Source organism: Trachurus trachurus, assembly GCF_905171665.1.
Source record: "Trachurus trachurus genome assembly, chromosome: 17".
Lineage (NCBI taxonomy): Eukaryota > Metazoa > Chordata > Actinopteri > Carangiformes > Carangidae > Trachurus > Trachurus trachurus.
In genome coordinates this window covers 12,554,671-12,614,609 of record NC_139900.1, presented here as the reverse complement: position 1 = coordinate 12,614,609, position 59,939 = coordinate 12,554,671, and the positions used below count along the sequence as shown (strand labels likewise).

General features: G+C 40.1%; 2 protein-coding genes across 3 annotated transcripts; both read right to left on the bottom strand.

The window, feature by feature from the left end:
- Window positions 1-38,779: 38,779 nt before the first annotated feature.
- On the bottom strand, window positions 38,780-48,249 carry LOC311000194 (alpha-amylase-like). Of its 2 annotated transcripts, none has more exons than XM_083990844.1 (10): window positions 48,171-48,249; window positions 46,508-46,826; window positions 45,568-45,714; window positions 45,030-45,227; window positions 44,115-44,345; window positions 43,256-43,389; window positions 42,923-43,145; window positions 42,709-42,830; window positions 42,305-42,430; window positions 38,780-42,064 (listed from the first exon to the last, which is right to left on the bottom strand). In XM_083990844.1, the coding sequence occupies exons 2-10, from the start codon at window positions 46,673-46,675 to the stop codon at window positions 41,875-41,877; spliced, it is 1,539 nt and encodes a 512-aa protein (XP_083846970.1). In that variant the 5' UTR covers window positions 46,676-46,826; window positions 48,171-48,249; the 3' UTR covers window positions 38,780-41,874. The 2 variants fall into 2 exon arrangements, with proteins under 2 accessions (XP_083846970.1, XP_083846969.1); XM_083990843.1 differs by having other exon boundaries at window positions 46,508-47,920; window positions 48,171-48,226.
- A 1,276-nt stretch (window positions 48,250-49,525) lies between these two features.
- LOC311000228 (alpha-amylase) lies at window positions 49,526-55,004 on the bottom strand (the record flags this gene model as incomplete). Its single annotated transcript, XM_083990883.1, has 9 exons — window positions 49,526-49,715; window positions 50,358-50,483; window positions 50,632-50,753; window positions 50,841-51,063; window positions 51,335-51,468; window positions 52,157-52,387; window positions 53,499-53,696; window positions 53,975-54,121; window positions 54,837-55,004. The coding sequence occupies 9 exons, from the start codon at window positions 55,002-55,004 to the stop codon at window positions 49,526-49,528; spliced, it is 1,539 nt and encodes a 512-aa protein (XP_083847009.1).
- Between the last annotated feature and the right edge of the window lie 4,935 nt (window positions 55,005-59,939).

Sequence of the window (59,939 nt, the reverse complement as noted above, 5' to 3'; positions counted from 1 at the left end):
TGTGTTTCATTTTACATGTTGTACTTCAGAGGGACCTCTTGTACTTTCATTGCACTATATGTATTCATGGCTTTAGTTACAAGTTGCTCTGCATGGTGAGAACTTCAAATTAAAAGCACTTGACAATTTTATGAACTACAATATATATTTCTTAAGATTAAAGAGACCCAGAGGAATTTGCTTTTGGTTATAAGAGCTAGTCTCATATTAATGTGGATGAATCTACATTGGCGGCTCATGGGAAATGTAGTGTGAGAACACTTTGCTTTCCAAAACCCCACCTTTTTTACTTGTGGCTGCTTACAAAAAATTGTTATGTAACCCATTAGTAGTGGGAACCAAGCACCCGGCTTTAAATTAGCACCAGCTCAACCAGTCACAACAATAAAATGGTCCCATACCCATTGGTATTAATAATCTTATAATGCCATTGTGGCAAGGTGAAGAGGGCAGGCGGGGATTGAACCCACACCTCCCGGGTAATAGTCATGCATGCTTGCCAGTCACCCAAAGGGACATCCCCTTGGCCAAGTAGCCAGGGCACATGATCAATTGGAGGCATAGTGACAGGACCACCACTGTCACACCATATATACAGTAGCCTACTTGTTTTAGTATTAAGTAAAATAAGAGTTTAAATGCAAATCTATCACTTAAAATTTGGGGTTATATCTTATAGGTTCAGAGTATAAGTGATATCTTTCTGTCTAAATGTATATTTGTGTTGTTGATCTGTGACTGCAGGGTTGTGAGTGGGTAAATCAGTCATCAAAAAATGAGGGACAGCTGCTACACAGATTAAGTATTCCGCTCACTCACCCACTGTTTATCCTTCTGGAGGCATCGTGAATGAACTTCAACAAGACGTCAGTGGCAGGAAGATGCCCACTTGGTAACATTAGAGGGATACTCACTCACTCCCTGTTTTACCTTAAAAACCCCGTCTTACATTTCTGATTCACAGACAGCATAAGGGAGTGAGTGTGTGTTGTTTCCCATCTGTTTCTATAAAACAAAGCGTGTTACAATGCTCTACATGTAGCTCATTATATTGATTTCAAACAAGCCATCATGATAGTGTATAGCAGTTTAGCTTGCCAAGATCTAATTGTCTATTTCCCCATTGTCGCTGAATGCTGCGTGTTTACTACAACCCTCTGTCTGCTCATCTCAACATTCCCATCCCGCCCCCTCATTAAGTGAATCATTTCTTGAGATGCTCTAATGGCTGCTAAATTGTTTATGGGGCAATTTAATTTGTGTGTAAGGAATCCTAATAAACACGCTTGGCACACAGACGAGTAATTATACGTTTGGCTAAATAGATAATTGGATGGGCTTGAAGATAGATTAGAGCATCTGTGGAATATTGGTCTTGTTGGGAAATACAGTAAATGCTAACTTTTGAAGAAATGCAAGTGAATTTACAGTAATGTCTCGCTCCATAGCGGCTTCATTTGCAAGTCCATGAAGCTGGAATGAATTGCTGTTTTGAGCAAATTAAACAATATATATTTTTCAGGTTCAAGCTTTTTAGATGAAATATTTTGTGTTTTAACCTTGTTATCTCAGCCAAGAGTAAATGCTGAAGCACTTTGGGGGTGGTGTTCACAATATCTACGCTGCAGCACCATTATATATCTTCATTCAGTGCCATAAACTCTCTCCGGAAATCTCACATATTGTGTCGATTCACAGAGGAATAGTAACCTCTGACACTGAAATGAGTCCTTCACTATTGAGGTCGAGCACAATGTCAGCAGCAATAAAGTCACAATGACGCTGTAATGCGATAGAAATTGAATTACTCACTTATTCCCAATGATTCAATATTTATTCATTATCCTTTTTAAACTATATTGACCAGACTAATGATATCCTCAAGAATGATTTTAAAATTGCAGGGTGTGGTCGGCGTACACTTACACACACGACATCTGATGTAGTTTTCGAGGCTGACCAACTCCCGACCATTTCAGCACATGAGCGGTGACATTAGCGTTGCGTCGGCCTCCGTGGAAGCTTTCATCAGTGGAGCATCAAACAGCCAGAGACTGTGTCAAACTGATATCTCTACGCGGCAGAGCCTGAATGATTTATGCATTTGTCATTTCTCATTTGTTGAAACAAGGTGTCAACGTTTTTGTTCCGTTGCACTAGTCAAGCCTGCGGAGACACAGAGGTAAGGATGGAGCAAATGCCCTTGAAGAGAATGGCAAAGTCAACCACTCTCTCATTTGTCCAGGCTCCCTTCTTTTCTCAAGTATTTTGTCGTGAAGGCGCAACACTGTAGAAGACAATCACCTTGTGACTTGTATGTAAATCCTCCCTGTCCTTCAACAATATGAGCTCGTACATTGTAAAAGAGAGAGAGAGGGTAGTCATTGTGATTGGTGTCTTAAGAGAAAATGTCTGAGTTGCTTTTGAAAATGCTCATTGCTCACCCATTGCAGACCGAAGTCAAGGCCTTTGATCCACTTTCACTATGATAAATAATAAGTTCATCATCTCCAGGACTCGTTCTTTGAGTGAATGGAGGTGCTGAATGAGCGCTGCTGTTTATGGTTTTGTATAAGTTACTAGTATCAGGCAAATGGTTGTATTACCTAGCTAACACACTGCAGTACAGAAAAAGGGAACCACAATCATCTTTATGATAAAGACGCAGCAAATGAGATACTGTACTACAAGGCTAAAAATATGTAGGTAAAACTGAGGGCTGCTTATTTTACTGTAGTGCCATCTTGTCATCATGTGCATCTGTCACAATGACTCACTCTGAGAACTTACAGATGGAACATTTTAGTCATTCAGGTATTTATAACAGTTGTTAAAAAAAAAAGATACAAACTCACCATGAGCGGTCTGACTCATGACAAGTGGATTAAATGTGGTAGAAAACATTAGTGTTAAGCTGCTGTAAAAAAAGAGGGAGATCTTTGCTTAAGGTCAAAAACCTCTGAAAGGTCAATACAGAAACCACAGCATTAAAAGGGAGGATTTGCAACAAGAAATAGATACAATACAACTGGTTTGCTACAGTAGTTACTGTAGCATTATGCTAACTTCTTTACTGTACAAGATAAGACATATAACAATAACATATTTGTGAGTAAAGGAACTCAGTTTACGTAATGTTGGCTCACCCAATTTCCTGTGGACCAGTGAACACCTACTATTGCTAAAGCTGGCTAAGGTATGTAGCAATACTACAAATTACAAATGACTGTACTTTAATCAGTAGTTATTGTGCAGACAGTTCAGCTTGCTCAAATGCAAATGGTGCTTCAACCACTGCATGTGTGTGTTGGACTTCCTACCATATGAAATTGAGCAATATTAGCCAGTTATATTACATGATATCACATATGTACAAAAGCTTGCAAGGAAGTACTGTACTGTATTCACACAGCACAGTCTTACATAAACTCACGTACACTCTCATTTTTCGGCAAGCTTGGCCTCATCCTGTCAGTGCAGGAGCTGACGGACAGGCTTTTGCTGTGTGTGTGTCAAAGGATGTGGTCCGGTATATACTTGAGGGATTCACTAACTGAGCACTGAACAGGGGAAGAAAGAAGGTGAGAGAGAGAGAAGGAGAGACAGACAAAGACAGAGAGAGAGAGAGAGAGAGAGAGAGAGAGAGAGAGAGAGAGAGAGAGAGTGACAGACACAGAAAAAGAGAGAACGGGAGGGTGAAGAATTGGGAAACAAGTGTGTGTGTGTGTGTGTGTGTGTGTGTGTGTGTGTGTGTGTGTGTGTGTGTGTGTGTGTGTGTGTGTGTGTGTGTGTGTGTGTGTGTGTGTGTGTGTGTGTGTGTGTGTGTGTGTGTGTGTGTGTGTGTGTGTGTGTGTGTGTGTGTGTGTGTGTGTGTGACGTGGAGGGGGTTTAAAGTGCCCCAGGCTAAACCACGTGTGAAGATGGCAGGGTCTGAGAACTCCCTGCTGCTGGGGAAACAAGACAAAACAACAAGCCCAAATGTATAAACTTTAACACCCTGTCCTTCCTTGTAAATGCACGAGCAATACCCAAAGCCCACTTTGACATTTCTCTAACTCGGTTTTGGGATGGAAGACTTTGAAATTGTGGTTTCCACCCAGGTACTTCTCAACTTGTCTATGTTGAGTTAAACTAAAAGATTTTGTGCTGAATTTCAGTCAGAATACAAGGTCAGTGGATTCACAGAGGATTAGATTCACAATACGTGCATTAAGTTATTTTTATGACTTACTGCACCCTCAATTAAGGAATAATATTGGAGTTCAGCCACATGAATGAGACTTTGAAAGATGACATTTCTAAGGAACTGACTGCAAAATTTCTTTCCCAAACACTGATTGTCCTTAATAGATTAGAAACCATAACTGGGCATGGCAGGTCTGTCAAGCTTTGGATTTCTCTACAGGTCAAAGCAGTGTGCTCAGGGCTGTATGAGCAATATACTCACAATTTAAAAAGTCTGGTGGAGTTTTTAAACTATTAAACTGTGCATTTTCTCCAATGTAAGCTGCAATCGTTGACGTGTAAAGATACAACATCTACAGTAGTGGCAAAGTCCTAGACCAACGCCTGGTTGTTACCAGAATTTAACATTGGAAACATTTTCCTGCTTTGTAGGGCCTGTCGTGTTCAGAAAAGTTACTCTTCAGAAACCTCCAAAGCCAGTTTTGCATAATGTTCAATAGTCTTCATCTGAAATGTTTTATTCTTGTAACATTAAGGTAATTTGATAAAGTCTTCAGTGTCACCAGGTGAGGATGAAGACATTCTGAGACATGAGCTGCCTCTGCATCATGTACGTGTCCATCAAGTGCATAATTCAAGTTACATTTAAAAAACAATTAACATTTGTTTAGTTTGCTATAGCTATAGCTGAAACGGAAACAACCTGAACCCAATGTTTTAACAATTAGTATAACTAATTGATGGGGTTCTTTAAAGAAACTGAAGTGCCTGATTCAGATTCAGGCAGATACAGATAGTTATGTTAAGTTGTAGTCTACATCACACAGCATGTGAGGGAATCACTCATGATACAGCATCAGGACACTGACCGGACATTTTCCAAATCTGACACAGGACAGAGACAAGATACTTTGAAAGTCAAGAGGCTAAGGGCATTGGAAATGACTCCAGCACAATAGTAGTCTGCTCAATGTTCAATTATTGCTGATGAAAGGCACATTTTGTGAAGCGCACATCAGAGAGTGGGATTAGTGAAAGTGATTTCCTTGTCCTGGGTTGTTTGACAAAGTCTGCCTGTAATCCTCTTGAAAACTTTGCCGTCTTGGCTTTTCCTGACCGTTGGCTTTCCTGTGAGCTGGAGATGGCACACAGAGCAAAAAAAAAAAAAGAAAAGAAAAGAAAAAAATAGAAGGATGTCCACTTACAGCTTCAGTTAAAACGTTAAAACGATCAAAGCCAGACACAAAACTGTAGAGGCCTTCTTTCCCAATGTATCAATGTATTTTCAGCATCAGCAGAATTATGATGTGTGACCTAAATTTTAAAGCTGTTCTTTATTTCTATAGTAATTTATTGGATAAAGGCCAGTTAAATTGATTAATTAACTATATAGGAAGCATACAATAAAATGGATGAAATCATTTCCATTGTTCTGTAGCTGCTGATAACAAGTCATTAATTTGGAATAGAAAAGCCATCTTATTTCATGCACAATAATTTGTTCATCTTAAAAGTCATGATAAGGGCAACAATCAACAAAGTGTCTACAGTATACACCACTGCACTGGGGTATCTTATGTGAGGAGGCCACGAAGCAATGCAAAATATTCCATTGTGCCAATGATTGTTATTAAATTAATGCATACAGGAATAGTTTGGTTATTGCTTAAAGCGCTCACGCTCCACTCTCCAGAATGATTTTTTTTTTTTCAGCAAGGGCACTTTTTTCTTTTTCTAATTCTTCCCAAACATTTGAAAGCATATCCAGTGGTATTTCAGCTTAAATTCTGAATATCAAAAATGAGATCAGATTAAATTCATTCTAGTCTAATTCCAATGCCTATTTAAAAAAGGTGTTTGTTTTTGTTTTTCCTAATGTCTGTGTCTCATCAAACTCCATGATCCAACAAAGGGGATGAAGAGACATGAGAATCTGATAAAACATATGAACATTTGGCAAACACTCAACATTTGAATAAGGCAGCATTATAAAAATGGAGTAGGCAGGCAGTGAGACCCTGACTACTACCTATCCTCACATTGATACATAGATGGTCAGATGGACATTTGTTTCCTGTATTCATAATTCTTAAGAAAATAAAAGTGCCAAATACAACGGAGACGAAAAAGGATCAGTTGAAAAACAGATATTCAATCTTTATGTATTTGTAGGTACCAGACACTGGGGCTAGCATGGGTAGTAATGGTGACCGTCTGCATCATAGTATTTCTAGCAGTTGTATACTTTTGAGTTTGTCCAGCTAAGAGACATGTCTGTGTTTTGCCCTCAGGAACTAAAGATTGGAGCTCAAAGAAAAGATCAAATCCAGAAGTCCAGAATGTTTCGCGCTTAAAACATTTGGTGTTACCCTCCTCTGTGTAGCCGAGACAGAGAGAGAGTTTTGTGTCTAGTCTGAAGTCAGTAACACCAGTAAGCACAGAGATCAACACTTAATCCTTAAATGTACGTGCTGTAACATACTTAACTGGATTTTGGTATGAAAACAACCAGCATCTGCTAATAATGCATATGGAGCACATCAATATGACCTGTTTCAATCATAAACATAATATGTATGTCCACCCCACTTTCACAGAAATCATATTAGCATCGAGGTCCTGTCTAAGGCATTGGAGAAGATTAGACTTAAGTTACATAGATGAAACTGGTTAGTCGATAGGGCTTAGTCCTCCATGTATGAACTATAAAACTGTATGAAGATGTCTGGGTAAATTTGTGCATAGGGATTTGTGAGTTGAGGGGTACCTGTATGGTATGTTTGGTATGTATGCTGAATATTTGGGAGGATACTACTGGCAGTGTGAACTGATAAGATCACCCTTGTCTCGGGATGGTCATTATTACTTTTTTTTATTTTATTTTTATTTTTTTATTATTATTTATTTATTTATTTCTATTATTACTGGTGTACTCTTTGGACATTTGTAAGTAGAAAATGAGAGGGACAAGGGGACTTGACACTCCTGTGTTAAAGCAGAAGTAAGTGGTCCGGTCGTTTTCGCTAATGCTGCGTTCCAGGCAGGCTTTTGAAATCGTAAATTACAGCTTCAAGTCACAACTTACGACTTTGTAGCGTTCCAGGCAACCCACTCGTGTTTTTCCGACCTGTTTTACCGGTGAAAGTCACTATAACGGCCACTCGTAACTTCCGACCGGTGAACTCGTACCAGATCGAACTGGTACGACTTCACGGTCGGAAAAATACGAGTTTCCTTGAACGCACCATAACAGTCCTCGTCCCTACGTCGCCACATTCACGGCGTCCCTTGGCTGCGCCCTGCATGCCGTTCTCTCTCCTCATTGGATAAAAACTGTAGGATACGATAAATGTTTTCTCCTCGGCTCAGAGCAGAGCAGAGGGACTGACAGACCCGTGTTTCAGACCAAACACTCTATGTAAGTGATTGCTGTCGGAAGATATAACTATTTAAGACTTATATTAACACAAATATATCACTTACTTCTGCTTTAATTAATTGAACTGTATGTGATGTACTTCCCCCTTTATGTTCAGATACTGACTGAATCCAGCAAGGGGAGGGGGGGAAATAAGCCAGAGGGGTAGGGGTGGTATGGGTGGGATAAGGGTGGGACAATAGCTCACATAGTTATGACGTACACATTTTATATACGATGTATGGTGGTATATGTACGATGTACGGTGGTATATGTACGATTTAAGGTGGTGTATGTATGTATGTATGTCAATGATGTAGCTGTGAATTTGATTTAATGTTGTTGTAAAAAGGGGAGGGGATGAAATAATAAAAACTTGATCACAAAAAAAGGTTCTTATTTCCTGGGTATATACTGTATATAAAGGTTGCTCCTTGTGTATTTGTCCTTCAAGAGAAATTTATCTACACCATATTTATTAAAACTCTCCAAATTATATTAAGCTCAAACCTGCAGCGATGAGGACAAGTCAGTACAGTATGTGTCAAATTACTTGAAATGAAGGTGGATTAATGCTTTAATCTCCATACTGGATTAAAATGCCAGAGACAGAGTCTAGGCAAATCCATAGCTCTCTATTCTCCGAGGTGTGCTGGCCCCTGCGCATATGTATAATCTATTTAGTATTCCCAAGCAGGTCCGGTGCATTTCCTGCAGATACTCATTCCTTTTCTCTCCATCCATTGAACTGCAATAGGATATTTAAATTTTAAGAATGATGTTAAACATTAGGGGGTGAGGGAACAATTTCCTGGTGGCCCACAGACTAATGGGGGAAGCGCCCTGCTGAGATATACAGCGCACTGTTATCGGGTGACAAATGTTTGTTTTATGCCGTGGTTTTAACACAACTCACGATATGAGCCACAAATTGATACTTTCTTAAACAACAAGATTAACCGTTCCAAGACACGTGTTATCATGGGATTGAGTTTAAATAGCACAGCACTTTAAAGGACGTTTCATGCGTCATTTAACACCAGTTTGGTTGAAGAGCTGTAAAATAAATTTTACCTTGCATGCCTTGCTTGACATTACAGATCCATTTCTTCATCCACCTGCATTTCACAAAGCAGCAATGAGATTAATCACTTAAATATTTCAACTTCAAAGTCAGGTCCAGCCAGGCATTTAAAAGCCTGGCACAGATGCTGAAATTTTACACTAATTACTTCCATGAGCCAATTTTCAGTCTGTGCAGAACTAATTCTTGTAAAGAATGAAAACATTAAATAATGAATTAATTTTTAGATTTCCAAAAATCCCAACATGCTTCTTGCTTGTTTCACACCATCTCCCTTTCAATTATTTTGCCCTTAAAAGAAACGTTTCACTAATTAGTGTTTGTTGTCAGTTGTAGAGGCATGCCTTAAATTACACATCACATTCAAGTGAAAGCTGTATGACTGTTAAACAGAGGTTAAAATGACAAGCCTGCACACTGAGAAGGATTTGTGCTTGCACCTGCTCTGCACTACAAAAGAATAAATATACTGAATGTGCACCTGGTAAACAAGGGCACGTTATCCTTCACCACAGTAGCCAGCTGACAACCTTTCATCTGACATGTTCTGCCATCAGTGGATGATGGAAAAACCACACTGAGTTTGGTAACAATCAATGGAGTCGTCCTCTCACGTTGAGAAAACAATCTACCATGGTCCTAGTTTCATGGATATTCAGCAGGAAAACTAACAGTGCAATTAATTATATTGATCAGTGCCAGATTCAATGTAGGTGTCTAGTTTCCTGTTCCTGAGATGGCACAACCGGCTCACTGAAACAGTTTCCTGGGGCTCTTAATGGAACAGAGCCATTGTTGGACGGCTATAAGGATTTTTTTTTTTTTTGTCACAATAACAGCAGGTTTTATTGAAAACGTTCATGTAAAGAGATTATATAAGAAATATCAACATCACTGTGCTTTTAGCATCTTTCAGTCACACACACACCGGCCTTAATTATTGTTTTCAACCTGCAGCACCTCACCTGTCTGTCCACCACCTCGTACCACTGACGTTCCCACTCATGTTGATTGTCTGGTCCAGTCACCTGCTCCTCATCAGCTGTTAGTCTCAGTATTTAATGCTGAGACTGATTAAATAGAGCTCAGTTGCTGCCAGTCGCTTCTGCTGGCTCTTGTCTCAGATTTCACCCAAGTCCTATTTTGGACGTATTATGCAAACAATTTCCTGTGTTCTTTTTTCATGCACCAATTAGTGTTGTTTCTGCAAAGAAAAACGCAAAGAACTGGTGACGATTCAAAATGCAGTGAGATTCAAATGCCCAACGCCCAATGCCCATCTCACTGTTTTTCAAACGCTGTTGGATTAGCTTGATTGCTGCTGCTTTGGCTAGTTAGCAAGCCTGTATGGGTAGATGAGGCAGGGTTTCCCAGGCCCCTAACACTGTACAAGGTTAGGATATGTGGGTGTGGCTGACCTCTTAGATGGATGTGGGGCTTGGACTACAATGATCACTCAAGGTGGGGCAACCCCAACCATAGCGGTAACCCTAACCTTGGCCTAACCCCTTACCTTGAATGTGAAATCGAGCAAACAGCACCTCTAAAAGTACAACACTTTGAAAACAAACCTTGTGGCTCACATTATTCACCCATATGTCTTACACAGCTGCTCTTTTTTAAACATCAGCAAAATCATCTCTTCTTCACCTTTTTTTCTACCAGCTGTATCTCTACCTAACAACCAGTGAAAACTGTCATTACCACATATGTTTAGCCTCATGATAAAGATGGAGCTGCCAGGTGGTGACCGAACTTGCAATATTTGTACACCAGCTTACAGTTAGCTAAAACAGGAATTCAGGTGTGGTCCTATAGCACACCTCGAGCAATTCATAACACATGCAAACAACTGATTAAATGTTGTCTCACTGAATTACATCAAGAAAATGTTGAAATAATGTTAATGAGTTCATAGTGAACATCCAACAGTGACAGTTCAGAGATTTTGGATCGTTTATAGGCTGCCTTCCACCCACAACATGGTGATTGTTCCTGAATGTTTACAAAGCAGGTGACAAATAGGACTCACATCAACAACCTTGAACTTTATACACCTCCCTATTTTTCCTATATGTCTATATCTACTCGTATTTGCTGTAGAGAACTGTCAGCCAGAGGCTACACTTTCTAGGAACAGTGTATTTCCTGGTAACATTTCGAGGAGAATATAGAAAAACGTGGCTATGTAAACAATGCAGTGACAAAAACAAACTCATAGAACAAAGGTCAAACTGGTGAAAGTTTCAACTTTACAAAGGAAACAAAGCCTCATTCATTCTTGACTATATAATAAAAAATTACCGGATCCAACAAAAACTTGGTGGTGGTGTTTTTGATATGTGGAAAAATATATATTTCTGAAAAAATACTGACATATAAAATAAAAACTACAAAGTGTAATTTCCTGGCAGCAGTTTGAAAATGGAAAAATGATCCCATGCCCAGACAAGAGCAAATAAGTCACATAAATCAAATAAACTTACAATACATAATGAAATAATTAAAGCCAAGGGTTGATAATCGCAATACTCATGAGGCCATCTTCAAAGTCTAACAATCACATGCAAACAACATGGATTAACTTATTTCATTAGCTAGTGTGGTTGATGCAGCTGTGGACTGTCTGATGCTCATATTGTATCTTGTGTGCACCCAGCCTATTAATAATAATAGATAACTGTACATATATAGATTTGAGGGACTGATTGACAGGGACAGGACCGGAAAAATAATGGCATAATAATCTATAAATAACAAGAATGCTAAACTTTTCCTTTGTTTTAGTGCAAAGAAGTACATTATTAAGATGTTTACATTAAATGAACTAGGATTTTAAAAAAACAAATTATGAACAGCTCGAAATTTCTTGAGACAAATGTGTGCAATTTCAACAATATTATGTCTCTTCTGTCTTCTATATAATTTTCACAGTTGGTAAATTCATCCTGCAAATTCAAACCTATATTTTATTTTTGAGGAGAAATTGCATTCATGATTTTGCAGACATACATATATAACCCTTTTTTATTTGTAAGAGCAACAAAGCGTCCCCATAACCATAGTAATTCACTCCCACACCTGTGTGTGTGCTCATACCGTGAGACCAGAGGGAGAGACGCTGCTGCCAGAAGAGCTTCTGACTATGTCGAGCAGCATGTAGGCTCTGGGAATGAATTACAATCTAACAGATTTGTGGATACTTCCCATTCCCCCTGATCATCAGAAGAACTCTCAACTGCACGTGCTGCTGTGACCTTTTCAGCTATGAATTTGTTTGTCATGATGGACTCCAGGTGCTTGTCACGGTTGGGCCTCCAACCAACCAGGAATCTCAAGAGAAATGAGCTTAATTATCTTTATTTATTTACTTTAGTCTCCTGAGGCCCAATTATTCTGTATACTTATGTAAACCAGTGAAACAACTGTTTAACTTCTTCCTCTTGCAATATACTGTACCAGCCCTGGGTGGAAATTAAACCTATATATAGCCTTTCAATCCAAAGTCAGTGCCACTTCCCACTGAGCTATCCAGCTGGGTGTGTTGAGCCCTCAAGTCCACCATACTATTAATGTACCTCACATCACATTTCCTGATCCAAGAAAAAAAAAATACTGATAACTTGTTGTGATTTGGGCAAGTACTTTTCACATCTTTTCATTATATAAACTCATCTTCTGCAGATCTTGTTAACACAGGGAACATATTAGGCCGGAGAGAGATTTAAACTCCACGCCTGTCAATCCAAAGTCGATACTGTCACCCGCAGAGCTATCCAGCAGAATGTGTTGAGACGTCGTCCACCGTACTATTATCTTATATTACCCTTCTTCTTGACCTCAACAGTTGAGTCACTAACAGGCTGCTCAAATTTATAAATTGAGCATTCACCAATCTCCTCATCTCTTGCGTTCCAAATGTGTCACAACCAAGGCATCAGGGAGGCTTCGTAACATCCATCTCCCGCACAGGAGACAACCAAACTACATGGAAGCTTTGTAGATTTGTCAGTGTGTGAGCGACACATACAGAATTTTTCACTAGGAGAATACATGATGATAAATGATTGTACAAAAGATAAACTATTTTTTTGTGAATTGATTTAAAAGGTTTGTGTAGTGGGGCGGGGGGCAAAAACCTTTGTGCCCATCTGCTTACTTAAACTCTTGTGAAGTTCTTGAATAAAAGACCCAATACACCAGGCCATGTGAAGGCAACTGTGCAGCGGTGCCGGTGAAATAAGGCTTTGTCTTTGTTTATTTGAAACTGATGAATGACAGTGTGTCATGTTAATAAATAAAAATGTTTGGAACTTGGCATTTTAAGTCAAGTTTATTTAGACAGCACAATCGTATATTCATACAATCTCTCCCAGACATTAAACTAGCATTATTATAAGGTGTATATACTGTAAGGACGCAGACTGAGGACTATGGTGTACTGTACAACAGATTTCATGTCTAGTCGGGTTGAATATACAGGGTGGATGCTGTTATACTGCAGTTTAGTGCCAAGCCGCCTCTGTATTGCAAGCCTTGTTAACCTTGACACTTGTGAGTTAACACTTGGAAACATGCTCTAAATTTAAAATAGGCTTATTTGAGAGTTCAGAGATTACATTATACACATCTAAAACAACTGTGGTTGGAGCATATGAACACCTGCTGGCCCTGAATCACCTCAGATTTCATGTAATTGGTCTCAAGAATGGAAAAAGCCTTCCCTGAGAGTTGTTTTGCTGTTGAAGCTGCGCTGATGTTTTTGTACGAATGCACAAAAGACGTAGCTCAATAAGTAGCACAATTAAGATGGAAACTAGTAATGGCTGCTATTGCTTGAAATGACTGCCCTTTCACTCAGAAATTTAAAGAACCAAAGCGTAGCTTGGATGAATTAAATTGTTACTTGGGATAACTTGAAGTCTTTGTTCATATTTTGTTCATTGTGTTTTTCCTTTTCATTTACCTTCACATTGCTAAGTCCTGCACTCTTTTCTCTATTTCATACTGTGTTGTTTAGTACTAGATTCCCCTGTAATCTTATAAATGCCCCAATCTCAACCTTTCTTTCCTTATTAATTACCTCAAGAGAAAAGAAAATCACAGTACACTTTAGAAATGGCATTAGACATGCTCTGATTTCTTAGAAAGATCTTGTATCCTTTATCACTTAGTAAAAGCATTCGCAAATGGAGTCTTGAAACAACACTTTAAAGGCAGAGTCTAGAGGTTTGTTCGTTGCAGTTTGTGAACAAAACATTCAGACTGGGCCTCTCCTCTCGGGCTCAACTGTGCAGCGCTCCTGCCTCTGACAGCAGCAGCAGTTGTCAGGACTGAAAAGAAAAGGAAATACAGTCCGAGCGAAGCGCTGAAGCGGCGGCTGATACCCAGCCATCATGACAACGGGAGCCTTGAGTGTTATGCTGCAACAAGTAGGAGGGCCGTTGTTGTGAGCTGGGAAACAAGTGCTAGCGGCAGAAGTTAGCATTGAGCTAGCGGGTGTTAGCAGTGGTGGATAGCATCCGCCGCTACCACTCGCTAGCATCCGGTACAGCTAGCAGGGCTAGCAGCCCTCCTAGTCATGCTGCACAGAGCTTCACCTAAGCTCTGTTATTGGCTGAGGAGAAAACACGACTCTCCCCCCAGAACCATCCCCGTGCACAACAAAACAAATCAAAAGACCAAAATGCAGGCAATGGGAGGGGGCTCTGCAGACACAGTCACCACCACAAAGGACTAGAAGCCCATAGGTGATGATTAAGACACATTTTATTTGTATAAGTCTTGTGTTTATTTTTGAGCAAAAACCTCCAGATTCTACCTTTAATGTAGCCTACCATATCATATCATACATTACCTCAAGCAAGACCTTACAATATTGTAAGAAAAACTAGAGAGTTACTACCTTCAGCAAACACTTGGCGACAGTGCAAAAGGAAGACTGCAGGAACAAGTCTAACAGGACTGGACTCAGGATGGGCCGCCATCTGCTTCGATCAGTAGGGATGTGAAGAGAGAAATGAAAGAGTAGAAAGAGGGAGGAGAGAGAAGAGAGAGAGAGGAACAGCTGTATACTGTATATCATGGCATTCAAACACTATCAGAGTGGTTGTTGTGATGATTATAATTATACTGATACTTAGAGGTGTAGTAGTAGTCTTAACTGCAGCAGCGGTAGCAGCACAAATTATTAGCTACTAATGATGGTAGTAATTAAAGTTGAGTAGTTGTGACAGATCTGAGTCCATGTCTGAGGCCATGGGAACATATAGCCACTGCTTAAAGGGATACTTCACCCAAAATCGACAATTCACCAATTTTCTACTCACTGTCATGCCAACAAAGGGTTGGGAAAACTTTCAGTCATCAAAACGCTTTTGGAGTTCCAGGGGGGGTCCGGCTAGCAACACACACTATGAAACATCCAAATACCTCCATACTGCTCGTCCGTACTGACCAAAGTGTCCTGAAGCCGCTACATGAAAAAGCATGTGTACGAGCTGTGATTGGCTGCTACTCCTGCCCCCTCTACCTGACTGGTGGAAAATCTCCAGGAGCGGTGGATTTTGGCAAAGAAGTTCACAGGCTACTGTATAGGTGGAGCCAGAGAAGCTGGATTTTGTCCTAAATTACCCATTTCATGTCCTACTATAGTGACAGTTCCAGCAAATATGACAGAATAATTGTTATAATTGTCTTTTTTATTTTGTTCATGATTGCATTGTTTTTTTTCTTCTAGCAGAGATTTTGCATATTTATATGTACCACCTGAGTGACATGTTGCTGAATCATTGTAGACTCTCAAATGAACTCAAACCTTCTTTATTCTGTTTGACTGTGTTTTAACTCATGAAGACTTCCAGTGAAAATTGTTTGTATGTCAGTGGGCAACATATTGTCAAAGTCAAACAAGATTTTCCTAGACAGACTTCCACATTTGAATCCATATTCATGAGTCAGTCCTCTTATCATAATATTTAGCAATGTTTAAAGGAAATATGGCAAAGTCTTTTTACAGCATTGTGGCATCCGAACAACAGAAGGTGACTAGAAATGAGAATCGGTGCACTATTTGCTAGACTCTCAAAATCTTAATGGTGATTGACAGCCATAAACACCTACATACATAAAATGGAGTTCAAAGGGGTTCATTTGCATCCACAACAAGATGGTTTTTGACAATTTCCCAGCTGCTCACTGTAGGAAACTTCCTAGAGATAATGATCCTTCCTGACAGATTTGGTGCAATCAAACCTGTTTCTGCAGGATCTTTTCATTGCACATACTCCACCCTAACAAGGACATTTTCAAAGCTGGGAAGTGAGCAGGTGTATAACTAGCAGACAACTTGTGTGTGTCCAAGGGGTGGGACTGCCATGAGTTTGTCACTCACTGAAGAAGCTCCTGAAAGTGGCAGCACTGTGAAATGTCTGACTACTGTATGTCACAAGTTACCCAGAGAAAGAAGTGTATTATGGTAAAGGATTGAAACATGTCCCATAGGTTTGAAAGACAGAAACAGACAGAGGCTGACAGATGGAATGAGAGGCACCAGTGATTCATAGCATGTCAAAGAGCCTTGTGATGTGGAAGGGAGGGGCGGGGGAGAACCTCAACCTCACCCCAAGAACAGTAGCATTGTTGTTCTCTTGATCATTATTCCAACCACATGTGGTCTGCATGTTGATGCGATTGTGGTGTTAATGTTTGAACTGTGCAACTTACGTCTCCATTTGGAAGAACAAAGGTTTGAGGCATAAAATCACACTAGATAGATTTGATTGTCAAGCAGATAAGGGGGGGGGGGGGGGCAACTATGTTTGCCGAGTGCACAGTGAGGTTACTGTGGCATTGAGTTGCACTAATGAAATTAAAAAAAAAAAATACAATGGACTGCTTTATATTTTAATTAATAACTTGTGGGGGAAAAGTAAGACAGCATTTAAACTAAAACCCAACCACTTTCAGTTGTCAGCTTTTGTCTGACAAAAGGGTGATGTATTTTTTCAAAACACATTGCATTTGTCGCTATACAGTACAGCCTAAAAATAGTCCTGCAGTGAAAAATGCAAGGAGCTGCACTAGTGTGGGAATGTTGCTTCAGGCACTGTCAGACAATGAAATGCAATTTCAGGAAATTCAGTTTGAGTAACAATTTCAAGGCTTATCAGCAAAAACAACATCCACTGGTTAATAACAACATAATATGGGATTCTTGAAGTCTTTTATTTAATTTTATGTTGTTGTTTTTTTTATCATATAATCAATCACATGGTTAAAAAGTTACATAATAAAATATGGTTTTAATTTTTTTTAATCTACAAAGAATGATTTTCATTTTAACAATTATGCCTTGTCCGATTAGGTTGCCCTGAAAAAGGTTGAGCTGTTTTTCAACAGGGTTACCCAAACACCAGTATATATGCCTTTTTTGGATTATTTTCAGCTGCAGGCAAATTCATTTTTGTTTTGAGTGATCGCATATCACACATTCACGTTAAGTGCACTGCATGTCCATGACTGTACGCGCTCATGCATACATCATTGGCATTTTTAATAGTATGAGGGACAACTGTTTCAGTGTATTGTGCACCTAATGAATGCACCTTTCAACACCTTGGATATCATGGATGCAGCGTGTTTGTTGGCAGGTATTGGAGGAAGGGAGGAAGGAAGGAAGGAACTGTTAGCATACTAACAGGTTCTGTCAGACAGACCTTCCAGCACCATAGCTGTTATGATGCATGACTCACAGCCTAGACAAAACAACACATTGATAGATTGACACACATAAGGACCAATCAGTGTTCATTTCTGATGTATGGCGCATACTTTATGCTTTTAAATTGGGTTAAGTAATAATGATTGAGACGGAACATAATAAATGTAAGCACTAAATCAAATTTAGTTTTAATTGTTATGAGAACCACAGCAATTTGACAGTAAATGTTCTGAAACCAGAACATTTTACTGTTTTGCAGATACCCAGTGTTTCCCAGTTCAAAACCTGGATAAACTGGGACGTCCGGGCTGGTTTATACTGCTGCAGCACGACAGTTGATGGCAATGACTCAAAAATAAACTTCAGTATCATGTGTATTGTAAAGAAGGAACATGTTGCCTGTTCAGTTAACAATGTAGCACACTGCTGTGTTTTTTTTTTTTTACTACTTCTTTTTTACTACTACTACTACTACAGCTACACAAGTACTTGTGAGTAGGATAATTTATATGTTGCCATGGCAAAAAGAAAAAAGATTATGATCTGTCTTTGAACATGAAAGAATTATCCCATAGCCCAGTTCTGCAGAATAATGTATCATCAGAAAGACAGTGTTAGCCAACAAAGCACTTCAGAAGTTAAACTGATAACACCTCAGCCTGCACAGTGTAATATTGCTGTGTAATTACAGAATAAGTAGCCTCTTGCTCCAATCCAACTGAGTCTTCAGATCGCAATCCTTTTCCAAACACAGTCAGGCCAATCGACAGCACAATTGATTTCCTGATTAATGTCCTTGCCCACCTACTAGCATTGAGGCCTAGAGACATAATTTCCTTGTGAGAATGATCAATAGCTGCATCAACATAAATAAATGCTGGAAAAAAAGAAATTTTCTTTAGCTGCGGCACCGAAGCCAAAAACTTAAGTAATAGCTTTTTTCTACCTGTTTGCAGATGCCTAAAAATAAACATCAAGATCACAAATTGGTTTTCTTTCTTCATATTTTCATAGAACGAAGTTACCAAGTGCACACTGGGGAAAAAAAACAAATGCATATAAATACATAACAGTGATAAAGACAAAATAGATAACACAAACAATAACTCATTCAAGGGCTGTCAGATACATTAAGAGCTTCTCCTGCATAATGTTTTGTGTTAAATTAGGCAAGGTGAAATGATCTGAACAAGTCAATTCTGATAATTAATTGCACTAATGCAACAACATGATTACGACCAGGGAAACTGAGAAAAGAAACTAATTTAATCCGGGCAATCAGGTGCAACGAGCAAACAGAAGAAGTGCAAGCTCGTCCTCCTGAGTGTAACAACTATACAGAGGAACATGGAGGTGGAGACGTCGCCTCAGTGCTGGACTGCTGACCTCTCACTAGCTTGCTTTTACATGATGAGCAGAGATAAAATATGTAGAAGGGAGTCGTCTAATTTTAGCTCCCAGCTCCTCTATCATCACTTTCAAAGTTTTGTGCTAAAAAAAAAAACGGTCTCTTGGACTCATCGTCATCTCCTGAGTATATTACAGGATAACGGCTGCAGTGGTGTAAGACAGATGTGTGGTTATAGACTTTGGCTTGAAAAGATTATATTTGAGGTCATAAAACATTATGAAGAACCGTGAAAATAAAACATAAAACTATACTATTCTTTTCACACATCTTCCGGATCCGACTGAATTGAATTCACAAAAAAACAGATGTGTTAATTTTCATAGAGAGGGCACATATACAGGGCAGATAATCCACATGCAATTTAAATCTATTTGGACTGAAATACTGTTGTTTCCTTCCTAAGGCACCATGGTTTTCTAAATCTCATTACATGCATCTAACGTAAACTTCCATGGTGGTTATCATTTACCGTCACACACTCTGGTGTCATAAAAACCAACCCTACACAAAACAAAACATACCAAAACAACAAAAAAAGGATTCATTTGTAGTATGCTCCAGAAGACCAGTATTGGTTCCAGCCACTGATGACTTTGAGAGGATAATTAAAGTGTGGGCTAAGTGTTGCTCGGGGATATTTTACATGCAGTGGAAGGGATGGGACAGCGAAGCGGCCATAGATATTGATTACTGCTGGGATTACAGCACCATGAGCATCGCTCTCAGTCCAACAATGTAATCATCAGCCCTCTACTTGTAATGCGCAGGTCGCCTCAGCCTCACCAGGGGAGGGAAGGAGAGAGACAGAGGGAGAGGTGCAAGTCGACAGAGAACAGATGGATAATGTTTCATCTGCCATTGTCCTTCAACTTATGATGAATTTAAGGTTGAAATTTGCACACGGGGGAGTTGCTTTTAAAGGAGCTGTGTTGCACAGTAATTACTTGGATATCAGTATCTAATGTGTATTTACTGTCGGAAAACATCCTTAAGAAATAATTGTTTTGTCTAACACCTGCTCTGCTAACTGAATTACATCCATTTGGCTGGAATAAGTCTGTACTCTTCCCTGGGTTTAAGCCGATTGTTTCTCCCTTGCTCAGTGACTGTCACCATGGCTGCTCTGGCACTAGATTGGATTCAGGGAATGCATTGATGTAAGTTGGCAGATACTTTAAAAAAAAAAAAAAAGGCTCCTCTTCGAGAGTTTAATCATCAAACTGCATGACAGTGCTGATCCAGCAGTTCACCCCCACTCCCTACCCCAAACCCCTCCTCCCCCTCGCTTTTAGACAAATATTTTACACTGTTGTCTTACTCTCAAAACTATCAACTTCCTCAATCAGAGTTGCATTGCAGTCATCTCATATACTGTATATTTATACGCAGATATCTTTCAAACATTGATCTTAAAATGCGGTAAACTACAGAGTGTAACCTCCTACTTCTCCCTCTGCACCTCCGGCGCTGCATCAGTGGCTTTATTTTTCATTACTGTGATGCTTTTTTTTTTGTGGAACTTGTTGTGTAGCAAGAGTCAGTGTGACGCTTCATCACAGACTAATTTTTCATGGCGAAAAGGAGATTGAACTAAAGAAAATAAGGCAAAAGCAGCATGAAAGACATTTATTATTGTTTAAATGTGAAGCTGGAAAATGCGGAAAATAGAAGTCTAATTAAATTGACTTATATAAACATGTACATTACATAAATGTAATGTGATCTATTGTTAATATAAAACCATTTCAAGGTATGACTATATCTGAAATAACAGCGACATGCTGCATTGTGTGGTAAAGAAACTGCATTTACAAAGAAGGAACAATTAAACTCACTAAACTTTAATGCTGAATTTGAGATTTTTAAGCATTTACCTCTTGAGATTTTGAGACAGATTTGTCGATACACACCTTTAAAACCCCCTAAATAAATATTTGACATTGCTGCAGATGCTGCACAGTCAGCTAAGTAATTGTTCTTTGTTTGAATGCACCTGCACTTTGAAGAGGAAGCGCTCTGGAGGCGGTCAAGGGTACTTCTTGGAGTTCTTTGAGGCGCCGTAGCCCTGGGGCGTCCCTTGAAACAATTTCCCATCTGAGGCGGAGAAGCCATGACATCTGAAGTAAGCGGACCAGGTGACATCATGGTGTTCCTGTCTTCTCCTTGCAAGGTGTCACACTTGCCAACTGTCTTGCAAACTTTCCTGCAACTTCTTGACATGGATTCTTATATAAATGTGACTCCATTGGGTAAAGGGGACGGGGGGGCGGGGGGGACTAACTAACTGAAACACTTCTTGGTATAAATTCTCACCTGTGGTTTTATCATTTCTGCTCATATTCCTCTGTTTGTGCATTTATTCCATAACCCACGCAGCAGTAAATCGTTATTGTGTACACCCACATGTATTATTAGAAATGACAGCCCTTTGTATTTTTTTACTGGGTAAAAGCAGTAGATGAAAACAGAGCACAGAGGGCAGGACTGGTGTTAAGGTTTGTATGTGTGAGGCATGCTGGGGAATATTTAGTTACTGAATGGATCTGTCAGTAGGGGGCACCTAACAGTTGGTTTATTATTGGCGAGGAGAGACAGCAGTTCATGCTGTCAATACTCAATCGAGTCATGCCTGGTGGTGGTGGTGAACTGGTGATGATGGTGGGGATCTGGACTTGATCCTGGATAATGACACCATGCAGACTCATATGGGGAAGAGTGGAGCTACTTTCCCTCGGGGGCAGTAGGAGCAAAGGTAGATAAGCGCTCCTCTGTGCAACTCCCATCTGACAGAGCAGGACGATCATGGCAAAGGGAATTGTGGGTGTTTGTTCGAAGACAAAATCCAGTGGAATATGATATTTGCATGCATATATTCAAACTCACCTCTCATGTGGCTGTAAAATTAACATGCATATCGAGATGAGGAAATGCAAAAGTCGTGCCTCTCAACTCAAACAAAATATTTTTTGTGTGTGTGTGAACAAAAACCATAGCAAATAAAGGCTCCTCAAAGTCTAACACTATAGCTGAAGTACAGCTGCAGTGTAAGCACCAGTAATTGTACTGGGTCACCCCTTACAGATGCCAGTGAGATTACACCATTTGTTTAAATACAGCCTGGTCAAAAGGATAAACTCAAATCAAACGGAACTGAATTGCCACCTCACTTTCCACTTTTAGTTTGTGTGTTTGCACTGGCAGCAGAAAACAAGGACAACTGGCACAATATTGACAATCATCAAACACAGATGTTCAAACCCATGCAAAGGTATTGCTGCTTATTTGGTTGCGGTCCAATGTGCAGAATTAGATAAGAAAACTGGAAAAATGAGAGAAATTATTATCTGTTGTATGGCCGGGAGAAAAAGAATGGGATTTCTGATTTTGCAAACTTCTTCGAGTGTCCTGCTTAAAAGTGATTACGGTGAAGGTGTAATCAACTCGGTGTTAACAAACAGGTTCATTTGCAAGTTCGGGATCAAATATCTTTCTTTAACAACCACAATGAATCTGTTGTTCTTGAAACAGAGAGCAAAATATCCACCCCAGTGCTTGATATGCATCACAGAAAACAAGAGAAAGCCGGAGTGTGGATTCTTTTGTTTAGGGAAAAGCGTAACCGCAGGGCTTTCTCTGAGGTGGCACTTGTCATTGAAGGAGTAGAGGGAGATAACCTGGGGGCCTGCAGATAAGTGAATCTAAAGACCTCAATAAAGCCTGAGCCAGGAGAGAAGGAAGAAGCAGGCAGGTATTAGTCCATCCATCATTTCCTTCACCCGATCGGAGACTACAAAAATATACCACTCTCATCTAATCTGCCTAGTTCTCTCTATCTTTGTCATCAGTGGCCCCAGATAACCAGCAGAGGCTAATCCCAGATCGTTGATGACTAGAGGTGGTGAGTGAAACTCTGGTGGCTTACTACTGGAGGGTCTTACTCTCCAGTGTTAAAGGAGGGAAGAGGGAAAAAAGAAAAATTGGTAGTTACGGACAAAACATTATATCATTCCTATTGTAATCACATATCAACTGACAATGCATGATGTGAAAAGAGAAGTATCTCACAAATCTGCATCTTGCTGAGATTTACATAGCGTTTTACAATAACATTACTGTTTGGGTTTACTCACTCTGCTCTCATGGCTTTGTTTGCAGCCCAGTGGGCTGCTGTTTTCAAAGGAAACCCCACTGTACACTACGAGCTGAGCACCAGGGGGGGGGGGGGGGGGCACAGTTAGCAACTAGCTGAAGAAATGAGTAGAGCATTCAGCAGCTAAAGAGCTTAGAGAGTCTGTTTACAACCCCCAAGTGGTATAAATACACTAGTTATTGTGGGTTTAAATAAAGATATGTTGACATGGCAACATCACTTATTGGGTTTATTCTGTCTCATCTCACAAAATATTATAAAGATTGTAAAAGACTTTCTCTTCACTGTCTCATACTGTCTGGTGGTCTGACATGCATCCATCCAATATGTCAGTGGCTCTGTCCCTTTACACTGTAAGACAGTTTTACCTTTTAAGTAAAAACCACAGATCCAAACCTATGGTGGGTGGTTGAAAAGTGACAAAATGACAAAACGAAGCAGTGGCGACAAAATACGAAACCCATGAATCATTCATTTGATGATGTTGTAGCTAAACACAACAAGTGCAACAAGCCTGACTTACATCAACATGCAAAAGCCAAGCGCCACCTCTTAGTATTCAACTGTTGTGCTTCAAATTGGTGCTGGAAATATTGTAATTACAAATGGAGCACAAACAAATTAGTGAAAATTGTCTGGCATGCATTGTGATGATGGTGTTAAATAGTGGGTGACTCAGACTTTTCTTTGATGTCAAAGTTGCAGAGATGACAGGAGTGTTTACTACAAGTATATCTGTTCATTTTATTATGATGTTATTGTAAAATATTACAATGCAGATAAACAGAAATATTGTTGTGAGTAGTATTGCAAATAATACCAAGACAAAGTTCAAACTTATAAAGCTCTCTTAACAATTGTTTCCATATGTAGTTTTATTATGATGCGTTGCTGGCAGAAGCTGTGAAATCACCAATATGATGTATTTAGAGGATAGAAAAAGATAAATAAATAAAGACATAAACTGTGTAGAACAATGTTGTTGCCTTTCTCCCCATTAGCATCTCTGATATTCATGAATAAATAAACCACTGTTATTTGGTCCATTTTGTTATTGAGAAGATTAAATGCAAAATTATTCCTTGATCAAATGTATTAGGCTACTTGTACATGTTGATAACAGGGCCTTTTTTTTTAAAAAAAATTTTAAAAATTGCACATTTAGTTTTTGATGGGATATTCAGAGTCAAACTCCATGTGTGTCTACATGACATCCACTCCTCCCTCATCAGACATGAACAAATGCACTAATGCTATGGGATGCCATACTATTGAAAAATCCTCCCAGGTGTCCACGTTGCCACCTATCAAAGCATGAAGGGAAACGCTGCTGAGACGGCGCTGTGAGCAGATCGATAACGAGTCGACCTTTGTTACAACCTACACGACATTTAGCGTCTTACTTTAAGGTCATTGTAAGAGATCCCGCCTGTTCCTGCCCCATTTGATCTTTTATTGTGGTCTTCGATGAGGAGTATTAAAACAGGTCATTTGCTTTATCTCCCTCTCGGCCCCATCAGCAGGCAGATGATGTTGGCTTCACTAAAACTCAAGCCAGAGGTCATCATCAGTGAATTAATTGTGGAGTGCGAGAGACAGATTCCCGGACAACATATTGATCCAGGGGATGTTGAATATGCTAAACATTTGTCTGACAGAGGTGCTTTGAAAATCAGCGATGCTACCTCCCCAGAATACCAGGAGCCAATCTGTAGGCAGTGGCAGCGAGGGGACTGACTGAAATAAAGGATGCAGAATAGTCGTCATCGAGCATTTAATCATTTTGGTCGTTCGCTTTTGTCACCAGCAATTACCATGTTAAATAGGTCCATGATTAAAATTCTTAATACCTCTATTATTGATGTTTGCTTTTGTACTGAGCAGATTTCAGAGTTGTGCTTCCAGCTCAGACTTGTAATTTCATCACTCTGAGGACGCGTGTGCTCACATTCACCTGTTAGTGTGTAGTGTATATATAGTCTGTTCACCCTAGAAATCCTATACTTATCTAGCCTTATTATTTTAAATGTGGAATTTAAGAGTCAAGTTACCTTTTTAGACATACATTTCTTCTTATTAATTACCTTTACATTTGTGGCTCCCCTCTTTTGAAGGATTTCTGCTTCTGGTGACATCTACTGGTGTTAATATTTAGGGGGAAATGTCCGAGAATAAAGAAGGGACTGGCTGGGAAGAGGTATAAATTATGCAATTTTGTAAAAGAAATATAATTTAAAACATAATCAAATAAGCTTTTGAGAGTGAATATTTGTGGACAATCAGCCTTGGATTTCCACCATCAACAAACCCTGCAGGACACCTGGGCCACATTTGATGTCGAACTTCATCCCATTGATCTGAGTGTCCGTGAGCCTGCAGTCTGTCATTTGTCTGAAGTTGTCTGAGTGAAAATGTGCTTCATGTTCTCGCTGTGTGAAATAGAGTGACTGTAAAACCTATTTAATTACCTCCACTTCCATCCGAGGTCTGTCTCAGGACTTTTGTTCCACTGCAGAGTCAGACGCCCCCACACTGTGCGGCCTTCTGCGGCTGAGAAGACATGCTTTTGATAACCAATAATAGCAATGCTGTGGGAATCAGGAAATGTTGTTTTTCAGATCTTTTGGAATTTTAATTATTAACTCCCCACTGTTTGCTTCAATGTCAAATAGGAGTTGCTGATCAGTGGTGCACATTGTGGCGGAAAATTCCAGCAAATTTCCCTTTGCTCTCTCGTAATTGTAAACTTTCCACTGTCCTTTTATTATGTTTTTCAACTCATAATTTGTTATCATTCGTGCATTTGTATGAAGTGGTGAAGCACTCGACACCCAGCGACTGCAATGACTGAAAACAAATGGTCAAAGCTGCTGAAGTAGAAGTGAAGACGTCCTTATGTTTTACCTATACAGGGTGTGTCGAGCTCCAAAAAGCCTGGATTCCTACAATTCCCTATCTCACATCTGTCAAGTTACACATCCCCAGTTTCTAACGCAGGCTTTCTCTCTGACATTTTTGCTGGCCAAGCCTAAACCAAGATCCTTGAGTGATGAGTAATTTGCTCTGGCTCGACTATAGACTGTATTGACAAAGCTTCTCCAGGTTAATAGAAACCATTATGCAGGGGATAAATGTTTTGACAGGGCTGTACCTCCTGTGGTAAATTGACTTGTAAAATCAGTGGAGTTCCCTTTTTTGATACTCTATCAAGAAATGCTTCTAATATCATTACTACAGTAAATATTCATATAAGACAAGTATGTGTTTTGTTATGGTGGACATTAACGGAGTAAATTTACTTCAGTACTGTACCTAAGTACATATCCAGAGGATTTGTACTTTACTTGAGTATTAGATTTCTTTGGTACTTATTACTCTTACTTGAATACATTTCCAAGACAAATATTTTTACTTTTACTTGAGTTAATTTCTAGGTAGGCTGAAAAGTACTCGTTACTTTCAGGTCTGCTCTTTATATATATATATATATATATATATATATATATATATATATATATATATATATATATATATATATATATATATATATATATATATATATATATATATATATATATACTATTGAACACAAGCTGTGTTTGTCAAAGAAGGAAACCCTATAACCCCTAAAAGCAGCACATCAGTGAAGGTGGTTTCAAAGAGTTCATTCTGAGAAACAAGAGTTAAAAGGTCCTTAAATTCATTTAGAAAGAATTATAGTAATTCATTGATGTGAAAAATAAGAAATTTACTCTAACTCTTAGTCTTATTTTTACTTAAAGTAAATTTAAAAGCATGTACTTTTGGATAATTAAGTACCTTTAAAAGCAAGTACTTTTTTACTCTTACTCGAGTAACATGTCGACTGAGCTACTTTTACTTGTAACGGAGTAAATTTTGACCAGTAATGTTTGTACTCTTACTCAAGTACTGGGGTCAAGTACTCTGTCCATCTCTGGTTATCTCACATTCAAATATGTAAGTGACCCATCTTAAATGTGATTTTAGGTGACAAAACCATGCCCATTCAAATATTCACATGGAGGCCGTTAGTGTATGGGTTGTTGCACCAGACTGAAGTGTGCTACTGCAGTCCGTCCTCTGCTGGTATCAACCCTCCATCAAACTTCTGCTAAGACGGCTCCCAATTTGCTGAAGTAATCACTGGGATTAGTAAGTGTGATGTAATTATTATATTTCAAATTGGAATCCCTTACACTACTGCCCAACCGCAAACTAATGAAGATAAAGCCCCTAATTGCTTTCACTTTGACTGTTACGTGACCTGGCTGGTGTCTGACCCTGCACCGACAAACAACCAGGTGGATAAGACTTCACAAAAGCCAATAACAAATTCCCAAATCAGCCCAGCTGCTGCTTGGAAGTTACAGACTGAACGGAGAACAAATATATAAGACTTAAATTCTCTTGCAGGGGGGATAACAGAACATTGGTGAGCACAGGTCAGATCTAATGAGAGAATAAACCTAGTGGCATTCGGCTCATTATGCTTTTCTTACAAACTGGGTCAGAATTTAAAGGTCCATTGGGGGAAAGAGTGCTAACCAGCCGGATCAGAGTGGCCAGAGCACTTTCTCTAATAGGCCTTAGAGAAGCCTCATTAGCCGCATACATTTGAACTGAGATCCGCAACACATAGCAAACTTCAAATTTTAAAATGCCCAACTTAGAATGCACACAAACAAGAAATGGATGCGAACGTGCGAGGAATTGCAATCATGCACATACACACTCAGAACTCGGCTCTGAAGAGACACACACACTTATATACACACTTATATTCAAGCCCTTACCCTCCTGCTGGCACAAAAATTCTCAAGCACACTAAGATATTAATGTTATGTTTCCAATTATGAAAAGGTATAATACAAGCAATTTCATAATAGAATATTAATACATATTGAAACTCTAATTTTCCGAGTGTCTGTGAACGTTTTTAAAATAAGTTGATTTGCTTTTTTCCCCATTGAATCATGATTGCTAGATTGCAGTGTTCTCATTCCTCCTCTCCTCTCTTATTTCATTATGCATCACGCGTTCCAACGACTATACACAATACAAACCAACCATTCCTCCAACTAACATCATTGTCATGCAGCAGCTCCAAGTTCAGTCATATTCTCCCCCTCACATCTCCAAACCAAAGCCCCCTCACAAAGCCTTATAAAAATCTGTGCCCCGGGAGGGAGCGAACTGTGGAATACCAAAGCATGCCAGGTGCTGCATGCGTTTAAAAAAACAGGACTCTGCTTAAACAGAGATGCATTATTTAAAAGACAACTGAGAGACATAAATAGAGTGAATTCATGACAAGGTCCTACAATCTGTACCCCCTAATAGGCCCCCAGTGATCCTGGTGTGGTCTTCTTGTGCAAGATCAGTTGACTCGGTCCCCCTCTGGCTCAGAATAACATGCTGTTTGTCTTAGTTTGACCTTGGGCAGCTATTTCCCAGTCAATCCATGCTAATTTAACCCAGTATGAGATCATAGAGCTTGAATGGCAAAAAACATTCAAAGTTACTGAATTATGCTCTGGTGGCCTTGTCACAGAGGAACATGGATCTTTTTTCCTTCAGGATGTCAAGGTCAAAACAATTTTAGAAGCAATACTGTACTGTGTGAGTGTGTGTGTGCGCTTGTCTTTACTGCTTGGATGAATTATTCCCTTTGATCAGAGAAAGATGATTTACAGATTACAGAGTAAACTTCCGTCTGAAGTGTTGTGCAGAGTTCCTTCAGTGCCACCTGAGATGTGGCTATCTTTGCCACTGCCTGCCTCACCCCGACAATCTCATCAGCGTCATGTGACAGAGAAGCTACAAAGACAGCTACGTCGCCAAGCTATACGAGCACATGGCAGAAATGAATCGGTCAGAGTCAGCCATGTGGCAGGCAAATGCTCCGCGAGCTGCTACAGAGAGAGATAACATAGGCTGAGTCACAGACACTGTGACTCACAATCCACTCTGGGCCATATCCAATCTGCGCGGCTACCTACAGAGAGCCAAATGACCATCAAACACATGCTAAAAAGAATTAGAGGTAATACCTGATTAGCATTCTGTGTGGCTCATTGTCAACAGAGAAGAAGATCCAGTGGTGCTGGGAATCAGGAGTCTTGTCCAAATCTGCCACGTCAGTGCATTAAATACAGTTGTTGATTAAGTCAGTGCTGCATTTCAGGCACTCTAAGGCTTCTCTGTTGCACTTTACCCAGGTCTTACGCCTCTCTAGGCTCTACTGAGCAATCCTTACAGATCGCTGGAGTGCAGGTGTGCCACAGAGACTCACATCTCATTAAAATGTGCATTACCCCCTTCCTGTCTCTCCATCTACGCTCCCACCCAAGCCTGCTCTAACCATATGGACCCCATACCGACTCTCATTATACGGGATGAAGTGAATTCATTCCTGAGAAGACAAGGAAGGCCCAGAAGTGTCTGCTTGTTCAGGGTGGCATGTTTATAATCAGATCCGAACCTGGGGGTTGGAAAAGGGCTGTTACGTTGACTCATTAGATCATGTCTGATGAGGGGAAGGTATTTCTTATTATGTGTATGAAATATTGTCTAATGTCTGGCGGTACAATAATACAGTAACTATTAACAGGTTATCTGGGGTTAATTGAAACTATTACAGTATTCTACGGTTTTTCATTTCAGCTGCTGTTTCCATATGATGTATTTTTCCTCTATTTTTTATTCTTTGCCTGAAGTTAGTTTCTAAGTTAGTTTTTTTTTTTTCATCTTTAAAATCTCAAATACAGGGATCAGTGTTCAACGGTGGAAAGTACAGTCAGATCTCTTTCTTGGTGTACGTCCAAATAAAAGATGCAAGTCATTACAACAAGTACCCTTTAAGTGTTGCATTCAAATCAAGTTTAGAATTGGCAATGCATTAAATTACATGACTTTAATGTTGACTTTAAAGATGAAGCTAATTCTAATGACTTCACATACTGCTGAGTATAGCTTAGTCTTACTGTATATATCATTATGTATTTGATTAAATTAAAGGTATAATATTTCCCTCTGGAATGAAGGGAAGAAGCCAGAAGTAGCCATTCGTATCATATTGTGGCTGGTTTCTGTTATGATTGGAGTATACATTTAAATGCTTTTGAGTGTTGATAAACACTGGTCCACTTGTTTGTATTGATACATAACTCTGTGTATGTTTTAATCACAAGAAACTGTATTTCTGCTATAAAAAATATCTTTATTTTTTGTTATTTATTTTATTTTTCTGTACTCAGCCCTCACTTGAAAATTAGATCATGAACTCACTGTGACTTTCTGCGTAAATAAAAAACATAGTGTTATGTTGCTAGTTGCAACCAGTAGCCTATTGGCACAGCTACACTCACACCAAGCCAATATTGCTGAGCATCTTTTATTTAAGCCTTAAATGCTCTTGTGGCATGATCTGAATGTTCATTTTTATTGTTAAAGCTGCTTTTTGATGATTTAGTGTAATTTCTTTTTCATGGTGACAGTGTAGGCTACCACTAACCAACTAGTTATTACTATAACCAGCAGTTTGCAGCTCCTGTCTCTTGGAAAACATGCATATAAACGAATTGGCTACTCAGAGTTGCACATACATGTACCACTCTCTCCACACCTCATCTTTTAATCCATTACACACTCTGAGGCCACATGTTGTACGAGGCAGGGGCTGCACTGGAGCACTCTCAGCCCCCAGTCATTAACCCCCTCTCCATCTGCTGACACAACAAAGTGAGCAACCGCATAATCAGATGACAAGTGATGGAAGGAAATTAAGCAGGAGGAATGGGGAGGGTGCTGGACAAGATGTCTTAAGCTTGCCTTAAAAGAGAGCACGCAGCAGGCAGCTCATCAGGAAATTGGGGTGTCAGCTGGCTGTCAGGGTGCATTGACCTAACAGGGCTAGTTTGCCGGGCAGCTGTCGGTGACATGTCAATCTTGCTCTCGAACAATCAGTCACTGGTGGAAAGGAGGGCAGCTCTCAGAAAGAGAGGCGGAGAGGACCTGTCACTTATCCCACATGTGTTTTAAATAATGTTTATTTAAAAATGTCACTTTTTTTTTTTTTTACTTTCTCTTTTAAAGGACAAATAAGAAAAAGTTACAGAATATTAGATTTGCCATTATTATCAACATTCAAACTGGCCATACTCACAACCATAATCCCTGAAATAAAAAGTTGGCTCTTTCTTCCCTTCGTTATTCGCCCATCAGAGCCTCTTGTTGTCTCTGAAGGTCAAGCGTGTGCTGAGGGAAAGTGTGTGTTGGTGCAGCGGAGTAGAACTGCTGCATGTGTTCAGGGCCGGCTCTGTTTGGGTGACCATGAAGCTGCCTATCTCTTCCCATTGCTCTGGCTCCCCTCAGCCTGGGCATGTCAGCTTTCTGGGGCACAGCGGCCTGGCTCCCCAGGGAGAGGAGACAAAGAAGGAGAGGGGGGGGGGGATTGGTAGGGCATAAATAAAATAACACTTGTGTTTCACCTTGGAGAGGCCAGTTGCCTGTTGTTGTTCTCCTCAATGCAGATTTAAAACCCAGTAAAGCTCATGAATATCCCTGGGAAATATGACATCTTCCCTTGGGTTTACATGTCTTCAGCATGGTTTGGTCATTGTTTGGGGAGTGTTGCATCGTGAGTGACAAGTTATCAACAACTTACAAGGAAACAGGCCTACTGTACTACTTGTGATATGCAGTATTTTTCACAGTGGGCATACAGTACATTACACCAGGGGCATTCTTACAGTAAAGAGCAGTCATAACAAATATGGAAACCACTGGACACAACACATTGCAGCTTGCACACACAGAAAGGTAGAGAAAACAAACAAGCTCATAGAGAGTGAGTTAAACCCAAAAGGTGAAGCGTAATCAAGGAATTGGTCGACATTTGAAATAAACCATACCACTGCCTCCATGTGAACACAGAGAGGACACCATGACCTTACCTCAGCATAACGCTTATGAAACAGCTATTCTGGCACCATGTCAGATTACTCACTGGAAATCACAAGCTGCTTTCTACACACGGTATGCTTTACTTTCCTGTGTGTATTCATCCAAAATTGCAAGTGTTGAGTATATAAAAGTATGCATAAGAGTTAACAACCATTCTTGCAAGCTGTGCAGCGGCACTTAGAGCTAAATGCTAACAGCAGATCATCCCATGCTGACATTTGCTACTAAGCAGTGAACACAATGTGCAGCTGAGGCTGATGAGATTTTGAAGGTTGATCAGGAATGATGATGTTTTTTATGCATACATATTTGGGCAAGACATACATGTGAATATACAGTATGACATTGTTCAAATTTTTAATAGAACTTTTCACATATGCTTTTATAGTGTATGTATGTGGAAATGCATAGGCCTACTGTATATACATTTGTGTGGGTCAGATCTGGACTTAAGTATAGGGGCAGTACAAATTACTGTTAGTACAGACTTCAGTATTGGTTAATGCTGGTGAATACTTTTAACACATTGCAATCTGTGTGATAGTTTGGTACATGTTGTTATAGAATAATTTAACTTCCCTATAGATAGTTTGTGTAGTTAATAGTCAATCCCTCTGTGTCACAGTGACTTTCTGTTAGATTACTGCTGGGGTCAGTTATCTGCCCTATTTTCTCTCTGAGGAACATGCCAAGGCCATGGTCCCTCTTTGGCGTCTTCAATCTCACTCTCTGGCTGTCTACAGACACAGAGTCACTGGATGACACTTTGTATTTCCTAGCTGGTGTGAATCCTTATCTTCATGTTTATGTACTATAGCCAATTGGATGTTGACACATCTCCCCTTTGCTGTCTCGGCCCACCTTTCTAGTATAAGAATCTGAGCTTTACTGTTTGACCCTTGGAATTGAGGTGGACTCATGCACTTATGTATGTTGTGATGACGAATCTTCTGTTCTCCTCGATCAAGCCTAAATAAACTCCTTCAGCATAAGACACACATACAGGACTCTGGTACTTCTTCTTCTTCATCGGCATCACCACAAATTCCTCCCTAACACATGTGGGATCTTGAAACAATATTTCCCTTATGAAACCGTTACTATCTCATTATCCACCATTTTAAAAATGCAGATGATCTAAATTCTTATCAGTATTCTCTAACCTCCTTTTTTATGGGTGGGAAGTATTTCATGAAATCATTAAACTTGTGAACATATGCATTCTGTATAGAATGTGGGCTGTATACAGGCAGGTGATGCAAAGTGAAGGTTCATCCGGCTGAATGTTGAATATTAATGTAGAAAATTGAAGAATTGATTTAAGAAACAGGTTCATCTTCTCCAAATGAAATGAAATTAAACTGTGAGACTTCATGTTTTTATAAATTAAACTGGGAATACTGCGGCAGAGCACTGGGCTGGCTGGGTCACAAAACAGATTTTGACATACTCTGTCTAAACCAAGCCATACAAGTTTAATGTTATGTGTTGCCCAGGGCTGCCATGTATAATTAAGGTGTTTCTATGGGCTTTCCCCCCTGCAACGCTTGGTAGATAGATAGGGAATTAGGTGGGAAAAGTGTTTTTGAACCACTCACAGAGATGAAAATATGCGCTGATGTGCAGGCAGAAAGTACTATAAAAATGTATCCAGAATGAGATATGAAATAAAATCCAATTCCAACAACTACAATTTGTATACAAGCATGGACAGGTAAACAATTTATAACCTTCATCTCATCCGTTCCTGTGTCACAGACAGATAAATTCAGTGTGTGTATAGTATTCAAGAAGATTCAAGAAGTCCACTCCTCTCCACTACCGTAGTATACAGTAGAACGTCGGAGTAGCAGTGATGACCTTGATGATTCTGCCACTCGGCAAAATCCAGTGATGATGGGACCATTCCAGCACATCAATTATGAGAAGCGTTTGTAGAGGTAATGTGCTGCACGCAAAGGCAATGGGCAGGGGTGGACGGGACCTGCTGCACTATTCATGTTACCATCTGCTCCCTTTCAGAAAGTCTTGCTCCACAGGCCCGTGGGCTCTGGAACCAGGCCGCAGGCTGCATCCCTGGTTCAATTGCTCCAGCAGAGCTTGGAGCCACTGCACAAACATGTGATTTTAGACCAGCCAGTGCTGCTGCCCTCGCTGTTGTGGTCTCAGCTATACCAGCCCGCGCACGGCAAACATCTAGGTAGGGCACCTGTGCAATTGAAAATGGGGGGGAGAGAGTGTGAGGGAGCAAACACAAGCAGCAGGAGACTTCCACAGCAATAACAGGGATCAATAAAGAGAGCACAAGGGCGACGGCTGAAAGGGGTCATCACGTAAGATCCCAAAGCCAACGCATGAAATATAAATGCTGCTGAAATAGAGAGGATTTCTTTTTGGAACAAATTTCCAAAGACCAAACATGCATTGTGTTTCCACTCTTTTCAGTTCAGTGTCAAACCCCAATTCTAAGACACTTTATCGGCAGCATGACTCTGGAGGCTGTTGACCCACTGCCCAATTAGTCTTTGAAGTGATTAAGACCTGGCAATGGCCTAATTGAAAGCCTTAGTTTGCACTTCTCTGAGTGTGTGTGTGTAAGGTAAATCCATGCTCTGATTAAATGTAATATCCACGGTGAATATCTATGAGAGGAGGCTATGTAATCTGATGGAGGCATCTTATCAGTATGCAAATTGAACAGCTCACTTTGCTCATTATATTAAATGAGCCGCGACTGAATGAGTTTGTCTCAATTATTTCAAAGTTGTGCTGGGTGCCTGTTTCACACAGTGGTATTTCAGCCTCGTATTAGAGGCAGGGTATAAGATAGAGGGCTAAGTAGGGGCTTGTCACACTCTACATCTAGGATGCTTAGAGTACAGACCACACACACACTATATGCACACACTAAACTAAATAACTAAATATTGGCCACCCTGTGAGGTGTCAGGCATAAAAGATGACTTAGCCAGGCAATGATATCATTAAAGACTAAGTAGAGAAATGTATGAGGACACAAAAGGCCAACCTTCACGTTGCTCCATGTGCTGCTGTATAATCTGTTAGTGGGGGGTATGAATAAGCTCACTGCAAGGACAGCAAAAGTGTCGAGAAAGGGTAACTGTGACACAGACCAATGTACTTATGCATCAACGTAATTTCATGTTATTTCCTATTCTCTGTCCTTTGGGTGAAAAGGATTATATTTTCACCATTAATGTGGCTAAATGATTGCAGGTTTAGTTTGCTAATGTAACTTGATACTGAAACAGTTTCTTTGGGAACATGTTTCTTTTACATAATATGCAGAGCTATAGGCCTATACAGATGTAGGCAAAATGCCTTCACTGTGATGGCATACACATTTTTCTTTCCTTTTCAGTATATTAGAATTTACATTCTTGTCCATTACATAAAAATGTATGTTTTCAGGATCAATGTTGTTACAACACAAATATACCTTAAGCAAAACACATTAAATTACAAGATGCATATAGAAAGTTTTCAAAGCTACTTAAAATAAATTGAACACAATGAATTAGGAGCATCTGCCTTAATGTTCTTGAAAGCATAAGATCTCAGAGGTGCTTCTCCTTATGGTCAAGATAAGTGGTTATGGTGAGATTAACAACATCTTGTGCATATCCGCTGTTTTTGCCTTATTTTAAAATACATCAGCTGCATGGGGAAATAAAGTTGTTGTGGCACTTAATAGTCAAAGGAAATATACGTATTCTTTGTGGACAGTAAATAAAATAGCAACACCTGCGCTTAAGTTGAGTGGACACCTACTGTAGAAACTCAGCTCAGCTCATGCAGACATGTGAAATCTAAATTCACAAATGTTGAATTATCTCTGAAAGTACTGATATATTCAACCTATTTGTAGTTGCACAAGTTGCCATAGCATGTTGCCATGGTGAAGGTGCCACTACATGCACAGATATGAAGTGACAGCTATAAGGTGACAAAGCTTGGAAGCTTGACAGGACTTGCCAGTGACCAGAAAATAGATGAAGCATCTGTGAAGAGCTTTGGATCGATAGCACTCTGCACCGAGGCCTTTGCCAGAATGATTAGTGAGAACAATTTGATGTTAATATCATACACAAACACAAACAATGGACTGCTTTCACATTAAAGAACACTAATGTGGGGTCTGTATCGGCCGGGCACCCCTTTTATACTGACATTAACAATACATATAATTCATACTTGTTTTTATTTTTAGAATTAAATATCAGTGGTGAATTCTTTTAGCATCTCGAGTAATTCTGTATCGAATTTCAAGCAGTTATGAAATAAATTTCACAGAGAGCAAAGTGTCTCATAGATCTTTTTTAATCTTGTATTGGAAAAGCCAGCATTTCATAGTTCTTGCTTCAATACTGCCCCCATGTGATAGGAAGCTAAATATTCCCCAAATACTGAACCACTGAGTGAGGAATCATCATGTCTTGTGGTCATGACTGCTGCAATAGCCGGTCACAGAAAATTGAAAAATAAGATCCAGCAGCACCTACAGTATAGTTATCATCATTTTTTGTGTGATGCATTTTAAGCAACCTTTTTCTTTTCTTTGTTCAAGCTAAGCTCAGACAACAGGTCTAACCATCCTGTAATGTATAATGTTAAATCAGTCCCTTTGTCTTTACCAGAGCTCAGCACAAGCCTCACCTACAGTACACTGTCTGCTTAACTCTCCAGGAGCAAGTATGTGAAAGAGCTGAATAGATCCAAAACTCACTTGTTTCATCTTTAAGTTGATGACTGTCTTTCTCCTTGGGTGATGTGACAGGCAGGTCTGCTGCACCATATGAAATATGAAACAGGATGGGGACACCGTTGACAGCCATGTCACAAAGCATCAGTGAGGATGACAGCACCAAAGACCCCGGTCTGCTACACTGACATCTCTGCAGCTAATCGGAAGGTACAGGCCCTCACAGCTGCCGGACCAAAAGATGGAGAGAGGGTCAATAATTTAGCAGTTGCAATATGTTGAGGCTAGTCTAACGTTAAGGGCGCCTTCTATCCTTCTCCTGCACTCTCTGTCACTTTGACTGCCTCTTTCTCTCTCTTGCGCTTTTTGTGAACAAAGACCCATCACTCGCCGTGTAGTAGTATTTTAAATTAAACAGCAATTCACAACTTCAGAGATCTGCAGCACCTAAGATACTTTCAGATGTGAGCAGAACCTACAACTGACGTGTTAACACTGCTTCTGTTATAATCTGCATAATTCGACTGACACTCCACAGCAGTTTACACTAATGTCTGTGTATTGTGACTCACATTACAAACCACATGACCTGTCAGTGTTTACAACATCCTCCCCTCGGTAAATAAGTCATTCATTGCCACGTCTCGTTCTTTCGATGAGGCTTTAAAGAAATACCTAGGCTTTCTATCTCTTCTGGGTGACATTGCCATGACAACCGAGATGAGGTGATTGTTCTGGCAGGAATCACCTTTACTATCTCACCTCTGGTGGCCGGTGGCACTCCAGTGTCACCGGTCCTGAGCTGCTGATGGGGGCTCAGTAGGTGGGCAGAGGAAGGTGGAGGGTGACGGGACAGGAAGACGGGCAGAGAGAGAGAGAGAGAGAGAGAGAGAGAGAGAGAGAGAGGGATAAAAGAAAGGATGGAGATTTGGCTCATCGCGCCTCTGGGCCCCTACGACGCCCTAATGACGGATGCCAGGGCTGCACTCAGGTGAAACAGAAGTGGCGGCACTGTGATGGCAAAGAGTCGTCCCAGTGGAGGAGAAGAATACACAATGCAGCCAGGAAAGGACATTCGCAGATGTCACAGGTCTTTTTAAGGACACTCACTGCCTCTATGGCTGTCTGAGAGAACAGCTTTTGGGCAGAACTAAAATTTAATTCATCAAAACTCCACAACTACGACAATCATTATTAACCACGGATAGATGTTAAAGGGATAGTTCAACATTTAGGCAAATTGGCCCATTGCCATAATCGCTATAGTCATAGCAGTAGGTTTGTTATCTTTACTTGTCGTTGCAAGCTATTTTTAGAACCGCCGAGCCAAGTGGCGAGCTGCTCAGAGCTACGCTATGGAGGCTCATGGGATTTCTTGGTTTCCCTCATCAAACTCATCAAATACACAATCCAACAACTCCAAAACGCTCTCATGGACAAGTTGTGACCTGCACATTCACCACGCTATGAGATAATAACGAAACGTTACGAGACAGAGTTGTTTTAGAGGGAAATTCATACAAAACCGCTGATGTGCGTTCCCTTCAGGGTCAGTTTTTCAGCAAGCAGTCTCTGCATTTACCTCTAAAACAACTCTGTCTGGTTCCATTCCGTTATCATAGCGTGGTGAATGTGCAGGTCACAACTTGTCCACGAGAGCGTTTTGGAGTTGTTGGATTGTGTATTTGATGAGTTTGATGAGGGAAACCAAGAAATTCCATTAGCCTCCGTAGCATAGCTCTGAGCAGCTCGCGGCTCTGCTCCGCTGTTCTAAAAATAGCTTGCACCGACAAATAAAGGTAACGAACCTACAGTACTGCTATGACTATAGCAGATTATGGCAGTGAGCCAATTTGCCAAAATGTTGAACTATCCCTTTAACCTCTGGAGCTGTCGTTGTGAACGTGATGGGTGTGGGTGTCTGATAAAATGACAGGGAGGGAGGCTAGTTATGTTAGAATAATTTCAGGATTTCATCAGTGGAACATCCATCTTCTGGGAGCTGAGATACGTCCTCAGTTTAGAGTAACAGTAGCAGCTCTGCACTTCAGCCAAACTCACATTAGATACATTTATCACACTCACTCACTGATTATTCAGAAACCTCTGATCCATTTCTGGTGTACAAACACACCTATACTGTTACCACTGCATTGCTAATACGAGTTGATTTTCTATAGCAAGCATCTACAAAAAATATTATGTTACAGTGAATAGCATTTTAGTTACATTTTTTTTTATAACTCAGTCAGACAGGTTTATCCTGCACTGCACTGTAAGAACAATTCAGCTTTTGGCATCATCCACAAGATAGCTACAGTAACTCACATGCAGTTTAGCCCTGTGGAGGTTTAGCCTAAGTGGGTTAAAAGTGCAGAATTAAGGCTGAGATAGGCTGAGATACAAGTCTGTCATTCTGTAATGAATGTTAAAGCATTTTCAACCAACTCCTTAACCATTCAGAGTTAACATTAGCTAACATGGCAAGCTGCAGCTGACAAAATCATCAGGGCTCTCAAGTTTTTCACTTAGCTCCCAAAGCTTGCTACCCTACAGTATGGTGCATCTCAATGAATTTGAATATCATGGAAAAGTCAAAAAGCCCCAACCAGGTATTTGGTGCATATAGATTGACATACTTTTCAAAAGGCCAACATTTCCATATTAAAAATGCTTATTTAAATAGGTCTTTTGTAATATTAAAATGTTTTGAAATATGAATTCTAGGTCTTCATCAAATGTAAGATATAATTATTACAAATTAAATAAATAAAGAAATGTTTATTCTGTGTGTAATGACCTAGGCTATACTGTAGCCTATGTATTAGTTTAACTTTTTGAATTGAATTACCCTACTGTGACATAGGCTAAATAAACTTTTCCATGATATTGTAATTTATTGAGATGCACCATAAGCGTATCCCAGACCATCATCATAAATTCTCAAATAAAAGCCATTGTCTTACAGACGCCGGTCTATTGGCCGGGTCTGGCTATTGGTTTATGCACGTAAAAGCTGGTCTCAATTTGAAGCCGGGTCTGTTTTCTGCAAGGTCTTGTGAATCTGCAAAATGTCTCAAAGCCCACGATCGCCTGTTTGAGCAATTTTGAAGCTGTTTAATTCCTGCTACAGTTCTCAAAGACCCGGTCCGGTCCGATCCGCAGGTGTTGAAGCCCGGACCCGAAGCGGCTGGACTCACGAGCATTGATTCTCGGCCGGAACACAGCAAAAATAAAAAATAAAAAAACGTGGTCCAATCCAACCCGGGTTACTAATAGCATTCATGCACGTTCCTAGGACGTGAGCTTGCAGCGCTGCAGAAACCCAGACTTTACCTGGCTTTTTACCTGGCTGACTCAAGCCAGCTGTATGGATGGACTAAACGGAGCAATCTGCCTTCGCATCATCCAATCATAGATTAGCTTACTAAATTTGTTTTATCAACTTCTTGGGGTGAGAAATGTCATGTGTGGCGTGTGAGTGTGTGAACTGATTGAAATGCGTGTCTTGACTTGAGAGCGCAGAGTGACTCAGAACTCCGTGGGAGACATGCTTGATTCCTGCGATTCCATAGCCATAGCGGCACACCAGAGAAATTTATTATAATTTTTTTTCAGCGTGAGACATACAAGGTGTGGCGAGAGTGCGTGACAAAAGACCGAAAAGAGTGACTGTCACGCTCAATGCATGAGATTTGAGAGCCCTGTAATCATTGAGTCAATTGCAGCTTAGAAAATCTTGAAATTGCTAGGTGCTCTTGTTTGCCTCTGTGAGAGTGAAGTTACTTACTGTTCTCCTCATTATTACGGACTAACCTGCTGTAACTCTTTTTACCTTTTTTGCCCTCAGTGTTCAGTGTTTCTGACAGCCTGTTGGCCTTTTACATATTACGTTACCCTCCCACGATATCAACATAAAGGGGTTTTAACGGGAACTGAAGTTGTTTGAACAGATGATGGTCAAACAGTATCATCATACTTCATCCTCGATTTGACCAGATTGCACTAACAGATGGACAGATTTCTGCATATTGGTGATTCATGTATGTTGCCCTTTAAGTTGGCAAATGTAGAGGGTATGTATTAGCACCACTTTTCATATGAGACAACCTGTTTCACACATGAGACTTTATTATGAATGGAAAGTTATCTGACTGCACTACAAGTCTTTAATCTTTTATGTTTATTTTCCCCTTCCCATATGAATGCATGATGGGCCTGTTAAAGGGATATTTCACCCAAAACTGATAATTCACCAATTTTCTACTCACTGTCATGCCAAGGAAGGGTTCGGAGAACTTTCGGAGTTATCAAAATTTGGAGTTCCAGTGGGGGTCCGGCTGGCAACAGATTTTCATATAATGGCGGCAGATAGTGCTCACTTTTAAATCGTCCAAAACAAACACTATGAAACATTTAAATACCTCCATACTGCTCATCCGTACTGACCCAAGTGTCCTGAAACCGCGACATGAAAAAGTTGTTTGGTTGTTCGTTTGTCATTGTAAACCATTGGATGTACGATGTAAACACGGAAGAATATCTTGCAGCAAATCTCGCGCACATCAACATCAACAGAGCCACTGGGACCTACCACTACAACAAGGCTAAAAACAGAGATCAAATCATTTTTTTCCGAACAACTTTTTCATGTGGCGTCTTCAGGACACTTGGGTCAGTACGGACGAGCAGTATGGAGGTATTTGGATGTTTCATAGTGTGTGTTTTGGACGATTCAAAAGTTAACTCTATCCACCGCCATTATATGAAAATCCATTGCCAGCCGGACCCCCCCTGGAACTCCAAAAGCGTTTTGATGACTCTGAAAGTTCTCCAAACCCTTCCTTGGCATGACGGTGAGTAGAAAATTGGTGAATTATCGATTTTGGGTGAAGTATCCCTTTAAGTGCATACTTCAAAGGAAGACAAAATTACCAGACCTTTCTTAGCGTTTCTCACAGATGTGCCTACTGCAGTCAGCAGTAATACAACAGTCTGTTGAAGTGATTTCGCTGTTAAACATTATGGTTTGCATATTATCTAAAAAAATACTCCTTCATTTCAATCCTCAAGTAAAAGTCAGTGGCAAAAATATTGACTGATTTTTTTTTAATAAGCGCCAGTAAAAAAAAAAAAATCTAATTGATTGTTGAAGCTGAATTAGGCTTAAGTTTAGGGTTTAATGTAGAGAATGAATCACAGCTTGGATTTGGCATGAATAGCAACGAAGGGGTCCTCATCTCTGTTGCTGACCCTGAAGTGAGCTCGGCCATCACCGCCCACATGGATCTGCTTCCCAGTGCACCTGCCTTCTTCCTTCTGGCCAGAAATGACGTCACAGTAGGTGCCACCAGGCATGCCAGTGTTCAGGGTCACATCCAGGTCCCTGAGGGCAAAGCCAAATGGTTTTAAAAACTGCAGAGCCACATTAAACCATATGTTCTTTCCATCCTATTTTGCTGTGTGCAAACTGGATGGAAACTGGGAGAATGAACCACTTAAAGCCAGTAAAAACACACAAATATTTTGTAAATACAAAGTGACACTGCAGGTGCTTTGAATGGCTGATTTTGCATTAGCGTTGTATATCATATTTTGTATATTCAACTAGGTAAATAGTCCTCACCAGTCATCATTGTTAAAGATAATGAAACCACGATCACCACGACCAAAGGCGACCTGGTTGCTCTGATTGTCCCACCAGTTTGAGTGAGGCTGTCCATTGACCACGTTACGGAAGATGACCATGTTCCTAAAGAGGGAAGTAAAAATACAAAAGAATATCTATAAAAAAACATCCCTGATTGATCTGGGATTTGTACATAACTGCATTTGGGAAAAGGTTCACATGTACATATAGCCTAAAAAAAAAAAATGCTGTAGTAACACTGCTGTAGTGAGATAGATTATATATTTCAGCTATTTGAAAAATTAAAGATGCAAATCAAAGATGCATAGAAAAAGAACAGATGTGAACAATACTGTGCATAAGGTCAACAGTGTGTTGTCTCTTGCTTTCTGAGGACTCACTTGATCTGACGCCATCTGTGCTCACAAACCCATCCATCTCCACAGGTCTGATCAGGGTTAATGGGAACAGACTTGGTGGATCCATCACTATGGCTGGGAGGGCCCATCCAGTCATTCTGGTCCTACAATGATGGGTAAATGGGTTTAATAAAATACGTTCCAAATGGACTATGCATAACATTTTATCAATGCTGCTATTAAAAAGAGAACATACCTTTCCATTCACAATGTGGCGGTTCCAGCGGAAGCTAGACATCACTCTGGTCACTCCGTAAGGATGGGCCAGCATGTAGCCTACAGCCATCTTGTGGAGCCTGGAGTCCCAGAAGGTAACGATGGATGCACCTCCAGCACCGTGGCCTCTCTGGTTGTCGTGGTTGTCAACGAAGACAACAGCATTACCATCAGACATGAAACCCCAACCCTCTCCCCAGCTCCTGGAGACAAGAATACAATTTTACTAATTAGGAGTATTGAAACTTGTAGTAAGGGCAAGATAACCTCTTCTAATATATCACGTTGATACATGATTTAAGAGAAAACATACCTGGTGTAACACAGCTTCTCGCCGTTCCATTTTCTGAAGACAGTTCCCAGTTTGGCACCATATTTGAACTCAGTTACCCTTCCCAGATGGACGTACTCTCTAAATGAGATGGACTCACCTCCCAGATCAATAACCTAAAGGGAGAGCAGCACATAATTTGTATCATCCACGCTCTGTGCGGTAGAATGGTTTATATTAACTGTACCCTTTGAGTGACTTGAGAATTGTCAAAAAACTGATGCAAAAAATAAAAGCTTTTGTTCTGTGGTAACAAGAAACATGTTGATGCTGTTAAACCCTCATGACTTTTTACTGAGGGCAGAGCAAAGTGTTATTTTTTAAAACCTGCAGCTTACAAACTTTAAGTTATATTTTATAATCATGGGCTTGATTCATGAGCACAGCATGTGCTATTCAGGCGCTGTCAACTAATAATGACTTATTTTACTGCAACGCCTGCTCCCAGTGTGCTAGTGTTTGTGTTTTGCCATCTTGATTTCTTTGCTTGTTTTCCCATGGCTCTGCTGACTGCTGCTATGCGTTATCAGTCATGAATACCGAACACATGGGTGTTTCGTATTTCTCCAATCACAGGCTCGCAAACAGATTACAGCTGGGGTTTGGGCCAATCATGCACTTGAATGCAAATACATTTTTGTGGCGGCAGATTGTGTTTAGTGGCTGCATGTTTTCCCTAAAACCAGCTCAAACAAGTTCATCCAGCCTTTTGGTTCACAAGATACTCCTGAAAAACACACAGCTATCAAACACAGAGACACACACCAAATATGCAATTGAAGGATATTTTACAAAATAGGTAGAGATATCAAACTGCTCCTATGTGATAAAAAAAAACTACCTCTTGGAAGATAAAGGGTTTGGAGTCACTAGGGAACCACTTGGTGTTGAGGTTGTGCAGACGGCCATAGACATTAGCCAGGTCACCGGGCCACATGTGTTTGCAGGCATCCACTCTGAATCCAGCCACACCCATGTCAATCAGCTTGTTCATGAAGTCGGCCACCTTTCCCCTGACGTAATCCTTCTCCAGGGCCAGGTCCAACAGACTGACCAGACGACAGTCACGCACCTGGGGCAAGCAATATGCATTGTTTTATACTGTATATGTTTGACTTCAACTACTCGTGCTTGGCATGAATTTTACAATTGCAATGGTTGTTTCTTATTCATACCATATGACAACAATTAGATATGCACAACCACCAGTGTCTGACTGAAATGTGTTTTATGGATCTTTGAGTGGATGGAAAAAGTGCTGTTTAATTTAGTGTAGTTTATTTATTTAGCACACATTTAAATTAATGGTGCATGGAGGGAACGAAGCCGATTGGCTTGTACATAAGTTCCACCCCTATAACAAATTACAACAAGACAAATTTCTATGGCTAACAAATAAACATAGAAAAAAAGGAGATAAAGTGCATACATAATCAATATTATACAAGCAAAATGAACCAAAATTTGAAAAAAATTTGAAAAAATGGAGAGATAAAGAGCAAAGTGATAAGTAACAAATAGAGACAATAGAAATAAGGTACAAAAAATTAATAAATTGAAATCATAAAAAGACAGAGTAAGGATGTGGGATATGGAGAGAGCGGGAAATTCAAGAGAAGCTGAGATGTATTTTTAGCTGCTTTTTAAAAAGTGGATAAGAAGAAATGGATCTTAGTGAAGTAGTCTGTGAATTGTAAAATGTGAATCGGGGCAGAATTGCATCGCTGTGACAGTTTCTCTCAGTCACATTCATTACCTGATAAGCATCAGTATAGTTTTCAATTTCACCGCTGCTTGTCTTGCACTTGTTGTCGTTGAAGTCCCAGTTGGAAAAGGGGACGCTGGGGAAGTCCTTTTTGGCGGCGTTGAACCAGCTTCCGCATGAAGAGTGGTTTCCCTCTCCGCCCCCGGCTCCACACATGTGGTTGATGACAGCGTCCACATAGATGTTGACCTGTTGGAAATATACATTACAGTCTGTGCAACACACCCAATCAATATCTATTTTCTCTCATTGGACTCTTTTACTCCATTTAAGGTCATTGTCAAGTCATAGAAATATGAAATATAGAGACATAGCATGAATATGTTGAATTATTGCTTTCAATTCAAAAATGCCTTCTGTTTCAAAATGGCAGGTGCTTATGTAGAAAGCATCAACTGGTGTGATATGTATGTGGTACAGTAAGAGTTTGTTCTCTGGTACGAGGCTGTAGATTTACGAGCTGCTGTCAACTGCAAAAGAACAACGATCCTACAACATTTCATTAAATCACTGTTGCAGTGTAGTTTACCCCAACATTGTTGCATCTGGTGATCATGTCTCTCAGCTCGTTCTCGCTGCCAGATCTGGAGCACAGGTTGTAGCTGATTGGCTGGTATCTCTGCCACCAAGGCCTCCAGGGACTGTTCAGTATAATGTGCTCATTTGGAGGCGAGATCTGAACAACATTGAGGGGAAACATTGCTGTAATAATCAGTTTTAGGAGTTTTAGGAGGAATTATCTGCAGAAAGAAGATGGTGTTTAACCGATGTAGTGAATAAACTGAACAGTTATTTACACAATATACAGTAGTTCATTTTAAACATCACAAGAAGAAGTTCAACTCATAAAGTGTTACATACTGTATACAGTAGTTGCTCTGGAAAAATTCTTGATGGTTATCCTTACCTGCACTTGATATGTAGATAGAGTATTTAGGGTGAGTGTTATAGTCGGGGTTATCCCACACTGAGCTTGAAACTTACTTTAAAAAAAAGAAAAGAAAAAAAAAACCTGCAAATTGTAGGTGCTAAAGGCGGCGGGAACATATGGTCTATAAAGGATGTTAAAGAGGTGCATGAAAAAAAAAATCTAATTCTCAAATATGTCTTGGGCTTCAATTAACCATCTTATCAAAGTACCCTGTTAAGTTTTAGAAAGGTCCCTTTGTATCCACATTTTGTGCTTTCCACCAGCCTAAATAGACACTTGCTCTTTCCCTTCATTTTTAATCCCATTTTGAAATAAATGAATATTCATACTCATACAGTGTTCAAAGCAGAAAACAACCTCTGTGTATAAAGAAAGCTGAAATCACCTGTTAAATCTATCATTCTCATGTACACAAAGATATACATAATTAAGATACAGCCATTTGTGCATCATCAACATGCAGTCTGACTTACTGTTAATTGATTTACAATGAAAAAGAACTAGAATATGCCACACACCTGTGTTCAGCCCTACATACCTGAACTCCACCAAAACCATTTGGACCCAGGAAGCGCTCACACTCTGCAGCGATGTCGGCCCAGCGCCACTCAAACAGGTGGACGATGGCTGTCCTTCCATGCTTGATGTGAGGGTTGTGCTGGGCAAGGCCAAGCCCGAACAGAGCCACCAGAATGAACAACTTCATGCTTCCCTCGGATGAACCAGAAAAACACTCTCCTGCAGACTGGCTGTTAATATTTATACTGATTCTTTTTTTTTCCACGGGCCAATGGGAGGTGGGCAAATATCAGCATGGATATTAAACAGGTGCTACTTTATCAAAATTTCCGACCGTCCTTCAAAACCAACAGAAGAAAAAACTGCTTCAACTCACATAGAAAGTTGGAAGCAAAAGTTGTGAATAATGCCTTTCCCGAAAAATAAAAAATAAGAGGTTTAAAAAGACATAAAAAATGTGCCAAAGAATCAAATACTTTCCTATGTTTCTGTTGAAATGTGAGATATTTTTGTGCAGAGTTTTATCCTTTGCACAGGTCAAAACAAACCAAAGTCCAAAGAAATCACTGCTTTGTCATGTGGTGGTAAAATGGAGTTAAAGCACTGTCAATTCCAACATTAGCCCATAAAATCAGAATCTGCCTTGAGATGTTACCTTAATCCTAGCAATTCATAAATTTAAGATCCCAATAATTCAAAAGTGAAGGCATAAAAAAATCCACTTCAATCTCTCAAAAGACAATCAGTTTTATATGCTGCAAAGATCCAGCAGCAACAGGCCCCTCCCTCGGGCTCGAAACATCACAATTACACTAATTAGTTAACTAGATTACACTGTAACACTTATTCAAATCCACTGACCATTTGGATTTGTCCTGGTTTAGAATGTGTTCACTGTGTTCAATAACCAGATTATGGTGCAACAGGCAGATTAAACCACTCAGTTCCAAAATCTTGATTTGGAACAACAACAACAAAAAAAAATCTATTTTGGGTTGAGCAAATAAAAAGCTGAGGCAGGCCAATACTGGATTAGTTATTTCTAATAGCTACATATAGCTAAACAATGTGTGAGTTTCTTGATGAGTGGTGGCTGTGTGGGGGGGGGGGGGGGGGGGGGCATGAATACACTCAACATTTATTTTTCCACAGCTGTGAAATTTATATCTAATCAGACCTAAGTGTTTATTAAATGGAGAGACTGCCCTTGACATAAATTTGGAAATGAGCCCTAAATGTTGAATAACACTGGTAAATCTCAGAAGAGTGACTGTTGTGTGGTCTTTTTTTTAATAAAAATAAATAGAGTGGCCTGTCACATGTAGAACTAAACCAGCCCTGACAAGATTGTCCCACCATGTACGTCAATCTGACTTTTACCCATGTGGGTAAAGGGACATGCTGCCTGCCGCTTTCCCGGCTCAGGAGTAACCTGCAACATACAGGACAGGTCAAAATTAGTTGAATCTGAGTCGAGTTACGGTCATAATAACACCGACGTGTGTTTCTTTTTTTAGAGCATTACATTTGATCACACCCCTCATGCTAATGTTTTTGTAACCCTGGTTTCTGGATAGGTAGCGTACCAGGACCATGGGTGTCGCGGGTTACAAGGGGGTAAATAATTCTTCAACGAAAAAGTCACCGTTACGCCAGGACAGGAATTAATTCACTTCACTTACAGGTCAGGTTCAACGACGAGGCGACGAACAGCAGTGCAGAGCTGAGCTCTCTCTCTGGAGTGTCTCCTTTTCCGGTCCCCACCAAAACAAAGGCACGTGGAACCAACGTCATCCAGCACATGCTTCCTCTCTATCTTCAAAACATCTATGAAAGAAAACTGAAAGTGATAATAAAATATTACAGACTAAATTAATTAATTAAAAAAATGAATAATACTTCATAATTTAAACACAAAATAAAACCAATGACATCATGTAATATAGGCTAAGAAAAATAATGCTAAGGGTAACAACATAAAATTCATAATTAAAAAAATAAACACATAATAATCTACATGGTTACATTTTTATTAATATTTCATATATGTATGCGCATCCCTGGTGGTCTGCCGATCCCAGGTCTGCAGGTGCTCAGTGCAGCCACGCCCCCTCCTGTCCTGACTGTGTTCATAGCGGGGTAATGTGTTCATTAAGATACAGCAGGGGATTTAGATGAAACAAAACAACCTTCACCTTGACCCCCCACCCACCCAGTGGCAGAACAGACAGCAAGAGCAGAGAGCTCTGGCTGTGAACACTGGTCTGAGGTCAGTACATCGAAGACCATGCTGACACTAGACTGACGGACAGCAGTTAGTGTTGTGTTGATGCTAATAAGTTGTCCATGTACACTTTATAACGAGTCAGAGCTATTGCTTTCTGTTGGATGTTTGAACCACATATTAACTATTAAACTTGCGAATCAGATCAAACAATTTTTCGTTTTTGTGGGCATGGATCTAATTAACCAGATGATATTTGGCAGGTATCAGTGCAAAAGTGGACAAACCTGCATTTCAGTCAGGTCATTATTAAACTCATAAATATCATCTGATACCAGACACTCTGATTAAGATAAGGAGCCTGATTTGGCTGCTTGTGTTACAGTGTTTTCTTTGTGTGACGGGAGTTACACTTAAAAGACATAGCCCACTGTAAGGGCAAGTAAGACCAATAGTCAGTCATTTTCAAAATCATGATACACATAGATGATTTGTGTATGTTGCCCTTTAAGGGCCCTTTAAGGTTTGGCAAATTGAGAGGGTGTTTATCACTGTGAATGGGAAAACAGCTGATTACGCAACAGTTTCCCTGTTGGTAAACAGAGCCTGTGGATACACATTCAGTTATATTAGGTTCAAACTCTCAGTGCAGTGATATTGAGGTGACATGACTGCTGGTGTGGTTTTAGGCACAATGTTTTTTTTGTTTTTAATGCATGGACTTCATTCCTTTCAGTCTTAAAGTGTCACTAAAAAAACAAGTTCATCTCTCAAGTTAAATTTTTAAAAATGTATTTATTGTTGAGAATGTTTTTACAGCTTGGATTCAGCATGAATAGCAACGAAGGGGTCCTCATCTCTGTTGCTGATCCTGAAGTGAGCTCGGCCATCACCGCCCACATGGATCTGCTTCCCAGTGCACCTGTGTCCGTCCTTCTGGCCAGAAATGACGTCACAGTAGGTGCCGCCGGGCATGCCAGTGTTCAGGGTCACATCCAGATCCCTGAGGGTGAACACAAGACAAATTTTATAATAAAACCATACTGTAGGAGGATCCTGTCTCCTTATTAAACTGTATTTTCTGTTGAAGCAGAACAAGTTATGTGGATCTTTCTGTACCATTGTTTGTACATGTTTTGTAACAGGAAACGTGTTTTTTTTTTCAAACAAGTGGGGAAAATGGTGAAAAATTGCTATTTTAGATTTTAAGTGGCTAAAGGAGATATATGCAGTTATTGCTAACATATTAGCATTAGCATCTGTATATTTACCAGTCAAAAAGAAATTTTCCGTAAGTTCAGCATCAAACATTATTCCTTTACTCAATTTCTATCTTTCTACTCTCTTTTACTAAAGTTAGCATGATAACAAGGTAATTGTGGTCTGACTGGTCCATTTCCAATGGCTAATCACTGTAGCTAAGTCTGCTCTGTAGGAGCAGCACTGCTCAAAAAAATCATAACATATTGTGTTGTAAATGCAATTATAGGACAAACAAATGTTAATGCTAACATTGGCTACAGTATGTAGGCTAGCAATAGCCAAATTTACAACAGTAAAAAGCAACAGTGTATTACGATTACATTACTATTCCTTTAGGTGGGTGATATGTTTGTCAGTATCAGTTTGAGGATTAAGTCCTTACCAGTCGTCATTGTTAAAAACGATGAAACCACGATTGCCACGTCCAAAGGCAACCTGGTTGCTCTTGTTGTCCCACCAGTTGGAGTGAGGCTGTCCATTGACCACATTACGGAAAGAGACCATGTTCCTAGAGGAGAGATCCAGAAGAAGTAAAATCAGAATGTGTAGTTGTAGTGTGAAATAGTAGTTTTTACACACTTGTGACTAAAGAGAAATGAACGATGCTCAGTGCATCAGGTCAACGGCGTGTTGTCTCTTGCTTTCTGAGGACTCACTTGATCTGACGCCATCTGTGCTCACAAACCCATCCATCTCCACAGGTCTGATCAGCGTTAATGGGAACAGACTTGGTGGATCCATCACCATGGCTGGGAGGGCCCATCCAGTCATTCTGATCCTATAATGATGGGTAAATTGATTAATTTTTCCAAATACACACCTTACATAACATTTTATCAATGCTGCTATTAAAAAAAGAACATACCTTTCCATGCACAATGTGGCGGTTCCAGCGGAAGCTAGACATCACTCTGGTCACTCCGTAAGGATGGGCCAGCATGTAGCTAACGGCCATCTTGTGGAGCCTGGAGTCCCAGAAGGTAACGATGGATGCACCTCCAGCACCGTGGCCTCTCTGGTTGTCGTGGTTGTCAACAAAGACAAAAGCATTGCCATTGGGCATGAAACCCCAACCCTCTCCCCAGTTCCTGGAAACAAGAATACAATTTTACTAATGGGTTCTCTTCAAGAACATCAAATCTGGACAAAAAAATAACCTAAAGTCTATGATTCAGCAACTCTGAAATGTACTAGTTCTATGAAACAGTTTCTCCCAGATCCACTGGCGAGTAAGAACCTATTTGTCGAATCCAGCAATTTATACAGCAAATGGGGTTGTCACTACGCCATGGTTATATAACCTCTTCTAATATATCAGATTGATATACAATTTAGGCACACCAGCAGAAACACACATACCTGGTGTAAGACAGCTTCTCGCCGTTCCATTTTCTAAAGATATTTCCCAGTCTGGCACCATATTTGAACTCAGTTACCCTTCCCAGATGGAAGTACTCTCTAGATGTGATGGGCTCACCTCCCAGATCAATAACCTAGAGGGAAAACAATGCATTATTCTTCTCATCCATGCAATCTGAAGTGGGAATGGTTTGTATTAACTGTACCATATCAGTGACTTGTGAACTGACAAAAAAAACAAAAAAACAATACAACAAATAATCCTTTTTGATCCAGCACTAATTCAAACCATATTTCTGTTGTTAAACCCTCAAGTCTTCAGTGGAAACAAAGTACTCTTATTGTTTTAGATCTTAGGCTACTTTTGCAGATTACATAAATTGGTTTTTGAGTTGAGAACCTTAAGCCTCAACTTTTTATATTACAGCGTTGCCTGTAGTACACTCTATACAGGCGAGTGGGTGTGGATTTGTTTATCAACTAGTGTTGGCCAGATATATATATTTATATATATATATATATATATATATATAGTGAATTTTATGTGTATCAGGTTTATAATGGTATGATCTGCCTGCCTAATATTAAAATACTCAGATTCTAAAACTAGACCTGACAAAATCCTATCATATTAACTTGTGGAAATTATTCCTGATTCCCGCAACTTGTGGATTTAAAGATTTGCTGATGCAAATCTCATTTCCGGGTTATTTCTTATTTTGGCTTCTGTCATGAGACAACTCAATAGTTTTGTTTAATGTAACTAATAATGAATAGCTTATTTGTTTTAAATTAGTTTGTGTGCGTTCCAGCAAAAATTACCTCCTGGAAGATGAAGGGTCTGGAGCCACCGGAGAACCACTTGGTGTTGAGGTTGTGCAGACGGCCGTAGACAGCTGAAAGATCGCCGGGCCACATGTGCTTGCAGGCATCCACTCTGAATCCAGCCACACCCATGTCAATCAGCTTGTTCATGAAGTCGGCCACCTTTCCCCTGACGTAATCCTTCTCCAGGGCCAGGTCCAACAGACCAACCAGACGACAGTCACGCACCTAAAAATGACCATTTACATCACAGTTCATATCATTGTTAGTGCTTCATACTGATGTGAATTAAGTTTAATTACATAAATAGTGACTTGCTAATTCGCCATACTACTGAAAGCCTGGACCATAACAACAGTTAACTGATTTTAGCACCCAGTTCAAGCTAATTGCATATAAATCAGCACTGGCGTATGTAACAGTTGGAGTCAGGGGCTTGAGCTATTTCATATCCAGTGCCACTATTGTGTTGGGTGTCCACCAGGGAGCGCTTTGACTCCACTGTTGGCAACATAGTTAGTCCACCAATCACATCACGGCTCAGCTGACTGCTGCTGAACAGAAGTTGGTGGTGAGTCTTCACAGGACAATCCTTGAATGACAATAAATCATATCACCTCATTTCTCCTTTTATATAGCCTACATGTAAATAAGCCTGTCAGCAGTCATGTCATCCATGTCTGGAAGCCACAACAAGTCTGTGGTAGAAGGATGAAGACTAGCCTGTTGACAAACTTGATTTTGTGTTTATTTGTGGAACAGTAAGTATGACATGATCAATGGTCCTGGTTAAGCTTTCAGTTTATCTGCCGCTAAATAATTGAGCCATAAAGCTAATTCCACGGCTTTTCAGCGGTAGAAGTTAGCATGCACACACACGTACACACACTAAATTACGTAATGGTAAATGTGTCTCCCATTTGCATATCATTACAGTTGGTGCATTGGAAACATCTGATTTTCACTTGAGATATTAAACCATTTGCTTGTCTCCAAAGTTGAAAGCTAAGATACAGTGTCTAACCCCCTTAGCTAATGTCCAACACATTTATCATATTTCAAAACAGCTGACTAAAGATGAAAATATCAGAAGGATTACTGGACCACTGGATGAAATACTGTCCAGACTTGCTCATTGAAAGTGAAAGCTGATTTGGGTAAATTCATCTCAATAACTAGAATAAGTGTTAAGGATCTTCATTTATATGGATCCTCTGCTGGTTTGATTCCAGTTCAGATTTGTGCAACTCCCAAATATATCAAGTAGATTGCAGACTCAGAGTGAGTATATCATTGGATTGAGACGTGACGACAATTATCCATCTCAACCATTCATTACCTGATTGGAATCACCATAGTTCTCAATGTTGCCACTTCCAGTCCTACATTTGTGGTCGTTGAAGTCCGAATGGCTGAAGGGGACACTGGGGAAGTCCTTTCTGCCGGCGCTGAACCAGCTTCCACATGAGGAGTGGGTTCCCTCTCCGCCCCCGGCTCCACACATGTGGTTGATGACAGCGTCCACATAGATGTTGACCTGTGAGAAGAATGGTGGATGCAACACAACCAATCAACACCCCCCTTCTATCCGTTGTCATTTTCACTCCTTATGTTCACACATTGAGGTCATTCTTGGGTCAGAGGGATATGTCACAGTAGTACTGCTTGTGGTTTACTGCAATGTTGGTGATCCCCAAACTCAAACATATGGCAAAGAACAGCAACAGCTACAGTAAATACTTTAAGTAAAAGTGAAAATGGTGGCTCCTCAAGACAGAGACATTAATTCGCATCAACTGTTGCAATGTAGTTTACCCCAACGTTGTTGCATCTGGTGATCATGTCTCTCAGCTCGTTCTCGCTGCCAGATCTGGAGCACAGCTTGTAGCTGATTGGCTGGTATCTCTGCCACCAAGGCCTCCAGGGACTGTTCAGCACAATGTGCTCATTTGGAGGAGAGATCTGAGCAACACAGAGGGAAAGCATTACGATAATTACCAATCCCAAAACAGAAGTTGTCTGTATACAGAAGACCAACGCTAAACAGTGGTCAAGGAAGTGGGCTATACCACTAGCACCAAGTTTAAATTAATCAGCGGCCGGATGTTATGTAAGTGCATTATGGAAGATGCTGGATATATTGCTTGATTTTGAACAGCTTTTTAAATCTTTATCCGTTCACTAGGTCAAACTTGCTGAACTTTTCTAAAGAGATGTGAATTTTGATTATGCAGCACCTCGTATTCTGATTTTGTGTTGTAATCTATCTTCAAAAGTAGAGAGGAGCCTTACCCTTCTTCAAATGTTTTTATTCATGTAGATGCATTTTACATCCACCTGGACAAACAAGCATCACTTGCTGATTTCTTTTCTTTCTTTCTTTTTCAAATTAAGTATTTTTTGTCTGAGATAGACCATTTTTCTCATTTTAAAATTCAAAGCAAGGTGCAACCTCTCTACGGAAGGAAAGCTGTTACCTGATGATGTTTTACCTCTCTGTTCTTTTTAATTAAATCTAAGTCATCACAAGCTGCCAGGCAATTGTGCAAAGTCTGCTGAGCGTATCATCAGCACGCAGTGTTATTATAGGCACCTTGTTTTAAAATAGAAAGGGATGTGAGTATCCTCCTTCTTCCAATACCTTAAGATTTACACACCTGTGTTCAGCCATACATACCTGTACTCCACCATAGCCATTGGGACCCAGGAAGCGCTCACACTCTGCAGCGATGTCGGCCCAGCGCCACTCAAACAGGTGGACGATGGCTGTCCTTCCATGCTTGGTGTGAGGGTTGTGCTGGGCGAGCCCGAGCCCAAAGAGAGCCACCAGAATGAACAACTTCATGCTGAGCCGGGAAAACACACTGTCTTACTGCTGCTTTACCTGTAGTATTTATACACAGATTCTCTCTCAGCAGGACCAATGAGATGCTGGAAACTATCACCTCGGAGGTTGAACAGGTGCCTCTTTCTCATGGCTTCCTCCCTTGTTTCAAAATATCAGGAGATAGCTTCAAAACATACAGATAACAATAAGCATATACATATACATATAAGAAAGAAAACAAGAAGTTAATAATGTCTTTGTCCTATTAAAAATCTACTCATATTTTCTGCAGTGTCAATAACATGACTGTTGCACTAAATGTTATCCTCTGTTGGAATAACATTTTCCTCAATATGTATCATTAAGGTGAATTTCCAAGTTTCAGCAGAAAGCTTACCCCAGAAAACATTATTTATTGGCTTTGAACATCATAATAACACTACATTAAGACTGTAAATTAATTGCACAGACAGTTTGGATTTCTCCTAGTTTAATAAAAACCAGTGGATGCTGCAACAGGGAGCTTGAATGTACCCGTTATACATTAGTTTATTTTGTGTTTTTTTCTTGTCTTGAACTTGATACTTAGCTATAAATTTCAAATAATTTCTCAATTCACCACAAGTTAATCTCTGTTCAGATGTAAAATAATACACATTTGTCTTAAAACATGTATACGCGTATTGTTTATCCTTAATTTGTACTTTTGAAAGTTGAAGGCTACGTCCTTCCGAGATATAAAAATATATTATGTCTGATAATATTTTTAAAGAGTCAAGTATTAGTAATAAACAAACAATAACTATGCTAACAGATTGTCATGATACTGTGTCTTACTATATTATCTTATGGCAGTGGTCTGCTTTACATTATCACAGGAAAAATACGTATGTTGGAGGTGCAGCAGTTACAAAACATGCCTTGTATAACCTCACAGTGTTGTTATCCACTTTGCATCAAGGAAAACCAATACAGATAAGCTACACTCGAGTGAGAAAGGTGAGAGGTCAAATAGTTATGTAAAACAAGTTAACTAAACCAGCCCTGACAAAACACAGGCATTTTCCCATGAGGGGCTTCAATCTGACCCACTGCTGGTTACTGTATTTAGGTTAAGGTTCATGTTAGCTCAGGAGAGATGTTTGTGGTATACTGCATGTGAGGTATTGATGCTAAGGTCTGTTCACGTAGTCCATTGCTACTTTTCTTTGACTGTGTTGCAGCTGCAGTACTTTCTACAGATCCCGGGATCCTGGCCTCTCCTTCACCCTTCATAAGTATTGAGTATTGAACGCTGAATTATACATGGTGAGCTGGATCAATTGCCTATGAATGCTGCTGCATTTAGGGCTCTGGTATATTTGTAAAATTCATAAGGTGTTGGCATTTCAACATCACAGTGCCTAAAAGACAATGTCCTGAGTGTTTATAATTCTTGTTCTCTAAACCTAAAGCTCTGTTTTTAACATCCACAAAAAAACAAAAAAAAAATCTTATCAATGTTTTATCACCATTTTCTTTCTTACACTGCAGCTCGGTCTAATACTAAATTTGTCTATTTGGGTTCATTTATGAGAGGTCTAAGAAGGAGGTTGATGACATTTGTACAATAAAACTATTGTGTGTTTTATTATAATGTTTTACAATCATTTCTATATTTTGTCTAACTTTTCTACAAATTGTATTTTAATAAGGTCAGAAAAACATATTAAAATATGGATTTTGCATTCAAATATCAGAATGGCACATCCTAATTCTGTGCAAATAGGGAATCATATTAATTCCTGAATGTGTTGCACAACCCCGCAGCGGTGATACACTGACTGTCAGTCTAATGTCAGTTATAGCCCTGGGCAGCATGTCATAAGGGCTGTGATGGGATGTGCTTTCATATAACAATAGCTCCTCCAATGGTTCTTGGGAGAAACTGCTCCACTTGAGAAAAAAATATACAGCCTATACCTGCAACATCATGTCCTACAACAACATTTTTCCCTGCAATAAAATGCATATTGAGGAAAGTAGATATGATTATTTTTGCTCTTCATATATGAATTCAATTAATCTGCTTTTAATATGATCACATACTGCAAGTTAAAAAAATGAAAATTCTGTATTTTTGATAGTATGCCATACCATTGCTCAACAGGTTTAATGTCTCAGCAGAGCCATATGGGCTCAGTGCTCAACATTAACTACATAAAGATGTATGTCCTATAGTGACACGAGGGATGCTTTGCATAAAAAGGGCAGTGAATGCCACACTGACTGTAGTTTTGTGTGTGTTGAAGCTTTTGTAAACAAGGCCTGGTGTGCCTCATCATGCTTCATCCCCACCTGCTTACTGTCTGGCCCGGCTCCCGCCCCTCCCCACCCCCACCCCCACCCCCTGCCGAGAACGTGTCAAACGGACGGCTGACCTGCCTCACTTGGGTTTCGTTCCGGGTCATCGCTCGCAGTGAGTCTGTGGGTCACAGGCACGTTCACGGTGGAAACACTCACTAATAACTCATCTCTGTGCAGACCATAGCTGTTGACACATAAGGACTAAAGGGATAAAGATCTAATTTTACAGTGCAGGTTTTGCTCTCAGCCTGCAATGCACTGTTCTCTAGTGTTGTGTAAGTGTCAAAACAAGAGGGGACAAAAGAAACAAACAAAACGCTTCTGCAAATCTTCGTATTTGAATATTCAAGACAAAGTCCATACAGCTTTGGTTCATGATGAAGTATGAAACTGTAATATAATAGTAAGGTGGGAACTGACACAGACTTTTTGTGTTGTAGGCTTCAACATAATATACATAAACAGAACCCTAACTGAAATAGGCTGTTGTACAAATGGTGCTAGAAGTAGGCCAGATTTAATTATAATATTTACGCACAATTATGTAAATGTTGTTTCCAGTAATTCACTCTGTTGTACACAGTGAAAGTGAGAATATTTTTTATATTTAAAGCTGTTCATGTGCTGTTTATCATGTGACTTTCACACCCTCAAAATGGATTACTCAAAGTCAGATGGCGGTTTTTTTTTTTCGTTCGATGCCAAAAAAGGAACAATACTTTAACACTGAATCATGTAAGACTCCTTTTTGAATCACACTCATGATGCAGCATTGCTTTGTGGGAAGAGATGTCAAAGTGGGAGTTAAGGCCCGAACTTGCTCACATTTTCCCATGGGCCCCGAAAATTCCAGTCAGACCAAAGTCCTTTCCTGTATGGACAACACAGGACATACCTCCGGAGGCGATGAAGGGTTTGGGGGGACAAAGCTTTCTTTCACAGCCCAAGCTCAGAGACCCAGGTGAAGGGAGAGAAGCTGGTCATTTGATTCCCGCCCCTGGTTCTGTCATGGGAAAGTGGAAGAGTCATAACGAAGGAGGGCGGGGGGGGGGGGGGGGGGTTGGGAGGGCTGCCTGAAGACAGTGAGGATAGAAGAGAGAGAGAAAGATAAAAGGAAGAAGGGAAGGAATGGGGTCAGCAGGTTAGGAGAGAGAAGGAAGAAGAGAGAAAAGAATGAGAGGTGAGTGAGTGTGTAGTGTTAGCTGAAGACAAATGAGGAAAAGAAGGGAAGAGGGGGAGCATGAGATGGCGGAGGGGGTGCTGCTGTATAGTTCAGGGTAAATCAGGAAAAACACCGAGGGGGTGAGTGGAAAAATCGAAGGGGGGGGAGTGAAAACCATTAAGAAGAAAAGAGGAGTTGGGGGAAGGATAAGAAACTGTATGTGCCTCGTCTTCTTACACCTCAAAGAGCCATAGGTGAACAGATAGCACATGGCATGCTGGATAAAAACACAGACTGGTCCGAACTGGTGGAAATGATACAAAGGAGGAAAAGTTCATGTCCAGCACAGAGTTCAGTGGACACAGCTGCATCACTCACTGCTGTTGAAACTATAAAAAATCGGCACTATATTGAATGAAAATGTATCAAATGAAAACTATATCCACAGCCTGGTGAAAGTCTGATGAAAAGCATTTGTTGCTTCACTGGGTATTGCAAAAATTTACTGCCCTTAACTTTGCCTGGCATTTTAATGATCCCAGTAATGCCATCAAGTGTACTAACAAGTGTTTCTTCCTCCGACAAGACGTGTGTCACCACATTTCTCCCTTTACGGTTTTAAAATTTTCAACAGATGGATCTCTCTTTGGGAACTTTTCAGGTTTCCTTGAGTAAAAGCAAGCATATACCAGCAAGGAGGAGAAAGTCCTATAAAGTGAAATGCACAAGCTCTTCCAATGGAAAGTTTCAGCCCACTATCCCCCTTTTTTTTTTTTTTTTTTGCCATGATGATATGTTGTGCAGATGTTGGGAAAAGCTTTCCATCTCACTGCAAAGAATAACAGCAGCAGCGGAAGTCCCCCAGGAGAGGTTCACGCTCTGAAACAAACTAATACACACACACAGTCAGACACATTTGCACACACAAATCAAATGGTGAGCACACGCACGCGCAAACGCACTCACGCGCCCACATATGCATTTGCAGACGTGAACTCAAGCGCCTTGATGTTTTCAGACAAATCATCGAATCAGACGCTGCACATGCTCTTCATCCAGCCTGAGAAGACACTTTTTACAGGTTCTTGTTGAGACACATGCTCATCACATTGAGACATTAAAGGAACATGTGTAGACTGTAATCCTGACCATATACAATATTATAGTGTTTTCAAAAATGAAAGTGAGTCTTAAATCTTTTTATTAGGCCAACAGTAGCTGGGTGTAAGAAGGATTACTAGTCCAATAAGAAATAATTGTCATTATTAGTCAGTCTTTTTGTATATTTGTATCACCTGATCATCTTTTACAATGTCGCAAAGTAAAGTTTCTATAGTCTGAGGTGCCGTTCTCAAATCTCAAACTTTTTTTGTCTGAACAACCAGGAAGGAAAGACTTGGGTCACGTTCAGACTGCCTTGAGCCCTGTGTGGAAAAAAAAGCAGG

Coding starts and splice junctions, on each gene's coding strand:
- LOC311000194 (XM_083990844.1), bottom strand. CDS start 46,675: ATGAAGTTGTTCATTCTGGTGGCTCTGTTCGGGCTTGGCCTTGCCCAG. Junction 45,715..46,507: donor ATGGTTTTGGTGGAGTTCAG/GTATGTAGGGCT, acceptor AATGTTGTTCAG/ATCTCGCCTCCAAATGAGCA. Junction 42,065..42,304: donor ATCTTTAACAATGATGACTG/GTGAGGACTATT, acceptor CTTTGCCCTCAG/GGACCTGGATGTGACCCTGA.